The sequence below is a fragment of the Salvelinus fontinalis genome, unplaced genomic scaffold (assembly GCF_029448725.1).
Source record: "Salvelinus fontinalis isolate EN_2023a unplaced genomic scaffold, ASM2944872v1 scaffold_0598, whole genome shotgun sequence".
Lineage (NCBI taxonomy): Eukaryota > Metazoa > Chordata > Actinopteri > Salmoniformes > Salmonidae > Salvelinus > Salvelinus fontinalis.
The window spans coordinates 67,501-121,403 of NW_026600807.1; the positions used below are offsets into that span (position 1 = coordinate 67,501).

Below are 53,903 nucleotides of genomic sequence, written 5' to 3' on the forward strand. Positions count from 1 at the left end.
AGATAAACACAGAGACAAACACTGAGACAAACACACAGACACACACAAACACACAGACAAACACATACACAGAGACAAACACACAGACAAACACAGAGACAAACATTTGGGCCTGAGTTGAATAGACAAAGGAACAACCAAGAGCTTGCTGTCTTGACAAAGTAAGACCTTACTTCTTCTAGAATGACGCATGGGTTTTTACATAGCTGTCATACAATAGCTAATTGACACTCTCTCGCTTTAGACTGTGTATCATAATTATATGTGGCAGAGGAAAGCTGTGTGTCACACACTGTGCTTCATTTGTAAATTGGGAGGTGCCAGAACAAAAAGTGAGCTGAGGGTCTGAGGTACCGGAATGTATGAAGAAGAAATCACCTTTATAGTAAAGCATTATCATCACTTGTACATATTGACATGGAGCAGTAGAGGAGAGGCACAATGCACACACATGGGGAACTGTTTTGTAGCCGAAAGGTCAGGGAAAATGTGGCCTTTTAAAATCACATTTCATGCAATTCTACATCATTTTTTAATACCTCACAAATGATGGAAATGACAGGGTAATCTGACACTGACAAACAGAGATCAATAAAAAGGACCTTGTCTTGAATCCATCAGTAGTCCAGGTGTGTTGACACATTGTACAATATGAGGAAATTATTAGTTATTATTATAATTATTATTATTATTATTATTAGTCCTGAAAAAGCTTTCCAGTTTCACCCAATGATGCACAGTTCACTCACCCGCGATGGTGCGATGCGTTCGTGCCAAAAGCTTCTCTCTCTCTCTTGCTTAACTTTGTAAAAGAATGGTGTTCGCTCAATAGGTCTATTTGTTAGTTAACCTACAGACAGATTAGTCTTCACTTTTCAGCAGAGTCCATTTGCTTTCCAACTTGTGTTTTCCCACGATTGCATTAGAAATACTGCGAAAGGCCTGAGATTTGCTGCGTGTTCCTGACCGTAGACATGCCTTGTGATTGAACTACACCCATTCCACCAGCTGAATGATCAGCCTGCGCCTGGTGTACCATTCACAATCATTTCATTTACTTCTCAACACATTCTACAACTTTGGCAAATACATTTCAAATCATCAGGGGAGATACGGCACCTCCAGAACCCTTCTATGATTCAATTAGATAAATAAATTAAGTGCAGATTGGAGAGATGAGAGTTGCAGGCTCCTAAAAAGGGTTCCTCAGCTGTCCTCATAGGAGAACCCTTTGAAATACTATTTTTGCTTTCAGGTAGAACCCTTATGAGTTCCATGTAGAACCCTTTCAATGTTGGGTTGCTTTCAACAGAGGGTTCTACATGGAACCCAAATAAGTTCTACCTGGAACCAAACAGGGTTCTCCTGTGGGGACAGCCGAAGAACCCTTTTGGAACCCTTTTTCTAAGAGTGTATCAGAGCAGAGAGAGGTCATAGAAGCTGATTGTCATTCTAGTTCTGTCACAGATACAGGCGATCTTCTCCCTCTCACCACGGCAATGGCCACGCGTTGGTCTATATAGGCTACAATGTGGTACAAACCACGGACCCAAACACAAATCAGTTCTTAGAATATCAGGCAAGTTTTCACATGACGTTGTTTAGGGGGCAGCCAGGATAATTAATTACAGAGTCGTCAACTTCAATTAAACTTTGATTGCTTTTATTATCATCATGTTCACATTGTCACGAGATGTACCGGATCCTGGAAAATGGGTTCCTGAACCAAGCAGTCCAAAACTGAGAGGTGCCGGGGCCTGTTCTGCCAGGATGTGGTTCAAATTAAGCACTGGTCTCTCTCTCTCACTCTCACTCTCACTCGCACACACACACACACACACACACACACACACACACACACACACACACACACACACACACACACACACACACACACACCTCCGCAGGAAGAGGACAGCCCAGTGGCTCTCCAATCTTGACCCTAGTGGGTGGAAGAGAAATCTAGTGGGGAAAGAGCAGTAGACTAGCCTACATTGTTCTTCATGTCCTTTTCATATCCATAAAGGATACCAATCCTATCATTATTGTGTGGGTTGTAAAGGGTTGCAATCATTTAAATGGATGGTTGAGAACACATGATATAAATATATATAAGCAGTGTGTGTGTGTGTGTGTGTGTGTGTGTGTGTGTGTGTGTGTGTGTGTGTGTGTGTGTGTGTGTGTGTGTGTGTGTGTGTGTGTGTGTGTGTGTGTGTGATGCAGTTTCAGATAACTGCTGTTGCATTCATTCTCATGAGGGTCTCTCTCTCTCTCCGTCTCCCTCTTCCCCTCTCTCCCCCATCTCTTTCTACCTCTCCTGCTCCCTCTCTACCTCTCCCGCTCCCTCTCTACCTCTCCCGCTCCCTCTCTACCTCTCCCGCTCCCTCTCTACCTCTCTCTCTCTCTCTCTGAATAGGCTCACAGTCTACAGTACATGCCATGTTCATTATGCACTGTCAACACACCGAGGTGGCCTTGCCCTAAAACCAATCACAAGGGGTTCTGAATCGATGAGTAGCTTTGTCTTCTTTTACCTCAACATCCTAAACAGAAGGATATTGGTGTTGCCTATTGATGTCCAAGTACAGTCAAATGTGCATTTTGTTCCAACCTATCATCTGAAACTTGTAATAGTTTTCCCAGGTTATCGTCGTTTAAACACGTTCAGATATATCATGGGCTACTGTCTTCTAGCCAAATCACAATTTTCACATTGAATACTTGTGTGGTCGAATCCATCAAAATGCTGTGTGACAGGCGATAGAATGGTGTCAAATTGACAATAGTGGACGGTTCGGTTCAATGTTGTGTCGTAGAATTACTGAAATTAACATTTGAATGTAATGTCTTCTTACCTGACAGTTGTTGGTTATCGTCGAACCAGAACGGAGAGTTTTGGAAGGGTCCTGACCCGACTTGGTCGCGTGGAGGAGGGGTCTACAGCAGGAAGAGCGCACCTGTGGGATAATAAATGCGGCTCGTGGCGCGGGTGGCGGGGTGGAGTAGTAACTGACAGTAGGACCTTGAGATGAACCGGAGGACGAGACGAGGATCAGCACCGTATCCACTACAGGGGAGGAAAACTCCATCTTCAAATTCCGTAACACATCCCGTAACGTGCCAGTCACTGACTCCAAGAGCAAACAACCGAGAAATTGTAATCAAAATGTTGGTAAAAAAAAAAGAAAAAAGGACGAGAATGTAATCAATGGGCACGCAGGCGGACCTCTGAAATGGCTTTTAAGGCATATTTGGTCAAATGATCTCCCGTTCCACTCTCTCTCTACTCTATAGTCCTCCTCTCAGTCGCTTTCTGGTCCGAGCTTCAGTGTCAGACAATTGTTCGTTCCGTCACTCTCTCGCCTCGATCTCTGGCTGGAATCGTTAGCTTGAGAGAGCCTGCAGCGTGTGTGTGGTGTATGATGGAAAATGCGATGTGCGTTCCCTCCTCTCTTGTTCGAGAGAAATCAACGTACGTGCTCCGGCTACCTCTCGATGCGCGTACCCGCGCGAAGAGGAGAGACATTCACACAAGGAACAGGTTGCATAGTTCATATACCTCAGTGATTGAGCCTGGGGAGCGCACATGAAGGATGGTGGGGATTGTGACTGTGTGTGTGGACGTGTTTAACCCCACGGGAATAGTAAACGAACAAAAATGGACCAACTGGGGAGATCAAGGTCAAATGCTATTTCTAGGGGGTTTAGGGTTAAGGTTAGAATTAGTGTTAGTGTTATAATTATTTTTAGGGTTAGGGTTAGTTTTTTGGGTTAAGGTTAGTGTTAAGGTTAGGATATGGGTTAGGTTTAGGTTAGGGAAAATGTGGTGTTGAATGGAACTGAATTGTGTCCCCAAAAGGTTAGTTATACAAGTTCGTGGGTGCGTGTGTGTGTGTGTGTGTGTGTGTGTGTGTGTGTGTGTGTGTGTGTGTGTGTGTGTGTGTGTGTGTGTGTGTGTGTGTGTGTGTGTGTGTGTGTGTGTGTGTGTGTGTGTGTGTGTGAGGAATGAGAGAGAAATAACATGAGAGAAATAATAATCTCTCACATGAGAGAGAAATAATAAAAATAGCAAGCCTGAAGAGAAAGAGAGATGCAGAGAATACGAAACAGGCTACTATATCAATAACAGGCTACTATATCAATAACAGGCTACTATATCAATAACAGGCTACTATAGGAATAACAGGCTACTATACCAATAACAGGCTATTATAAGAATAACAGGCTACTATACCAATAACAGGCTACTATACCAATAACAGGCTACTATAAGAATAACAGGCTACTATAACAATAACAGGCTACTATAACAATAACAGGCTACTATACCAATAACAGGCTACTATAAGAATAACAGGCTACTATACCAATAACAGGCTACTATATCAATAGCAGGCTACTATACCTATGGGTAATATTTAACTATGATCGTCTGTGTTGCAGTTGTTCCAGTCTAAATGTATCAACCTTATTGCCAGTTGTTTCCATATCCCTGTGACACACAGTAGGGGCTGACCCACATCCACCCTCTGCTGAATATCACACTTGATCAAAGACTTCCGGGAAACCCTTTAGTTTACTATACATCCCAAATGGCACCCTATTCCATATGTAGTGCACTATTTTTGACAGGCCCCATAGGGTAGTGCACTATAGAAGTAGTGTACAAAACATTAGGAACTCTTTCCATGACAGACTGAGCAGGTGAAAGCTGCAGTGTGATCCCTTATTGATGTGACTTGTTAAAGCCACTTCAGTGTAGATGAAGGGGAGGAGACAAGTTAAAGAATAATTTTTACGCGTTGACACATGGATTGTGTCTGTGTACCATTCAGAGAGTGAATGGGCAAGACAGGGTATGGTAGTAGGTGCCAGGCGTACCGGTTTGAGTATGTCAAGAACTGCAACAATGCTGGGTTTTTCACACTCAGAAGTTTCCTGTGTGTATCAAGATGGTCCACCACCCAAAGAACATCCAACCAACTTGACAACTGTGGGAAGCATTGGAGTCAACATGGACAAGAATCCCTGTGGAACGCTTTCGATACCTTGTAGAGTCCATGCCGCTACGAATTGAGGCTGTTCTGAGGACAAACCGGGGGAGGGGATTGCAACTCAATATTTGGAATGTGTTCCTAATGTTCTGTACACTGTAGAATAGTGTGCCATTTGGGACACAGTGTGCTCTCTGAAGTGTTGTGATCTCTGTTGTTTTAATCACTCCATATGAATCACTATATGAACCACTATATGAATCACTCTACATGAATCACTCTACATGAATCACTCTACATGAATCACTCTACATGAATCACTCTACATGAATCACTCTACATGAACCACTCTATATGAACCACTCTATATGAACCACTCTATGAATCACTCTATATGAATCACTCTATATGAACCACTCTATGAATCACTCTATATGAATCACTCTATATGAATCACTCTACATGAATCACTCTACATGAATCACTCTACATGAATCACTCTACATGAACCACTCTACATGAACCACTCTATATGAACCACCCTATGAATCACTATATGAATCACTCTATATGAATCACTCTACATGAACCACTATATATGAATCACTATATGAATCACTCTACATGAACCACTCTACATGACCCACTATATAAATCACTCTATATGAACCACTCTACATGAACCACTATATATGAACCACTCTATATGAACCACTCTACATGAACCACTCTATATGAATCACTCTATATGAATCACTCTATATGACAAGTGCAAGATAAGATCAATTGGATAAATAGAGAGGCAGAGGGAAAGAGTGTGTATGTTTTATGTGAGTGTGTCTGTCGTTACATCTAGTGTGTGTGTGTGGCCCACCTAGCTAATTTCCAGAGTGGAGGTTACATCGCTGCCCTGCTGGCAGTGAGCGGAGCGGCAGAGTGGGTGTGTGTGTGTCGGCAAGACGCTGAGTCAGGCTCTCACCGTCATCAGCCCTGTCACCAATCACTCACCCTGTAAGGGCCCTCTGACACACGGACACACACAAACTTGCAAACTAATACACACGGACACACACGACCAGTTGTTTACGGCCCTATTTTGATGATGTACGTAAGTGGTCCGTGTCCCACAATAGGATCCATTAGGGGGACCAAGAGTGCCAGAATACCAATTTAAGACAAATATCCCGATTCACCTTAATTCATTCTTCCTCTGTGGCCACATCCCTAATGGCACCCTATTCCCCTACGGGCCCTGGTCAACAGTGGTGCACTGTGTAGGGAATAGGATGCTATTTGGGATGAACCCTGTGTCAGTCTGACTCATCAGTCTCTCTTTGGAGCAAAGAGAGAGATGAGGAGAGAATGAGAGATAAAGGGAGTATTGTATGGTTTGATGAAAGAAGGTGAAGCAGAATGGTGGTATTGCATGTACCTGTTACTACACTTTAACCTTCAGTAGAACTCTATAACGTACGAGAGACAGAGAGAGACAGAGAGAGAGAGAGAGCAGGAACAGCGATAGGGAGAGAGAGAGAGAATGAGAGTGGAGACAGAGGGAGAGAGAAAGAGCTGAAACAGAGAGACAGCGATTAAGAGAGAGAGAGAAAGAGCTGATACCGCAAGAGGGAGACAGCAAGAGAGAGAATGAGAGAGACAGAGGGAGGGGAGAGAAAGAAAGAAAAAGCGGAAACAGAGACAAGGAGAGAGAAAAAGAGAAAGTGCAGAAACTGCAAGAGAGAACGAGAGAAAGAGAGAGAGCAGAGAGGGAGAGAGAGCAGAAACAGTGATAGAATGAGAGAGAAAAGAGAGCAGAGAGGGAGAGAAAAGAGTGGAGACAACAAGAGAGAGTGAGGGAAAAGAGAAAAGAGTGGAGACAACAAGAGAGAGAGTGAGGGAGAGAGAGAAAATAGTGGAGACAACAAGAGAGAGAGTGAGGGAGAGAGAAAATAGTGGAGACAACAAGAGAGTGTGAGGGAGAGAGAGAAAAGAGTGGAGACAACAAGAGAGAGAGTGAGGGAGAAAGAGAAGAGTGGAGACAACAAGAGAGAGTGAGGGAGAGAGAGAAAAGAGTGGAGACAACAAGAGAGAGTGTGAGAGAGAGAGAGAAAAGAGTGGAGACAACAAGAGAGAGAGTGAGGGAGAGAGAAAATAGTGGAGACAACAAGAGAGAGTGAGGGAGAGAGAGAAAAGAGTGGAGACAACAAGAGAGAGTGTGAGGGAGAGAGAGAAAAGAGTGGAGACAACAAGAGAGAGAGTGAGGGAGAGAGAGAAAAGAGTGGAGACAACAAGAGAGAGAGTGAGGGGGAGAGAGAAAAGAGTGGAGACAACAAGAGAGAGAGTGAGGGAGAGAGAGAAAAGAGTGGAGACAACAAGAGAGAGAGTGAGGGGGAGAGAGAAAAGAGTGGAGACAACAAGAGAGAGAGTGAGGGGGAGAGAGAAAAGAGTGGAGACAACAAGAGAGAGAGTGATGGGGAGAGAGAAAAGAGTGGAGACAACGAAAGAGAGTTATGTGCTAGGAGTTTGCGTGATTTAATCCATACTGTCTGAGAGCAGTACTGAAGTGAGCCAGTTCTTTCATCAAGGATTTGTCCCCAATGGCACCCTATTCCTTACATAGTGCACTACTGGACTGGTCAAAAGTGGTGCACTATATAGGGAATAGAATGCCATTTGGGATTAAACCAGACCATGAGATGCTCATTGCTTACTAATTTGTAAAGCAACTCCGCCCTCTAGTGGTCAATGGTAAACAACAATCATTGTTTTCCACCACATCTCCAATCAGGCAAGATTAGGCAGATGAGATAGGCCTACAGCAGTAGCACAAGTGGTAATTGGGAGCATATTCAATATGCGGGCCTTTCTGTTCTATTCAAGATTTTATTAACACAAAAAATACACCCACCCCACTGATCAAAAAAGGCCATAACTGCAGATGCAACAAATTCAATATCCTCTCTCTTGCTTCTGTCGGGGCAGCAGGTAGGCTAGTGGTTAGAGTGTTGGGACAATTACCGGAAGGTTGCTGGCTCGAATCCCTGAGCTGACAAGGTACAAATCTATTGTTCTGCGCCTGAGTGAGGCAGTTAACCCACTGTTCCCCGTAAGCCGTGAATGTTAAGGCTGCCCCCCACACCTTTCTAATTCAGAGGTGTTGGGTTAAATGGGGAAGACTTAATTCAGTTGGACAACTGACTAGGTTTTCACTTCTGATACAATAAACAACATTTGGAAAGTCAGAGAAAAAGTTAGTTAAGGTACCTTCCAAAAACAGATACACATGGGAACAAGGGGAAAAAACAGCAATAAACTACCAAAGCGGAAAAACTCATTTACTCCCTTCCAAAAAGGTGCCAGTTGACATTTCTATCCCCCCACCAAGTCAGTGCAAAATCAGGAGAAAAATTCAGTGGAGTTTGTTGAAACCGGTTGTCTCTGGCACGTGTCCCGAACACCGAAGTGCCCACTCTGCTGGGGCTGATCTGCCTTAGGCTGGTCGGACGTGAGTTATAAGTCCACTGAATCAGCTTCAGATCCGGCTGACTCCCCACTCTGCCTTTCTCTCCCTCTGCTCTGTCATCAGACACACACACAGTCTGGAGGGAGAGAGCGTGTGGTGGAGAGCAGTGCCTAGTGATTAGACAGGGACAGACTGAGGGCTTGAGTGAGGGTTTATGTCCTGTGTGTGAGTGTGGTGCGGGGGCCTTTTAGGACTGAGGTAGCTAATCCCAGAGCTGCAGAGTGAAATTGTACACATTACTGACTGCCTAGAGGCACACAGTCACTTTCATAACAGTTGCTCAATGTAAGCTCTTGCGTCAGATTTTGAAAGGCAGTGGTGTTTGGGCCTAATGATCCAAGACGTTATCAGAACACGCATGTGTAACGGACCTGAATTGGTTAAACTCCTCAGCTTGGAATACCAATCCAACTGGTACCTTTTCGGTGGCCCAGCTGGCTAAAGGTGTTTCATGAGGGTGGTCACGCGTGTTTGCGAGGCAGGGGCCCGGCTCTGGTCTCAGTGTGAGCTGCAGGGGGATAAGGTGGTACGGTACAGTGACCCCCGTCACACATGTAACAGGACAAACAAAATACAGTGACTTTAGAAAACATTCAATCTTTATTTCCAACTAACAGAGCTCAGCTTACAGCGGCGGGTGAATCAGACAATTCAATAGAAAACGTGTGATATCTCCAGGAAGAGAGATTTTGGAGAGTAAACAGTTATAACCAGGACCACCTGGTCATCTTGCCTCATGTCCACCTTTGTGTTTCCTCTCAATACATCCATCTTTCTCCCCCCCCCCCCCCTCTCTCTCTCTCCGTCTCCATCCATCCATCTCCTCTCTCCAGCCATCCATCCATCCCTCTCTCTCCCAGATGGTCAGTGGGCGAGTCAGGAGTCCGTCTCCCACTCTCAGTCTGGAACCGCCCCTCTCCTGCAAGGCCCCCCCGCCATTGGTCCTTGGTTACCACGGTGGCGACATGGGCTGGGGGTTCTGGAGGTATGACATCACCACGGCTGAGATGGACAGCCTGATCGAAAGAAGAAGAGAATGAAGGGGGAAAAAGGATGAGAAGAAAATAAAAATTAATTAGCAATAAATATTGAAGAGATTGCTCAGCAGAAGCATCTTTAATATAGCCTCAGTGCCTTCAGGTTCGGTGGTTACACTTTGTCCTATTTTCCACAGATCTAGGATCAGCTTACCATCCCTTAGATCTTAACCTTCACTATAAAAGAAAAACCAAACCGACCTTGGATCAGTATATAACTTCATATTTTTCCATTGTGATTAGGACTATATGGCATTTGCTGCATATAACACTTCTACAGCATTTGGCTGATCCACAAAGTGTGTTACCAGCCAGGAGCATAGAGACAATCTTTAATAAAACACTCCTCTAGGTGATGGACTGGGAGGCATCTACTACTGATGTCCTGACACTCTCTACTTTACCTGCAGAGCCACACAGTGTGTTACCAGGGAGGAGCATAGAGACAATCTTTAATAAAACACTCATCTAGGTGATGGACTGGCACTCTCTACTTTACCTGCAGAGCCACACACACTGCTTTCCCTGGAAAAATGCCACACAGACACACACGCTCCCACAAAGTGAGTGGTATTATCTGCTGTAGTAAATTGTTATGGGTAAATGCAACACCTGGAGGTCAATGTTAAAAGCTTTTGGACATTAAAGCTGAGCCCATCTCAAGTCACAATGCCAGGTGGAGCCGAGCGTTGCCAAACTAACTTCCTGCGTCTTCAGTTTTATTGCCAGGAGTGCATTCATTAGCGCAATTTGTAGAACAACATTTTGCAACGAAAAGTGTTTTTTATTGGACACATTCAGGTTAGTCCCTCCTCATGGTTCCTAGAGAATACACCCCAGGCAGAAAAAGAGCTGCCAAACTCACTTCCTGCTGCGTCCTGGTATTATAGTTAATACATTAACAGTAAGCCATTATGAGACAGATAATAGATAACTCTGCATTTTGGCATAATAGCAGACACTTTTTACACTTCTTTTTCACTCGCCCTCATAGTCGCATACAGACCCTGGGTAGGTTGGAAATATGAGACTTGATAAAAGAGACAGAGCGCGTACACACAGAGAGAGAGAGAGGTACACACACATATTTGTTCTACTCACATGAAGCTGCTCATCATCTGTTTAGTGTCTTCTGAGCTGCGTGAGTTAGCGAAGCTGATGAAGGAGCAGTACACTGCTATCCACGCACACCACTTTAACTGAAACACACAACACAGAAGGACCACAAAATGACCCACATACTATACTTTATAATGTGCTGTGTGTGTGTCAGCTTTTCTGCATGAGGCTTTAGTGCTGTAGCATAGCCAGACAGTTACTAATGTATTGTGTAAGATTATGTGCCTACATGTAACAGGTTAAGATCATACTGCAATTTCAATCCACTGCTTGAAATGTCACCATTAGCAGAGGATCACTAGTTTGAGGACAGGGAGAGTAAAGGAAGATACATTGCTATGCTAGCACAGGGACACTGGTTACATACATAACATTTTAGGACTGATTTCAGTGGCAGCAGTCAGAGGGAAAGGTGTTGATTAACAGAGCCATTAAATAGTTGGTAGCGGCAAGGTTACCGGTGTGCTGGACTTTCCTCTTTTCATCAACATGGTGTATCACCCAGCACCACACACAGTCTGTTAGGGATATGTGACAGAAAGTACTGGCTCCAGTTGATTTGGGGGCACACACACACCCTTATAGGATAAACCACTCAGTTGAAAGGCTGGCGTTGCCCCCCAGGTGGTAGACTTTAATATCGTAAATGGGGAGGGTAGGTGGGAACACAGTGGGGCCCCAACTTCTCCTTGGGGAGTCTCACACACACACACACACACACACACACACACACACACACACACACACACACAATGAATGGGGGAAGGGCAAGGTCAAATGTCTGTGTGTGTGTGTCAATGTGGTAAAAACAGATGTTTCTGGGTCACCTTCAGCATCAGGCCACACATGCTGAAGATCATGCCGAGTAGGTTCATGTAGTCTGGAGTCGGGTCTTCCAGGGTGGGGTTTGCTTCCGTGCTGGGGGGCTTGTATCTGTAACAACAACAACCAAGATATGAATGACCCTACCACAAATAACGCAACTAGCTACCTTACTTAGCTATACGTCAGTTTTACAACATCGAGTTAGTTCACTAAATGACAGGCGTTCTAGCTAGCTAGCTTGTTAGCTAGTCTATAATCGCGTTAGAATAGTGCTGATGACGTGTGATTTAGCTAAATAGCTACCGCGTTAGCAATGTTAGCGAGCAAACCCAACGACATTTACTCAATTGTGCTCACCGGATAATTTTGTTTACCCTTTGTGGGCCTGACATGTTGTTTGCGGACATAATGTCCTTCTTGTTGAGATATTTTTAAGGATAAATGTAGTGTCAAAACGGTGTGGAGTGGGACCCGTCTGCTAGCTCGGTGAATGAAGGGGTGGGGCCTATCAGTTCCGCTGTGCGATGGATGCATTTCAAAATAAATGCTTTAAAGGACGCGAAGGACTCTATCAATGCGGAGTGAGAATGTTCGTACTTTTATTTTGACACAAATGCTTTTACCCGGAACGAAACGATTATCACAGACAGGAAGTAAACTACACATTTGCAAAAATATGAACGTTGTGGAGCATAAAATCTAGGGGGGGAAAAGTACTTGTTCGTTTGTTGTTAGCTAACAGAAATCAATATGAGTCAGTTAATGATTGCTCTCTCATCAAACTAAAGCGAACAAGCAAGGTATTTCAGGTAGATATCTATCCAAGTTCCATGATGCTATTTCCATAGCACTTGCTCTTTCCACTACTAACGTTAACGTAGTTGATGCTCAAGTCAGGAGAAAAATAATAGCTATATGTTTCAATCTATCTTTCTACAAGCAGAAGTGTGAAATGTCGTTTCCCCAGCCCAAACCTGAGGTCCCTCAGCTCCCCCAAAACCTTCTCAGGACCATAGACTGCCAACAAGGGGCTGTAAGAGCTGTGCGATTCAATGGTGAGAACTCAAACAAGCACCCATACCGTCAGGTGCATTGACTGTTGATCAACTTGGATCTGCTTGTGTATGTCATGACAGTCTGTATGTACATAACGCGTTTCGGGTGTTTTTTATCCTCTCATTTTCTCTCGACCCACCTATTTCTCCCTCCCTGTCGCTATCTCCCCCTCCCTGCCTCTCTCTCCCCCACCCCTCTCTGTCTCTCTCGCCCCCACCCTTCTCCCTCTCTTTCTCAGCTGATGGTAACTACCTGCTGTCTTGCGGCAGTGACAAGTCTCTGAAGTTGTGGAGTGTAAGTCGAGGGACACTACTGAAGACGTACAGTGGCCATGGATACGAAGTGCTAGATGCTGATGGGTCAGTATCTGTATTATTACACAAACCTATAACAGAAAGTAAGCTAGCCCTCTTTGAAGTCTTGTCGATCGATGCATTGCGCTCTTTTTGGTTATAAAGCTCCCTTGCGTAAACTTCTGCGGTACGTTACTTAATTGTTAACCTGCAGAGGTACGAGTTACCAGACCCGGTCTCAGGCATGGCTTACTCTGGAGATCCCTTTAATCTCCACTGAGTTAGGTACATTTTCAAATCTGATTTGAGTTTTTTCTCCAAACCGGTCTAAAATGTGATGATTTGGTGTCTCTACAGCAAGGGTCTCCAAACCTTTCTGGCCTGAGACCTGCAGCTCTTCCCCGGGTCCTAGGTGTACAACAGATGTGTTTTATGTCAATATACCTCTTAAAATCATTTTAAAAACAACTCTCAATATTACAATTATTCAAAGAGAAACATCGAAAATTGATGTTTTGAGTCCATGTCATCTGAAGAAAAAAATCAATTCATTTAAATGTTTTAGTGTAGAGAGGAATGTGTCAGTTGAGCGATGTTTCTGCTGAGACTACTGCTGCAGCACCTCACGGCAGGGTTTGCAAAACAATCGCCACCCGAATGATACAAATATTCATAATATAGTTATGTCAGATTAGCCTACTTTGCACTTAACATTTAATTGAGAAAGTTTTTGGGGAAAGTCTTTCTGTCTACCCACAAGACAGTTCTCATCATTGTTAACTGTCCTGCAAACAGAGTGATAGACAAACGCGTGCACTAAACACACAGCAATATTGCTGGAAATTAATTGGCAGATATTGTGCTAAGTTTGGATTTTGAAGCCAGTAGTGGCTAACCAGGTGTGGGATAATGTCACTGTGGCTTTGATTGGATAGTAGCCGGGTGCTTTATCTTTATGATTTATATTTATGTTTATAAATATGAACATATTTTAAAAATGAACGCATTTTCAGAATTGATTGGCGAGCTACTCACAGGTGGGCTGGGAGCTACTGGTAGATCTGCCTGATGGAGACCCTTGCTCTCGAGCAATACAGACAGCTGATTGAGGAACTCTTTATTGAAGAATGTGTTTGGTAAAGGCCAAATTTGGGTTAAATAAAGCTGATCCTAGATCTGATTGAGTGGGAAGCACTTAACTTCACTAAGTGTTCTCTTTTTCAGTGTGACAGCTAGCCTATATGCAGAAGCCAATGCCTCTATGTTCCCCTATATGAAGTAGGAGATATGCATTAGAAATGGAAACATACGGTATAGGTAATAGATAAGAAGTAGCACATTTTTTCTCATTCAGTATTCTTGTTTATGTTCCCCTATCCATCTGCCTTCTGTGTCCTTTACTCTCTGTCAGTCTTGCCTCTGCGGGTCATTCTCTATGTGATCAGTCTACATGCTTGCTTGTGTAGTCTTCCTCTATCCACCTGCCTGCTTTGTCCTTCACTGTCTCCCTGCTGCCTCTGGGCCCTGGGGGAATATGATCTGAGGTAATGGTGTGTGTCTTACCATCGATTCCTTCCCTAGTTCCTATGACAACAGCCAGCTGTGTTCCTGCAGCTCGGACAAGACGGTGATCCTCTGGGACGTCGCCACGGGACAGGTCACCCGGAAACTCAGGGGTCACGCTGGGGTGAGAGAAAACAATACAACTATATTTTCCTGTGTCCCAGAGCGAGAGATGGAGATAGAGTTTTAGAGAAAGAGGGGAGGGGAGGGGGAAAGAGGCGGGTAGGAGATGTCAGGTGGGTCCGAAAGAAATATAGAAAGAGATGTTTATGTTGAAGGAATAGAGACAAGAAAGAATACAACAACAAAACCTCTAACTAGAGCCATTTATTTACGTGGATATGGCTCTGCCTCTGGTCTGTCCCTCTGTTTGCAGAAAGTCAACTGTGTCCAGTTCAATGAAGAAGCTACAGTCATTTTATCTGGTGAGTTTTCTCGTTCCTCCGTCCTTCCTCAGCAAAGAGCATCTCAGTCACCTCTACAACCAGGTTTGTGGCTTCAGCATTGTCCTGCTCATCCACAACAGGACCCATCTCAAGTGTGTGTGCGCGTGCGTGTACTCGTGTCGGTCTCTAGGCTCCATAGATGGTACAGTGCGTTGCTGGGACACCAGGTCCAGAAAATTTAACCCCATCCAGATTCTGGACGAGGCTCAAGATGGTGTCAGCAGTCTGAAGGTGTCTGAACACGAGCTGCTCACTGGGTCAGTACCAAGTCTGAACCTTTCTGTTCATTTCAGTTTCATTCTTATAGAAGAGTCCTCTAAGTATCTTTTCTATCTCATGTCTTTCTCCAGGTCAGTGGATGGGAGAGTGAGACGGTATGACCTGCGGATGGGCCAGCTGCATGTGGACTTCATCAACAGTCAGTATCTAGTCTTACCAACTAGTTGTTGTACTAACTATCACTAACTTCTGTACCTAAACCACCCTGAGTCGCATTGATTTGTTATGTGTTTGTCTCTGTGTTCCAGGCCCCATCACGTGTGTGTGTTTCAGTGCGGACGCCCAGTGCACTCTGACCTCCAGCCTGGACTCCACCGTGCGTCTACTGGACAAGAGCACAGGGGAGATGCTGGGAGAGTACACAGGACACAAGATGAAGGGCTACAAGCTGGACTGCTGTCTGTCCAGTAAGGATACTCACGTCCTGAGCTGCTCTGAGGACGGACACGTGTACTGCTGGGACCTGGTAGAGGTACGAGGGATGGATGATTTGTTCATTTAATAGATAGCTCCACTACCTATCAAAATGAATTGATTTGATTTGTTGATTTTGCTAACTGGATGCGTATTTGAAATGGAATAGCACAGCAGTATCTGTAAATGTCAACAGCTGCAGATTCAAGAACTTATTATGTGTGCTTCTTTCTTTCTAATGTTAGATTCTTTCGATTTTTGAACTTCTCTTGTTTCTCTCTCAGGGTTCTCTGACGCTGAAGCTGCCAGTCGGGAAGGCTGTCGTCCAATCGCTGTCTTTCCATCCCTCGGAGACCCGCCTCCTCACAGCCATGGAGGGGCGTGTCCAGGTGTGGGGGGCGGAGCCAGAGGAAACTGAGGAGGACGTGGTGGTTGTTCAACAGGAAAAAGCATAGTCATCATTAGATGGACATAACAGAAAGGACAAGAGTCATGATATCGTCAGAACTGATGAGTTCCCTACTGTACATGAACTGTCTGTTCTGGACTCAGGGTCAGGGATCGGATTTTGGTTGAGGGAAATGGTTGTGTGGTTGAAAAGGGACGTGCTGTTGCTTCCATGGCTAAAATATGGAATAAATCAATGAAAGTACTGCTGATGTCCCAGCATTATCAATAATGTTTTTTTTATATTCATTGTAAATATTTTGTAAATGATGAGTTTTGAATAAACCCTTCTTGTTTTCAAAATGAATCATAGGCTCTAATATATATTTCTTAGTAGCCATGAGGGAAACTGTAATATCACTCACCAACATTGGTCATAAAACATGTAGATATGGTTCTTTATTACGAGTTGTACATATGAACATGGCACGTGGACAAAATAAATTAAGTAGCATCATACAGGAATCATCTCAAATAAATAAATAATTTATTTTACATAAATACCTTGTTGGTTTGCTGAGGACCTTTTTTCGAATTGTAACAATTTTACTCAACAATCAACCATAGTGTTAACCACTATTCATTTAATCTATGCAGCAAAATACGATCCATTCTTGTCATTGGTTTAAAAAAAACTCCCCAAAGCAACTTTAAATAAATATAAATATACATACGTAAATGAATGCATTTCTTTCTAGCAAATAATAGCTACATCTAATCTCTTTCCTCCTGGATCTCCTTATTTACAGCACAGCCTGAGCCTCTCTGCTTCTCCCATTGCATTCTGAACAGCCAATGGCCACGGCCCAAAAGTGAATGTTCCGTCCCAGGCCCTCCCCCTTCATGTCCAGCTCCTCCCCATTAACCCACACATGTACACCCTGCAGCCGACAGCTTCTCCACCTTGTGCCAGCGATGGGCGTTATCCAAAAAGGCTAGATCTTCGTGGTGGGTGGGCCTGCAGCATGGTCCATTCTGCCACAGCTCTCCATTCTGCTCGGGCAGGGCCCCCCTCAGGAGCAGGTTGGTCAGGGTCAGATCATGGTTGGAGCGGACACGGGGACAGTCTCCGCTGCAGTACTTGAAGAGGACGGTCTCGTCCGCGTCGTAGCCCAGACCCAGCTCTCGTACCTGGAGGAGGACGGAGCGGAGACGACATTGGGTTGAAGAGCGGCGGGACCGGATTGGGATGATTGGGGCTGGGGATGGGACGGAACCCCTTTGGTCTTCTACTCCGAATCCGGAACCCCCTGTGTTCTTATTGTTGTCGTTCCCTTTGTTGGATTCTCCTCCTCCACCTCTCCTCTCCTCCTCTGATGGGGGGGATGATGCTTGCCCTCGCTGCTCTGAAAGATGGAGATAAAGAGAGAGGGTTATTAAAACACTCAACACACCAGCTTGGACCAGATATCATTACACTATAGACTGCAGTAGACTGATAGTCAGTGCTACCCTACAGAAAAACTTCAGAACATAAATCACACAATATGCTCCCAAAATTCTCCAGTGACTGTGTATGCCTTGTCACTCAAGTCCCAGTTTCAAACATAATCCTGATGGCAACCAATCTCAAAGTACACAACAATATCTAGATACATATAACCCCGTACAAAACTGATGAAAATAGGAAGAAATTCTATCCTGTCCCATGTCTAATGTCGAAGGTCGTGAGTCGTGACCCCCATCCCTCCTTACCGAGTAGTGAGCGCAGCCAGTGTCCCTCTCCTCTCTGGACACAGAACAGCAGAACAACCAGCTTCAGTAGAGACCTCATATCTCCCCTCTTCTCGTATGTTGATCCCTCTTCCTCTCTAAGTAAACGATTGATGCTGAGATGCAACAGAGTCCCAACCTCCATTATATATCCCTCCGAAAAGAAGGGGGGGTGAAACGGAGGGGGGGTACACTAACCCGTTCCTCGCCAAAGCGCCAAGCCCGTAGACTCACTTGAGTTTTGACGGTTAGCGGTTTGATTGTTGGATGGGTGTTTGACCAAGAAATGTGTCATATTGGGATTATATTTAACAGGTATAAATTTTGTTCTGAGGGCCCCAGCCCAGGTGTTTTCCGATGGATGCAAAGGCTGCTTCATGGGAAAAATGAAATCTGGAGGCTAATAACTTAAAGCTGTTTTGAAGTTGAACGACGGACTAGGCTGGTCAGAGGTTGAGTTGGTTGGCATTGATGCTAGGCAGAACTACCACTTGAACAGATGAAGAAAGAGAGAGGGAGAGAGAGAGAGGGGGGGGGGTGTAATAGAAACAAAAAACCTGGGGGAAGGACATTGACTTGAGGACATAGAAAAATACACAGTTAAGACAAAAGTCCGCCAGGTCAATGTTCAAATGAGGCAGAAAGCGAGAATGTGTTTCTGTCTCTTTCAGGCCAGCAAAGAAAGAGTTCAAATAAAAGAGGGAAGGGATGGTCGTAATTAAAAAAGAGAAGAAGAAAAAAACATGACAGGAGACATTTTAATGGACATTCCGAGACTGGCGACTGACATTCCCAGATCTTCAGTAACTTCTTCCATAAATTCAGGGATTTGGTTGGAAATGTGGGCTTGTCAGGTCACATTATCAGACCAAATCATTTCAAATACTTTAGCTGGGCTTGATTGAGATTGCCAATGGAATAGCCCCATAACCCTGCCCATTTGGCCCTCTAATATTCACACACACACACACACACACACACACACACACACACACACACACACACACACACACACACACACACACACACACACACACACACACACACACCGTATGTGTGTGTGTGTGTGTGTGTGTGTGTGTGTGTGTGTGTGTGTGTGTGTGTGTGTGTGTGTGTGTGTGTGTGTGTGTGTGTGTGTGTGTGTGTGTGTGTGTGTGTGTGTGTGTGTGTGTGTGTGTGTGTGTGTGTGTGTGTGTGTCAGTATCTGTAACATGGAAAAACACTGGGCGCCCAAACCGTCTTTTCACAATCACAACCAAATAAGCCCATGGGCGGAAGAAAGCATGTAGTCTAGGCCTAATATGACACTATATCAAGATGATATCAGCTATCATTCCTTCATTTCTTCTCTTTTGTGTGTGTGTGTGTTTGCACGTGTGGGTGTGTGTAAGTGTGTGTCCACGAGGGATATTGAGATGCAGCTCACCTGCCAATTCAGCTCTCTCTCTGCTTGTGTGTGTGTGTGTTTGTGTGTGTGTGTGTGTGTGTGTGTGTGTGTGTGTGTGTGTGTGTGTGTGTGTGTGTGTGTGCGTGCGTGCGTGCGTGCGTGCGTGCGTGCGTGTGTGTCAGACTGCATTGATTCAGAGGGTTTATTCAGTGAACAATTCAGACAATAATCTTCCAGACTGATAAGAGCTTTCATAATGTCTTGATGCTGCTGACCATCATGTGATGACTGTGACACAAACCACATCTAACTGGTGACTGACCCTCCTGGTGGGAAAGTGAAGCCAATGATGTTTGAGGATATGCGTTCAAGTCTCTTGTCTAAACTCTCAATGACGTCTTTAATCGCTCACGGACCGTATGACTGATCATTTCTCACCAGGTGAACATCCTGATCATCAACAGTGACCGTGTGACTGATCATTTCTCACCAGGTGAACATCCTGATCATCAACAGTGACCATAGGACTGATCATTTCTCACCAGGTGAACATCCTGATCATCAACAGTGACCATATGACTGATCATTTCTCACCAGGTGAACATCCTGATCATCAACAGTGACCGTATGACTGATCATTTCTCACCAGGTGAACATCCTGATCATCAACAGTGACCGTGTGACTGATCATTTCTCACCAGGTGAACATCCTGATCATCAACAGTGACCGTATGACTGATCATTTCTCACCAGGTGAACATCCTGATCATCAACAGTGACCGTATGACTGATCATTTCTCACCAGGTGAACATCCTGATCATCAACAGTGACAAAACGACCGAGTCGATTCCACTCTCCACTACTTTTGCTCTTCCCTTTTTCTCTCCTTCTGTCATCAGCCATCACTTTACCTGACTTACCTGTCCCTGCATCTCTCAGCACCATTCATGTACTGTCTTCATGATGACATACTGTACATACTGAAGCAATACATGGGGGTTTCAGTAGCTCCAGGTCAGGCCTGATACAGCTCTAAGCCCTCTCCTGCCTCTGAAGAGAGAGACAGACTGTTTAAGGTTTAAACATAGCTCCTGTAAAACCACGTCTCTCCATCCTCCTCTACCTGGAGAAGGTCTTTCTGTGATTTAAGGCAAGGTAAATACACGCTACGCACTTAGTAAGAACCTCAATGGTCACATTACCGAAAACTGACTTTAGGACGACACCATGTCAGAAATGGAATGAATTGGGCTTCTAAGGTGTGATGGTAGGTCTATGTAGTGTAGCACCAGGCCAGGGGAGGTAGAATACCTCAGTAACAGCTAAGGTGTGATGGTAGGTCTACTGTATGTAGTGTAGCACCAGGCCAGGGGAGGTAGAATACCTCAGTAACAGCTAAGGTGTGATGGTAGGTCTACTGTATGTAGTGTAGCACCAGGCCAGGGGAGGTAGAATACCTCAGTAACAGCTAAGGTGTGATGGTAGGTCTACTGTATGTAGTGTAGCACCAGGCCAGGGGAGGTAGAATACCTCAGTAACAGCTAAGGTGTGATGGTAGGTCTACTGTATGTAGTGTAGCACCAGGCCAGGGGAGGAAGAATACCTCAGTAACAGCTAAGGTGTGATGGTAGGTCTACTGTATGTAGTGTAGCACCAGGCCAGGGGAGGTAGAATACCTCAGCAACAGCTAAAGTAAGGCAGAAAATCAGAAGTACGATCAGATACAATCTGATGTATTTATGTTACTGTCTGGAATCAGTGACGACAGAATTAGGAAGACTTGAGAGGCTTTGGGATTGAACATGTCAAACGTGCAGGAATGTGTAGATGCCCTCAGCTTACAGACTGGTACATGGTATAGACAGTGACTTAGCCTACAACCCAGAGGGATAAATTATGTGAGTAAGCATGGTTACGGAAAACCATGTGTTCAATTTTGTATACTGAGAAGGAGCACAGACACAGACAACACTCCAAGACATTGTCATTTAAAGGTTGGTGTCTTTTTGCCTTGTGGTATTCAAACAAGCAGCTGAGACACTTGTCAATCAAACCTAGCTGACTCTATGGCCTTCCTGGGCTAAAAGGGATCATTTCCAAATACCCTATGCAAAACATGAAGTGTAATATACATTTGTTTCATACTATATGCATGATACACCATTGTCTGTATAGGCCTATATGAGTTACTTTCTCCATGCGTGACACTGTTGTCAGATTCTTCTCATTCCTCTCTACCTGACACATCTTTAAATTCCAGACCATATCTTCAAGAGAAATACCAAGGGGATTGTTCTATCACTGTATCCCTCCTCCTCATTCTCCTCCCTCTTTCTCTCTCCATCTTCATCCTTGTCTCCGGGTGGGAGGTGGAAGGAATGTGTCAGTCCCTTTGCCCTCTCACGCTCCATGTTTTCCCAGAGGATTAACCGGAAGATGAATGTGTATTCCGAGCTTCTTTCTGTATTCCGTCTCTTACCCGGAGTGCTGATGTCTCGCCTGGAGAGAAAGCTCGGAGTTAAACGGCGGGCATCCCGATTCGACATGATGCCTTCATCACAAAAGCATCTAGGATGGCCAGTCACTGCAGTGTCATATCCTTATTCCTTACACCTAGCCAATGGTTGATGGTGTTACTAATTGTGCACTGCAGTAATGTCTGATAACAATGTTGAGCATTGCTCATTGGCTATCTTGTGTCCAGCCTCTACCTTACGCAGCTTATCTACTGTGAAGGTGACTTGTTTATAGGGGATCTACAGACCTTTCAATATCAGATAATGCCACTCTGGATCAGTCTCACTCTGCCAAATCTTAACCATTAACCTCAGAGAAACATACTTCAACTGATCTTAGAGCAGTCTTTCTCCCTGCAACTCTACCAGACTGCTTGGCCCAGGTTCAAAACACAACTGGATCAGGCCCTGTGGGGATCAGTGGAAACACATTTGTTTCAAATCTCTTCTCCTAACGTTTGGTGTAGAGCAGTAAATAAAGATAAACTCTCTTGGAAGGGTTCAGAGTCTGCCTGTCTCTGTCTGATGGACTTACAGTGTTGTTCGATGGTGCAACAGGCTCTCTAAGCACAGTTCTAAGACCAACTGAGCTAAAGTCCCCCCAACACAGCCTGCTAACATGAACCATTAAGGGAGAAAGATGCAAAACTGACCATGACTAGGGGGAACTTATCCTACTCTGTAAGGGCTTCTACTGCTTTAGGAGAGAGCTATTTCTGAGGTTGCTGTCTGTAGATTCTTGGCAATAGACATATCACTCTCTGAGATGTCCCATTGATAGACTGATAGACCTCCCCAGAGGAGGAGGGATCCTTTCTATCAGACTGATAGAATGATAGAGTAATCTAGGCCTAGATCACGGAGGGATCCACTGGACAGACTGATAGAGTGATAGGGACATGTACTGATGGAGGGATGAAGGGATGGATCCATGGTACTAACAGACTGATAGACAGACAGGTCAGATCGATGCCTCTTCCTGAGCATTGCTGGCTTGTGCATTCCTAGCGGTGGTTGGACCGCGGAGAGGGCTGGTCTCTCTGGGTCAGCCCATATAGGGCTTGTCTGTCTGTGCCGGGCAGGAATGTTAGATGGGAGCAGCGTTCCTGTAATGGGAAGCATTCTAAGGGGATTTATCCACAGAATGTCAAACTCAATGCCACAGAGTATCAAACTTTGGAATGCTGTTTATAACGTAAATCTGGATCAGACAGACACCTGCCCGGGGAATATCTTTCCCTCTGTTCCTCCATCTGTCTCCTTTCCCCCCTCCATCCACCCTGAGCATCTCTTTCTCCATCCATCCTTTTGAGTCTCCCTCTATCCCTGATCCCTCCCTCCTTCCACCACAACATCTCCATCCCCCTCTCACTTTATCCCTCCCTCTCTCTCTTCATCCTTCTTGCTGTATCCCTGATCTCTCCCTTCCATTCCATTCCTTACCCTGCATCCCTCCCTCCAGTGCTAATCACCTGATCCTTGATAGACAGCAGCCCATCATTTTCCCAGACCTTCCCAGAAATTGACACAGAAGTCAGTAGCCTAAAAAGCTACTTTTGTAATCTTTTTTGGTGGGGGAAACATTTTCATATTCAGAGATATGTGCAACTCAAAAAAATCCTTTAAAAGCTGGAGAGACAGTCCGGTTCAATCATGGTCATGTAAGTAGGGCCTAGGCCTATTTGACATGCTGTACTGACCCAGGTCAGACCAAGAACCAGAATAGAATGGTTATGGAGAGAATGTATTTTCCCACTCTGTCATTACCTGCCAGACTGTTTCTTCTCTCTGTTAAGGGAGACACCTGTAGTGGGCATCCCTCACGTCTCTGGCACATCCATCAGGTCAAAACTCTAGTTATAACCCCCCTGGCAGACACACACAGTCTGAAGTTTCTCCAGAGTCCAGTGCCATGTGTGAGTAGGCCCATGCTAACTGAGTTATGTTGATATTATCCAGGAGTTTTGACCTGTCTCCTGACTGCCCATGTCCCTTCACTTTGATGGATGCTCTGGTTTTCATCATAACAACTTATAACAGAGGGAGGTAAAAAGGTGAATTGTCATAGTTGTGGACTTTTCCAATGGGTCTTGGGGTACAAAAATAAGTATACGAAAATATCTTCACAAAAAGTAGAAGTCTTTGTACAAGCACAATTAATCAGAGACGATTAAAAAAAAGCAGACCCCAATGTGTGACGTTTCTCACAAAACGGAAGTGACGTTTTGTGTATGCACTGTTGTCGATTTTGTTCTGCTAGCTAATGCTTTGGAAAACAGTAAGGAGCACGCTACTTTGTGATATCTCAATTGTTTTTCTTCGAAAACAGTTAGGTTTCGGTTACAATTCGTGTTAATTATGGGCACACATCTCCTGTTACATTCCTAAAACGTTTGTTTTGCATATTATTCAAGATGGTAGCGTGAGCTAGTTAGCTATGCTAGCAGTTGTGCTTGCAAATAAGCTATCTTATTTCGAACGTCTAAGTTAGATAGCTAACTTCAAGGTGTGCAAACATTTGTAAACACAAAAACGAAGATATGACCGTGTGTTTTCTCCCTAGGTGACAAAGGCTATCTTCTAGTGCGCTGTACAAGCTAACAACATGGTAAGTTTTCAGGCTACATCAAAATGTGTTAAACACACTAGTAGCTAACATTAGCGTCCTTGTAAAATTAGCTCTTTTAGTGTTTGTCCACCACTGGTGGCACCAGCCACTGGAGCGGCAGGTAGCCTTGCGGTTAAGAGCGTTGGGCCAGCAACCGAAAGGTCGCAATTTCGAATCCCCGAGCTGGCAAGGTGGATAAATCTGCCGTTCTGCCCTTGAGCAAGGCAGTTAACCCCCAACAACAACTGCTCACCGGGCGCAGTGACGAGGATGTCGATTTAAAGGCAGCACCTATCTAATTCAGAAAGGTTGGGTTAAATGCGGCAGTTGTACAACTGACTAGTTATTCCCCCTTATCGATATAGAGAAAAGCTGGTGCCACCAGTGGTGGACAAAAGAGCAGATTTTCCGAGGACACTGTTAGCTACTAGTGTGTTGAATACTGACTAGGTGTTCCCCCTTTCCCTTATCCATGTAAGAAAACCGAATATGTTACTGTAACGTAACAATGTTCACACTTTCCTCTTTTTCCATGTCTCCTTTCTCAGGGTGAGAGGAAAGGACAAAACCATTACTACCCTCCGGACTTCGACCCACAGAAGGTAAATATGACTACTGACCATCATCACATATAATAATAGATGCGCAATAGGTTAATGGAGTTAAGAAATCAACCTACACGTGAGCCTCTTTCAACCTGTTCTAACTCTGACTCTTTTCTCACTTTCTCTTTTTCCCCCTTTCCATTTCCCCCCTCCCTTTCTCTAGCATGGCTCCCTCAATGGTTACCATGGAACCCATGCTCTACGAGAGAGGGCCAGGAAACTGTCCCAGGGTATCCTCATCATCCGGTCAGTAACACAAACACACACAAATCAAATTCAGTAGTTTGATGGCTTACAGGAAACTGACTCTTGTCTATGTATTTTCACAGGTTTGAGATGCCCTATAATATCTGGTGTGATGGCTGCAAGAATCACATCGGCATGGGTAAGCTCGCTCTCTCTTACATTCTCAGTTTTCCAGCAAGTTGCTATACGTTTTCCTTTTTCAGAAACATAATTAATTACAGCCATTTCTTATCATACATTTGTGTCACTCAGGTGTACGTTATAACGCTGAGAAGAAGAAAGTGGGGACCTACTACACCACGCCAATCTACAGGTAAGACCAGAGACATCTCAATCAGACACACTGAAGGCCAGTACATATATCTGTGCGTGTTTACCTGAGTGCTCCTCTTCAGGTTCCGGATGAAGTGTCACCTGTGTGTGAACTACATTGAGATGCAGACGGACCCAGCCACCTGTGATTACGTCATCGTGTGCGGTGCGCAGCGGAAGGAGGAGAGATGGGACATGGCTGACAATGAACAGATCCTCACTACAGGTAACTTATTTCTCCTCGTTGACCTTACATTTTGTTAGGTGTGTGTGTGTGTGTGAGGAAGGATGGGACATGGCCGTCAACGAACATCCTCATCCCTGGCAACTAATGACATTTGACCTCTCAGCGAACTTTTAGTGACCTCTTATTCTTTAATACGTCAAACCCCAAAACAGATTGGACTCCAATTCTCTTTCAACAATGGCACTATGGATATCAGTTCATTTATTCCTCCATTCCTGTGTCTTGTCTGCTCATTTCTTAGGCATCATTGTCTTCCCTTTCTTTATCTCTCTCATATGCTCTCTTCTTTTCTCACCTACCCCACTTATTTCCCTCTCTCTACCACCCCCCTATCCCCCCCTCCTTTCCCGTCCCTACTCCTTCTGTGTGTCTCCCCAGAGCGTAGTGAGAAGGAGAAGTTAGAGACAGACCCCATGTATAAGCTGGACCACGGTGGTAAGGACAAGGAGAAACTGAGGAAGGCTCTTCCCTCTCTGTCTGAGCTACAGGATCACCAGGCTGGATGGAAGGACGACTTCATACTCAACAGCAAGCTCCGCAGGAAGTTCAGGGTAAATGCACTGTATTCAGATCATAACTGTTTATTTATTTGATTTTATTTCACCTTTATTTAACCAGGTAGGCTAGTTGAGAACAAGTTCTCATTTACAACTGAGACCTGGCCAAGATAAAGCAAAGCAGTGTGACACAAACAACAACACAGAGTTACACATGGAACAAACAAACGTACAGTTAATAACACAATGGAAACAAAAATATAGTCTATATACAGTGTGTGCAAATGGCGTGAGGAGGTAAGGCAATAAATGGTCCATAGTAGCGAAGTAATTACAATTTACAATGCACTCGAGGCCACATTTAGATTCTCTACCCTTCTCCTGAAGTGTACACTTGTTCTAGCCATGCCTACACCAATCCAATGCTTTTACATTTGTGGGGAGTAGTGAACGAGTGCACACTTCAGGAGGAAAGAGAGAGGATTGGGATTCGCCCATGGAATTACTCGGACTCTTTGTCAAATAGTCTATCCTTGATTCCTCGTATCCTATGTCCTTGCCTCCTTAAAACGCATTGGAGAAGTAGGTCAGTGTGGAGGGACCCTGGAAGTGTTTCCTCCAGTATGGTTTAAAAGGCGGCGAGGATGCGAGAAGCCCCTTGTAAAAGAGATGTATCTCAATGGGACTTGTGTAACTGGATAGCATGTACGTTGTGTAAATAGGGTGGATAGGTGTAGGTCTGTCTTCAGGGCTGCTGACTTAACTGTTCATCTCCACTGATCTAATACGCAGACTGAGAAGAAAGTGATGGCGGAGGAGGAGGAGAAAGACAACGCCGTGAGAAAGAGGACAAATCTGTCCATCCCTCTGCTGCCTGAGAAAGAGGAGGACAAGAAACTAGCAGCACTGCTCACCTACACAGCTCCTGACTGTAAGTGGGCATGTACACCACACACACAGAGAATAATAATGCACTCTAAACCAGACTCTCAATCACACACTGTTCATACACACTATAACACAGGCAAGTCCACACACACACACACACTACTTTTTCATAAAAGAACACCATGCCTCCTTCTCTCCTCATCCCCTTCCTCTAGCCTACGATGACAGGCAGAACTACAAGCGGAAGGAGATCTCTAGCCGCTCCTGGTTCAGTTCCCCCACTCTGCCACCAGGTAGCGCTGCAGGCAGCCTACTTCAGAAGCTGGGCCTACAGGGGAAAGGTGCTGCTGTGGCCAAAGCCCTGGGTCCCCAAGCCTCCTCCCCGAACCCACATAGTCTCATAAGGAGGTAGGTCAATGAATGGGTGAATTTGAATTTTCCCATTTGCTGACGACAGATAATCTTCCTTGGGCCCGACACACAACTAAATAGACTTCACAGTCAAAAGACTTTACAATTTACATGAATGCTAGTGGATCTGTCAACATCATAAAGTATGAATCAGTTTTCCCTTCTAGATGATAATGAATAAGATGACATGGACAGGAGGGACCTGACCCTAGATCAGTACTCCTACTCTGAAACGCTTTGTGAAAACAGGCCCAGTAATGTTCATGTAACCTAAGCCACCTTGTTGTTGTGCTAACCTGTTGCAGTGGGTTCCCCATATTTGCTACACAGTTGATTGATAGTGTGTGTGTGGTTATCCACAGGAGGACCGAGGGCTCTGGGAACAAACCAGAGGCCTGCGCTACAGTCACCCGCAGGAAATCAGACCCAGGAACCAATGATCTAGGAAACAGTCTCTCGCCGGAGGGGAAGGAGTTACACGTTGCACAAACACAAAGGACTGGGGGGACAGATTTGGGAGTTGCACAGCCTGAGCAGAGACTGGAAATGGTTGAAACTCACATGAGATCTCTGGAGATGCAGATTCTTAACACCACCACAGAAGAAGAGGACAGAGGACGATCGAAAGGAGAGGATTGTGGGACAGTGCTGGAGGACCTTGACAGTAGTCGCTCTGGGGTGTTGAGGACGTCACTGGTTGCAGACTACAGCGACTCCTCCGACTCTGACCCCGGGGTGTAGGGGGAAGTTTCCCCTAGAGGCTGATCTTGAGTCAGTTTTCACTTTCCTCCACTAAATGGTTACGGTTGGGGGAGGGGAATCTGATCCTAGATCTGTACCTATGGTAAACATCACCCTGAAGCCAGACCTAGGAGTATGAGGATGGACTGTTGACTTTGTGTTAGACAAACAATACCTTTAGCCTGGTTAAAACAGACTGAATGCTGAGCTCAATATGCTTGGAAAGTGGAGATGTCATAGAACCCGCTGCAGTGTTTGCTAGCAAAAGAGATTTTGCGGTGGCTAATTAACGGTACATTTGTGAATTGTTTTGCCCCATAGTTCGCCAAAATGATAAGCTACCCTGCTAAAATGGTTTAGTTAGCTATCGCTGCGACACTTTTGCTAGGTACAGTAGCGCTTCTGTGTCAATAGAATGTATGCAAAATGGTGACTAGGTTGTCTCCAGTTTAGTTTATATTTTATCATTGTGATGCGCATCCATGTGTACCCACTGTCTATTGAAACAGTGGTGAGCCCTGCATTCAGTCTGGTGTAAACAGGCTACGAGACACTTTGCTCTATGGCAAAAATGTGTGTGTGGGAGACTGGGACTGAAGGTACAGTATGTATTAACAACACAAAGTGAATTGTTTCACCATAAATAACCATAGGCGAGAGGTTATTTTCCAATTTTATTGATTTGTGTAGAAGTCGTGTATTATACAGATTGGAGTGATTATGCGAATGTCATTGAAAACAGTTGTCCTCTGATATGCAGTGTATGTCCACGTTGCTCTTGGAAATACATGTACATTTCATTTAATCTGATAAATATCTGGTCCTTTGCGGGTCTCGTTGTAAATCAATGTCGTTTTTGTATTTTCTTTATAGAAACTATAAGCCATGATCAAGATAACTGAGAAAATAATGCACAGCCATAGATCCCAGTGATGTATGATTCATATTGGGAATATCAAATGTTCTGTCTTTGCTACACACACATGCAGAGGAGGCATACTATTTGGGGTATGTTACAGGATTACAAAAGCAACTGACCTCTTAGCATATTTGAAGCTTAGCTGCGTTTGGTTAGCAATTGTTTTCACCAATTATAAAAGGGGTGGGTATTGCTTGAATATAGTCTGCCAAAATAGCACACTATTTGGGGGCTGGGATCCAAGGGGGAGTGTGTGTTGTCTCTGTGTGAAAGAGTTCTGTCCCCAGTGTCATGAGAGTTTAGTTCAATACACTCTCAAGATGGCGAAGGGAACACTGCTCCACATTTTGTTGCTTTGTATTTTCTGTACCTGTTGTGCCCAGATGTTCAACCGCCGAGTGCTGTAAGTTTTCCTTTCTCAACTGTTCACTTTGCTGCCGTAGAGTGCTGTAAGTTTTCCTTTCTCAACTGTTCACTTTGCTGCCGTAGAGGGTACTAAGTTTTCCTTTCTCAACTGTTCACTTTGCTGCCGTAGAGGGTACTAAGTTTTCCTTTCTCAACTGTTCACTTTGCTGCCGTAGAGGGTACTAAGTTTTCCTTTCTCAACTGTTCACTTTGCTGCTGTAGAGGGTACTAAGTTTTCCTTTCTCAACTGTTCACTTTGCTGCCGTAGAGGGTACTAAGTTTCTGCTCTCTACTAAAAGCGCTATTTCTTAAACTTGACTGCTGACAGGTGTGATTTTTTTGGGGTTGTATATTACACAGTGGACCAATCAAAATACAAAAATGTTTGTTATTTTTTACTTGGTTCTGGGCTGTTTAAAACTGGACTCCCTGACTTATACGTTTTTAACAGATGTATTACTCAACTTTTTAGGATGCGACCGGGTTCATGGGGTCGCCACCGGTAGGGTCTATGGTTATTATCTCTAAAATTCAAATTCTATTCATTCTAATTCAGCCTAAATCTAAATATTCACTAATTCCTAATTCACAATTACACGTAACTGCAATATGTAATCATGATCAATAATGTATTATTAGTAATATCAGTCTAAGAACAATAGAATTTTTCTGAAATGTATATAACACTCAATGTGCCCATTCAGATTTGAATATATGGACCCTGATGCGTATTTTGGTCTTCATGAGTAAGTACAGAATCTTCTCTACCTTGTTGAACCTCCATGTCGCACTACCAAATGTTGGCATTAAAGGAAAAAAACAATGCCTCATTTATTTACAGTGAAAGAAATCCGAAGGACCACACCAGTCTGGAACCAAGGTACAGTGTTCCCGAAAGTATACAGATAAACACAAAAGGCACTCCTTTCAGTTACTAAAATACTACTCTACTGTATGCATGTCAAAGTTTGCCAAATGGGTAAGATTTTAAAATAAAGTTATCTTCTCACTCTCTTTTCCTCTCCCTCCTTAATCCTCTCCCTGTTCTCCCTCTCATCCCTTCTCCTCTCTCATGTACCCCCCCCCCTCGCCTCCTCTCTTCTCCCCCTACCATCCCTCACCCCAGGTTCATCCTCCTAGCCCCTAACATTCTGAGAACAGACAGTGAGGAGTCTATCTATTTAGAGTCCCATGGCCTCAACAGCCCTGTAACCGTCACCATAACAGTCCATAACTACCCGGGGGGGGGGACTAAGCTCCTGCAGGACACTGTCACACTCGGCCCGGCGAACAGCTACCACACCCTCAAGATCATAAAGGTGATTCAGTTCAATTCACTACACCCTCAAGGTCACACAGGTGATTCCATTAGATTCAGTTCAATTCACTACACCCTCAAGGTCATACAGGTGATTCCATTAGATTCAGTTCAATTCACTACACCCTCAAGACCAAACCAGGTGATTCCATTAGATTCAGTTCAATTCACTACACCCTCAAGAGTAGACCAATACAGGTGATTCAGACTTGTCATGACTATGTATGTTCTCCTTATAATGCCTTATTATAGTGTCTTAATGATCCAGAATAAATAACTGCCATTTTGACTGAACCTCCAAGACATTCTAAAGGCTAATATCTGCTTATGAAAGACTTATTCTTCCCCTCCCAGCTCCCTTCAGAGCATCTGGACAAAGGGAATGAGGAGTCCTCCAGGAACCAGTATGTGAATGTGAAAGCAGAATTTGGGGGCTACCACGTAGCTGAACAGGTGGTCATGGTCTCCTTCCACTCTGGATACATCTTCATCCAGACAGACAAGCCCCTCTACAAACCTGGAGACACTGGTGAGGGGGATGAGGGAGAGGGAGAGGGAAAAAGGAAATGTTCTCAATGACATGTTAGGTTCATGTGAACGATGAAAAGCGTCTCTTTATTTGTCTGTCTGATCTCTCCCCTGCACTCGCTCTCTGCAGTACTATGCAGGGCCTTTGTGTCTACACCTAACTTCCAGGCTTTCAACAGCTCCATCACCATTGAATTCCAGGTAGCTAAAAGTTCATCACATGCCCATTAGCCTACATGTCTTAAATGATATAAAGTAACACTTCATTATGTTTTAGAAATGTAATATTGTGTGTGTGTGTGTGTGTGTGTCAGAATTCAGACGGCGTCGTAGTGAAACAGATCTCCAGGACCAGAGCCAAGAATGGAATCTTTGCTGATACTCACGTTCTACCTGACATAGTCAAGTAAGTCAAGAACATCATGAGGTTTCTAGCCTGGTATGAGGTTTCTAGCCTGTTTTTCAAATATGTAACACTTTGCTTTATAAATCATTATGCAGCCTGGTCATAATGCTCTATGAATGTAGTCATTATGAGCAGTTATAACTCATAAGCCGTTATAAATGTGCTTGGAATACTGTTGAAGAGGATGTCCATACAAAGTGTTACCACTATCCTACTACCATTTACTAATGCGAATACGTGTGTGTTTCTGTGTGTTTGTGTGTGCCTGTCATAGTGAGGGAACGTGGAAGATCATTGCAAAATTTGACAACTGGCAACAGAACAAATTCAGTAGTGAGTTTGAGGTGAAGAAATACGGTAGGTGGAAGAGCTTTTTAAATATGTGTGTGCGTGCCTGTATGTCATTCAACGTGGTTCCCTCTCCATATTATTATCCATATTATTACTCGTTGAGCTAAAGCCTGGGCAGAAGCTTGAGCTAACACGATGCTCTGTTGCAGTGCTGCCTGCTTTCAATGTCACACTGACTCCCAAGAAACCCTTCCTCAGTCTGGATGATACTGAGCTGGTGGTGGAGATCACAGCCAGGTTAGTAACACTAATGTAGACCTACTGTATTGCTTATTAATGTGTTATGTATGGCTTATGAAACCCTTATGTAGGTACCCTTCAGACAAAGTGTTAATAATGCCGGGTTCATGACATTTCAGATACTCGGCACCTCAGAGTTAAAATTTACCTAAGTTATTTGCGGAGAGCTTCCTATTGGTTGATTCTGATGCTTCCCAAGTGGGAAACGCGGGTATTATCGTTCCTCAACGAGTAAGCAAGTCGGAAACGTCAGTTTCCCGACAGGACGTGAAAGCGGCATTAACACTGTAATAATAGTTGTGATAATGTTCACAAAAATAACTCACCCATCATAGAATGACTGTTGACTTGAATGGAAATGTTTGTTCCGGTAATTCTAGCTCTATGGTAACAGCTGTCTGTTTGGTGAGGCCGTTCTAGTCATTGTATTTCTATGGTCACAGATACCTGTATGGCGAAGATGTCCAAGGAACGGCCTACGTGATGTTTGGGGTGGAGGTGAACAAGGAGAAGAGGAGGTTACCATCGGTCAACCAGGTCACCAATGTGAGTACTGGTTGTACACTACATTATGAAGTGCTAGATCCTTTCCGCAACTTAAAGTCATACACACCTCACACATCAAAGGGAGATCAATTCAGCGTAAAGTGTAAATATACAACAACCGCCATTTTCCTTCCTTCATTTCAGCTGCAGCAAGGCACCGCTACATTGACCATGGCGGAGATCAGGAAGGCCTACCCCGACCTCCGCTCCCTGGTTGGAAGCTCTATTTATGTCAAGGCCTCAGTGCTGACCAAATCAGGTAAGGTCAATAAAGTTTGATTGAATTAAGTTGAATTAAATTACAATGGACCTTTGAATGAAGAAGGTCAAATGCAGGCTATCCAAAACCTGATGACTCACGTTAGCTTCCCAAGCTAATGCCTAGGTTAGAACCCAGTCGATCAAATTATGGTAGGATTGATTTAAAACCTTGCTTGAGACCTAAAGACTTGTGTTAGCTCCCCAAGCTAATACCTAAACTTTGACTCAGTGGGCTAACACAGTCTTGTATCCTTCTCCTCCTCTATAGGCAGTGACCTGGTGGAGGCAGAGAAGTCTGGTATTAAGATAGTGGAATCCCCTTATGTCCTCTCCTTCATAGACACACCAAAGTACTACAAGCCTGGCTTGCCCTTCGACGTCATGGTAATGTCACAACATCAACGCTTTATAGACAGAAAGGATCAACCTTATTTGAATGAATTATGAGTCGTTGGAGATAAGAGCCATAGAGATGCAATATAATAATATAATTCTGTGATAAGAGAATGTTGTTCAGATCCAAGTCTAAAGTGTTTATATCTCTAACTAGCCTCGTTCTACCATCCTCATCTCACAAGCTTACATTCTGTTAAAAGAAACGAGAGCGCAGTGTTCAGGATGGTGGATCAGGTTACCTTCTAACGGGTTCTAACGGTGTTCTTCAGATCCAGGTGAGTTTCCAGGATGGTTCCCCGGCTCATAACGTCCCGGTCCAGGTGAGCCTCCTGGCCAACCCAATCACCAGCCACCTTGGCACCATCAGGACCGCCATCAACATGCCTGCTGAGCTAGGCCCTCAGATCATCACTGTGAGTACCGCTAACAGGGCTTATAACCTGCTATAACCACCCTCACTAAAGCTACTGGTGCTTATAACCTGCTATAACCACCCTCACTAAAGCTAATGGTGCTTATAACCTGCTATAACCACCCTCACTAAAGCTAATGATGCTTATAACCTGCTATAACCACCCTCACTAAAGCTAATGGTGCTTATAACATGCTTACTTTAACTTTTTTTTTTTTTTTTACCCCCCTTTTCTCCCCAATTTTCGTGGTATCCAATCGCTAGTAATTACTATCTTGTCTCATCGCTACAACTCCCGTACGGGCTCGGGAGAGACGAAGGTCGAAAGCCATGCGTCCTCCGAAGCACAACCCAACCAAGCCGCACTGCTTCTTAACACAGCGCGCCTCCAACCCGGAAGCCAGCCGCACCAATGTGTCGGAGGAAACACCGTGCACCTGGCCCCCTTGGTTAGCGCGCACTGCGCCCGGCCCGCCACAGGAGTCGCTGGAGCGAGATGAGACAAGGATATCCCTACCGGCCAAACCCTCCCTAACCCGGACGACGCTAGGCCAATTGTGCGTCGCCCCACGGACCTCCCGGTCGCGGCCGGCTGCGACAGAGCCTGGGCGCGAACCCAGAGACTCTGGTGGCACAGCTAGCGCTGCGATGCAGTGCCCTAGACCACTGCGCCACCCGGGAGGCCCATAACATGCTTACTGAGATACACCCGCAGACCATCACTGTAAGTACCCCTAACAGGGCTTATAACCAGCTACAACCTTCTATAATCACACTCAGTAGAGCTAATGATGCTTATAATCAAGTATAACCAGCTATATCCACTCTCAATAATGTCCTAAGCAGTTATAACAACTATCGGTTCTTAGTGTTCATAAGCAAAACTTTGCCTGTCTGTTTCTGTGTACCTGTGTGTGTGGCCATGTACCTGTATGTGTGTACCTGTGTGTGTGTACCTGTGTGTGTGGCCATGTACGTGTGTGGCCATGTATGTGTGGCCATGTATGTGTGTACCTGTGTGTGTGTGGCCATGTATGTGTGTACCTGTGTGTGTGGCCATGTATGTGTGTACCTGTGTGTGGCCATGTACGTGTATGTGTGTACCTGTGTGTGTGGCCATGTATGTGTGTACCTGTGTGTGTGGCCATGTATGTGTGTACCTGTGTGTGTGGCCATGTACGTGTATGTGTGTACCTGTGTGTGTGGCCATGTATGTGTGTACCGGTGTGTGTGGCCATGTATGTGTGTACCTGTGTGTGTGGCCATGTACGTGTATGTGTGTACCTGTGTGTGTGGCCATGTATGTGTGTACCTGTGTGTGTGGCCATGTATGTGTATGTGTGTACCTGTGTGTGTGGCCATGTATGTGTGTGGCCGTGTGTGTGTGGCCATGTACGTGTGTGTGTGGCCATGTACGTGTGTGTGTGTACCTGTGTGTGTGGCCATGTACCTGTGTGGCCATGTATGTGTGTATGTGTGTGTGTGGCAATGTACGTGTGTGGCCATGTATGTGTGTACGTGTGTGTGTGTACCTGTGTATGTGGCCATGTACGTGTGTGTGTGGCCATGTATGTGTGTACGTGTGTGTGTGTACCTGTGTGTGTGGCCATGTACGTGTGTGGCCATGTATGTGTGTACGTGTGTGTGTGTACCTGTGTGTGTGGCCATGTACGTGTGTGTGTGTGGCCATGTATGTGTGTACCTGTGTGTGTGTGGCCATGTGTGTGTGTACCTGTGTGCGTGGCCATGTGTGTGTGTACCTGTGTGTGGCCATGTACGTGTGTGTGTGTGTGGCCATGTATGTGTGTACGTGTGTGTATCTGTGTATGGCTGTGCGAGCATGTGTGTGTCTTGGTTTTCATGTGTGTGTCTGTAAATCCTAAACACACAGGCTGAGACCAAACAGACGGGCCTACAGCCAGAGCAGCAGGCCAGACAGCAGATGACCCTTCACCCCTACACACCCTTTGACCAGCAGAGACAGAACTACCTGTATATCTCCACTGGGACCACCACAGTCTCTCTGGGGCAAAGCCTTGGCCTCAGTCTACACATCAACACTGCCGACAAGGCCCACAGGGAACTCATCACTCACCTCACATACCTGGTGAGTGGATATAGTAGAATGGAGTAGCATACAATTCAAGTGAACAGCTGGTGAGTGCAAACTGAAATGGTCCAGATTTGACAATCCAAAATCAAGTCTTTTCAAGTTACCCCTGTATATTTATATTTTCTACCATATGTTGGTACCGTATATAGCTTACACATTTACATAGTTGTAGCTCTGTCTTCAAAATGTACCTTTGTCTGTCCCCAAAGGCAATATTTTGTGAAAAAAATTAAGTGTGTCTCGAACTCCTCCTACAGGTGTTGAACAAGGGCAAAATCATCGTTGCCAAGAGACTAGAGGCAGGAGGTCAGGACATGACCAACGTTCTGTTGACCATTACCACGGAGATGATGCCCTCATTTCGCGTTGTGGCATTCTACATGCTGCCGTGGGCGGGGACTTCGGAGGTGGTGGCTGATTCTGTGTGGTTGGATGTGGAGGATGCCTGTGTTGGGGCGGTGAGTGGACTGGACAACCCAGGATATGTTTAATGTTCAAATACAACCTTAATTCCTTCCTTGATACCTTCCCTCCTGCATTGACATAATCACTGATTAGTGTTGATTGTACAGACGAACGCAAACTGTCATGTTTGGACAAAGTCATATTTTCTTTGTCCTTTCTCCTATATCCTTCAGTACAGTTGGTTTGGAAGGACCTGATTAGTTACGTTATGGAGATGACAGACCTATGTCGTGTTAGATCCAAAACAAACCCCCCCTCTTCCCCCAGCTGGCTCCAGGCCCCCAGAGTACTACCACTCAGGGAAAGGGTTCAACTACCAGCTTCTCATGTTCCACTATCTTTCCTCTTAACTCAATTACATTTAAGGGCTTTATTGGCATGGGAAACATTTGTTAACATTGCCAAAGCAAGTGAAGTAGATAACAAACAAAAGTAAAATAAACAATACAAATTAACAGTAAACATTACACTCACAGAAGTTCCAAATGAATAAAGACATTTCAAATATCATTGTCTCTCTCTCCCCCCCCTCCCCAGTTGAGTGTTGGTCCAGCTGGCTCCAGGCCCTCAGAGTATTACCACCCAGGGAGAGAGTTCAACTTCCAGGTGAGAGGAGACCCAGGAGCCATGGTCAGTCTGGTGGTGGTGGACAACGCTGTGTTCCTGCTCAACAGACAGAGGCTCACACAGAGGAAGGTGAGGGAGACTGTGTGGGTCTGTGGAAATCAATAGACAGAGACACAGAGAGGAGAGTAATGGGGACAGTGGAGGGGTCAGTCGATCAGCCAATCATCTGAAGCTAAAATCTGGATAACACACCTCTGACCCCTCTCCTCTGACCCCTCTCCTCTGACTCCTCTCCTCTGACCCCTCTCCTCTGACCCCTCTCCTCTGACCCCTCTCCTCTGACCCCTCTCCTCTGACCCCTCTCCTCTGACCCCTCTCCTCTGACTCCTCTCCTCTGACCCCTCTCCTCTGACTCCTCTCCTCTGACCCCTCTCCTCTGACCCCTCTCCTCTGACCCCTCTCCTCTGACTCCTCTCCTCTGGCCCCTCTCCGCTGACCCCTCTCCTCTGACCCCTCTCCTCTGACCCCTCTCCTCTGACCCCTCTCCTCTGACCCCTCTCCTCTGACCCCTCTCCTCTGACCCCTCTCCTCTGACCCCTCTCCTCTGACTCCTCTCCTCTGACTCCTCTGTGCCCCCGTCAGATCTGGCAGGTGGTGGAGGGGGGGGACATAGGCTGTACCCACGGTGGGGGCAGCAACAGCATGGGTGTCTTCACTGACGCTGGACTACTGTTTTACTCCAACACTGGTGGAGCCACCTCTTCTAGACAAGGTAGCACACAACACACACAGGCAGACAGGCAGACAGGCAGAGAGACAGGCAGAGAGACAGGCAGAGAGACAGGCAGAGAGACAGGCAGAGAGACAGGCAGAGAGACAGACAGACAGACAGACAGACAGACAGACGTCCTCTAATGGTTAACACGAGGAAAGAGGGTAACGTCAGTCCTCTAATGGTTAACACGAGGAAAGAGGGTAACGTCAGTCCTCTAATGGTTAACACGAGGAAAGAGGGTAACGTCAGTCCTCTAATGGTTAACACGAGGAAAGAGGGTAACGTCAGTCCTCTAATGGTTAACACGAGGAAAGAGGGTAACGTCAGTCCTCTAATGGTTGCTGTCTTAGGTATCTCTTTATGTAGTGTTGAGTTGTCTCTCTTGTCGTGATGTGTGTTTTGTCCTATATTTTTATTTAATTTATTTTAATTTTAGTCCCCTAGGCCGTCATTGTAAATAAGAATTTGTTCTTAACTGACTTGCCTAGTTAAATTAAGGTAACATGGCCTTTGCAGGCATCCAAAGGCCATGTTTGCAATGTTCTGTTTGTTTACTGTGAGCTTGCAGGGAAGATTAGTAAAAGCAAAACATTCCAGAGTTGCCCAATCATAATTTTGAGTAAGACAGACCAGTGGGCTTGTATAGACATCTGTGTTTCTTGGTTTGTAGAACAGTTTAATTTCGTTGTTTGCCATTCCTGTGTTTCCCTCCCCTCCCTTCCATCTCTTCTGCAGGCATGCAGTGCCCAGGGAGGTCCAGAAGGAGGCGCTCTGCTGAGATGTTGCAACGCAGAACTCAACTGGGTCAGTGACAGAAACAGTGCTATGTTCATTTTTGGTTGATGTATGGAATGATTCATTGATTGAGTGGGGGACTGATTTATTGACGGATAGGTGGATCGATCGATTGATTGGTAGATTGATGGTTCTGAGCTCTCTCCCTACAGAGAACCACTACAGAGAGAAGCTGTTGCGTCAGTGTTGTAAGGATGGCCTGAGAGAGATCCCCATGCCTTACTCCTGCACCCGGCGCTCCCTCTACATCACTGAGGGATGGGAATGCATCAAGGCCTTCAGGTACTGAGTTGAGTTGAATTGAGTTGTTGAGCTGAAGTGAAGTGAAGTGCACTGAACTAAACTGTTTGGCACTTTCAGGTACTGCTGCTCCAAGTACAGGGGAGAGGAGTTTGACACCAGACTACCCCCTACCACCACCATACCCCCTACCACCACCATACCCCCTACCACCACAGAACTACTCGGGCTGACCCTGGACAGACGTATTTTTCCCAAGCTACATAGCAGAAACTTTGCCGATTTTGGGATTTCAAGAGGTAACATTGATGATGGTGGACTGGCTGGTTAATGAATTGTTAGGTGTTTGTGGCAGCAGTGTTGTAGTACTCGAATCCGGTCTCGAGATACATAGTGAGTGTATCAGTCTTGTCTCAGTGTCAGGTACATTTTTACTCAGAAACAATGAGGACTCATCATTTCTCCCCGAGACCAGCTGAAACCAGCGGAGTAAAAAAGGAATCATTGTCAGCAGTTAGCGCTCGTGGTGGGAAGTTCCACTCTTTTTACTGACTCTGATCTTTACGACTCATTCAGTCAAAAATTACAAATCTTTCTACTAATTGTGTTCATTTGCGTCGCTGTTAGTGCTTTACAGTGGAGGTGTCATAATACCCATAAAACCTAGCTGTCAAACGGAAATGGTTCCAATCATTTTTCCTCCATTTATTTTCCCCACAGGGGATTTCAGAAACACTTAAAATAAGGGCTGTGTTTTGTGTAGGCTTACCCTGGCATGATGTTTTGATAACCATGTACATCTCTCTCGGACAAGGTGACTTTTATCAATATATTCAGCTCTATTTACTTTACAGCTAATTAGCATCAAAGTAGACATGTCATGCAAAACTACAAATCCTTGCAAGTCATCTCTAGCTGACACCTTTGCTCACATTATCAATTTATTAATTACTACATTTAGCTAATCCAGAGATTCTTACCTTTGCCTCGATTCGTCAGTCTTGTCCAGATCATTTGTAGTTCTTTATGATAGCCACGTTAGTTTCACCTGGTTGGCTTGGGGATTCAAACAGGTAACCTTTTGGTTACTGGCCCAATGCTCTTAACTGCTAGGCTACTTGCTGCCCCATTTCATTCACCAAAGGGGGCTTATTGGAGCTGACATTTGTGACAGACTTGTAAACGTGTGCTTTAAGCAATGTATATTTGTTGATTGCTAGGCATACAAATGAGATTATTCCTTGATACATTTGAGACGAGGTCTAGTTGTGGCCGTTAGGGACTAGATTGTGAAGGACTCATGGCGGAATGCATTGCTTGACTACCATGAGGGTGATACGCGCAGTCGTTTGCAAACTGCAGCACCCAAAAGATTAGTTCTTGAGTTTGAGTTGGTTGAGCAGAGGCTGTGTGTGTGTTGATTCTACAAAGCTGTGTCCATAACATTCAATAACCAATGAATTGCAGTCTTTCTTGCACCATGTGATTCATTATCAGTTCTGATCATGTATTTTTCTTCTGAATGCTCATGATCTACACTGCTCAAAACAATAAAGGGAACACTAAAATAACACATCCTAGATCTGAATGAATGAACTATTCTTATGAAATACTTTTTTCTTTACATAGTTGAATGTGCTGACAACAAAATCACACAAAAATTATCAATGGAAATCAAATGTATCAACCCATGGAGGTCTGGATTTGGAGTCACACTCAAAATTAAAGTGGAAAACCACACTACAGGCTGATCCAACTTTGATGTAATGTCCTTAAAACAAGGCAAAATGAGGCTCAGTAGTGTGTGTGGCCTCCACGTGCCTGTATGACCTCCCTACAACGCCTGGGCATGCTCCTGATGAGGTGGCGGATGGTCTCCTGAGGGATCTCCTCCCAGACCTGGACTAAAGCATCCGCCAACTCCTGGACAGTCTGTGGTGCAACGTGGCGTTGGTGGATGGAGCGAGACATGATGTCCCAGATGTGCTCAATTGGATTCAGGTCTGGGGAACGGGCGGGCCAGTCCATAGCATCAATGCCTTCCTCTTGCAGGAACTGCTGACACACTCCAGCCACATGAGGTCTAGCATTGTCTTGCATTAGGAGGAACCCAGGGCCAACCGCACCAGCATATGGTCTCACAAGGGGTCAGAGGATCTCATCTCGGTAACTAATGGCAGTCAGGCTACCTCTGGCGAGCCCATGGAGGGCTGTGCGGCCCCCCAAAGAAATGCCACCCCACACCATGACTGACCCACCGCCAAACCGGTCATGCTGGAGGATGTTGCAGGCAGCAGAACGTTCTCCACGGCGTCTCCAGACTGTCACGTGTGCTCAGTGTGAACCTGCTTTCATCTGTGAAGAGCACAGGGCGCCAGTGGCGAATTTGCCAATCTTGGTGTTCTCTGGCAAATGCCAAACGTCCTGCACGGTGTTGGGCTGTAAGCACAACCTCCACCTGTGGACGTCGGGCCCTCATACCACCCTCATGGAGTCTGTTTCTGACCGTTTGAGCAGACACATGCACATTTGTGGCCTGCTGGAGGTCATTTTGCAGGGCTCTGGCAGTGCTCCTTCTGCTCCTTCTTGCACAAAGGCGGAGGTAGTGGTCCTGCTGCTGGGTTGTTGCCCTCCTACGGCCTCCTCCACGTCTCCTGATGTACTGGCCTGTCTCCTGGTACCACCTCCATGCTCTGGACACTACGCTGACAGACACAGCAAACCTTCTTGCCACAGCTCGCATTGATGTGCCATCCTGGATGAGCTGCACTACCTGAGCCACTTGTGTGGGTTATAGACTCCGTCTCATGCTACCACTAGAGTGAAAGCACCGCCAGCATTCAAAAGTGACCAAAACATCAGCCAGGAAGCATAGGAACTGAGAAGTGGTCTGTGGTCACCACCTGCAGAACCACTCCTTTATTGGGGGTGTCTTGCTAATTGCCTATAATTTCCACCTGTTGTCTATTCCATTTACACAACAGCATGTGAAATGTATTGTCAATCAGTGTTGCTTCCTAAGTGGACAGTTTGATTTCACAGAAGTGTGATTTACTTGGAGTTACATTGTGTTGTTTAAGTGTTCCCTTAATTTTTTTTAGCAGTGTATTTGCCTGCATATGACAGACAGTTGGTGGTCAAAGCACGTCTCTGGAGCCGCCGAGCCTGAAGAGTGTGTGTTAACCCTGCTGTTGGGTTCATTGCGGCCAGCATTAGCAGGTCAAACAAACGACTAAAATGAATGAATCATGAGTCGTTCAAAAATAATGAATTGTTCGCAAACTGCACATCACTAGTCAGCACGTAAACCAGCTTCGCCAGGCCAAATATCCACACTCCTTTCATGACACATGAATATCTGATCCCCTATTGAAACCTGGGGTTCCTACTTTACTCGTAAAATTACTGTCCATTACTTTCACTACAACGTTTGAGGATATTTTTTAGTGCTCAGCAGGATTTTCTTGATTTGCTGGTAGGAACTAGTGTGGGAAATTGCTTGAAAGTTGTATGCTAACGATTAGTAAGGGGAGACTGGGGTAAGCTTGTCTTTTTATGGACCTGTTTTGATTAGTGATAACTTTTGTCCTCAGCATTTATCACCATTCTGAATGTCTAAAGAATGTCCTTCTGAAATCTGAACACAGAAATACTGGACATTTTCAACTCTTATTATGGTGGATTTAAATTTTTCTGGTCTCGGTCTTGGACCCTTCGCCCTCCTCCCGGTCTTAGTCTTGGACTCCTCGCCCCCCTCCCGGTCTTAGTCTTGGACTCCTCGCCCCCCTCCCGGTCTTAGTCTTGGACTCCTCGCCCCCCTCCCGGTCTTAGTCTTGGACTCCTCGCCCCCCTCCCGGTCTTAGTCTTGGACTCTTCGCCCCTCTCGCGGTTTTAGTCTTGAACCCCTCGCACCCCTCCCGGTCTTAGTCTTGAACCCCTCGCCCCCCTCCCGGTCCTAGTCTTGGTCTTGAATCGGTCTCGGTTTAGGTGGTCTTGGTCTTGAATCGATCTCGCTTAAGGTGGTCTTGGTCTTGAATCGGTCTCGGTTTAGGTGGTCTTGGTCTTGAATCGGTCTCGCTTTAGGTGGTCTTGGTCTTGAATCGGTCTCGCTTTAGGTGGTCTTGGTCTTGAATCGATCTCGCTTTAGGTGGTCTTGGTCTTGAATCGATCTCGCTTTAGGTGGTCTTGGTCTTGAATCGGTCTCGCTTTAGGTGGTCTTGGTCTTGAATCGGTCTCGCTTTAGGTGGTCTTGGTCTTGAATCGGTCTCGCTTTAGGTGGTCTTGAAAACAACACTGTAGGTCTTGTTGAGTCTTGTTGAGTCTAATTTCATTCTAACCAGATCTAACTTCCGTCCAAGTGGCCCCTGTATGTTACAGCAGAGAACTGAGCTCAAAATGATTGATTGCTCAATTAATCCATCAATCAATCGATTCATCCACCCATCCATCAAACAGAGTTGAAACATATTTATTTTTTGGCATCAGGTGAAGAAATTTTGATCGAGTCTACAATGAACCTGGGATCCAACCGTGTTATGGAAGGACAGAGAGTGTCTCTTGCTGAGGAAGAGGAGGAGGAAGAGGAGGATGACTTTATGGAGGAGAGTAAGGTGACAGTAAGGTCTAAGTTCTATGAGTCATGGCTGTGGAGAGACCTGACGCTGCCCAGTGTGCCTAAAGACAGCAGAGACGGGTGAGTGAATGTGTGTGTCTGTCCTCTCACCCCCTTATAGAAAGGGACAGCAGTTTCCCTGCTCATAGGCTAAGACTTGGTTTGAAACTGTACGTACCACATGACCTGTCCAGGGAAAACTCTTTCTATGAGGGGTTGACCAATTTAGTGATCCCAGTCGAAAGGGGAATAGGCCAAGCCACACCCCTCTCACCCTTAAAGGGATACTGCAAGGTTCTGGCAATTAAGCTAGTGTACCTGTAGACTTAGTCATTGCACTAACGTTAGTTATCATTGGCTTGCTAAACTACCTATTCATTAGTATTTTATTTATTTTACCTTAATTTAACTAGGCAAGTCAGTTAAGAACAAATTCTTATTTTCAATGACGGCCTAGGAACAGTTGGTTAACTGCCTTGTGTCAGCTCGGGGATTTGATCTCGCAGCCTTTTGGTTACTAGTCCAACGCTCTAACCCCTAGGCTACCTGCTCTAACCCCTAGGCTACCTGCTCTAACCACTAGGCTACCTGCTCTAACCACTAGGCTACCTGCTCTAACCACTAGGCTACCTGCTCTAACCACTAGGCTACCTGCCGCCCTGGTAGCCGCCTATAACTTCCTTCATACTGCACATAGAGACGCACAAATGGTATCCACGAGTTCATTAGACTCTGGAGAAGTAGAAAACGGCAAATTGACAGAATCTCGCAGTGTCCCTTTGAAATGAAACTACCTACTCTGTAAATCCCCAGAGTTGCACCACAGTGGACTGGAGGTCACATTGAGACTGGCTGAGTTAACAGATCAGAAACAGCCTGGCCCCCCCCCCCCCCCCCCCCCCCCCCAAAAATGAACACTGTTGCACCACCGTGTACTGTCCCAGGGATATTTATGTGTGTTTGTGTCTGTTTGTGTCTGTGCGCGTCCGTGTCACTCTTAGCATTGTATTAGGCAATGGCATCAATCAATCACAATCCACCAGTCTCTCTCTATATTTATCTTCAAGATAATGTTTTACTGTGCACATGTCACAAGCTGAGCTTACAAGAGGTCAACTCAATGGGATTCATTAGTTTGGGTCTGTTCCTTACAGGTTGGCAACGCTGCATGTGAATTCCGTCTTCCCAGACACTATCACCCAGTGGGGAGTACTAGCCATCAGCTCCTCACCTGTCACAGGTAGACCCTTCCCTTTCCCTGGGCTAGCCATGGACCCAGTCCCTAAGTGCTACGCCCTATGCACTTTTTGGCAAGGTGAAACACCAATCAGAGGGCAAGGTGGAACTGTTACCATATCACTAACGCCTGTCAAATCCAATCAGATCACCACATGTGCATAGGGCTTAGGATTTAAGGGGTCTATTTGGGATTGGACCTAATTCTCAGTGGTCTAAAATGGCTTCCTCTCACTGTACCCATATTCAGTCATTTCCTAGGAGGATTCCAGGTAGTATGCTAGTGGGGATACTGGTACGATATAAGGAATACAAAATATTGCTGTGCAATTCAAGCATTCTAAGGCATGATGTCCTCAACCACCTGCTGTTGTTTGTTTCAGTCATTTTGTTTTTATTCCAGGTTTCTGCGTAGCCGAGCCGTGGAACGTTCGTGCGTGGAAGCGTTTCTTCGTGGACCTGAAGCTCCCGTACTCAGTGGCAAGGAACGAACACGTGGAGATCAAAGCTGTGCTCCATAACTATGACGATGAGGACATGGAGGCAAGCTCACCTCTGACCTCTCACCCATGACTTCTATTTAGTCCTCAAGCCTTACTGTAACCATCAGGCTGATGAATTAATATCTGAGCCTGTAGATCGAGGCAACCTCTATCTACCTACAACTCCCACCCGCTAGCTCCCCTCTGATCCCTTCCTGTCAGCCATTTTGTGTCTCAACCGTTCCAGTTCCCTCCTCTTTTCAGCTTACCTAGAAGCAATGGTGCTACTGAAGACGGAGGACATGTGGCGTTCAATGAGAAATCCACCCAGTTCTGCTCACTTCCTCTCAGCCATTTTGTGTCTTGACCATCTCCATTTCCTCCTCTACTCAACCCAGGTTAAGGTGGTGCTACTGAAGACAGAGGACATGTGCAGTGTGGCGTTCAATGAGAAACACACCCAGGAGGTGACGTTGAAGGGCAGCTCATCCCTGGTTGTTCCCTACACCATCATACCGCTCAAGGCTGGAGAGATGCTACTGGAGGTCCTTGCCATGGCCAAAGGGTTTATGGGTAGCGACGGGGTCAAGAAGACGCTACGCGTGGTGGTGGGTGATTATTTCAGATGTTAATTAAAAAGAATATATATAAAAACATATATATATATATATATATATAGCGACTGTGAATCAGTGTCCTTACTTAAGATACGAGGACCGGTATCTCTAACCTGTTTTCAAAACCCTGTAACAGGTGGAAGGAGTGCAGAAGACTAAAGTGCAGAGTTTTGTATTGAATCCTTCTGCCAAGGGAGGTCACGGTGAGTAGAACTAAGACACTCATCATCTCTAACCCTAATGCGTACCATTACCATGGGAACGGTGAGTAGAACTAAGACACTCATCACCTCTAACCCTAATGCGTACCATTACCATGGGAACGGTGAGTTGAACTAAGACACTCATCATCTCTAACCCTAATGCGTACCATTACCATGGGAACGGTGAGTAGAACTAAGACACTCATCATCTCTAACCCTAATGCGTACCATTACCATGGGAACGGTGAGTAGAACTAAGACACTCATCATCTCTAACCCTAATGCGTACCATTACCATGGGAACGGTGAGTAGAACTAAGACACTCATCATCTCTAACCCTAATGCGTACCATTACCATGGGAACGGTGAGTAGAACTAAGACACTCATCACCTCTAACCCTAATGCGTACCATTACCATGGGAACGGTGAGTAGAACTAAGACACTCATCATCTCTAACCCTAATGCGTACCATTACCATGGGAACGGTGAGTAGAACTAAGACACTCATCATCTCTAACCCTAATGCGTACCATTACCATGGGAACGATGAGTTGAACTAAGACACTCATCATCTCTAACCCTAATGCGTACCATTACCATGGGAACGGTGAGTAGAACTAAGACACTCATCATCTCTAACCCTAATGCGTACCATTATCATGGGAACGGTGAGTAGAACTAAGACACTCATCACCTCTAACCCTAATGCGTACCATTACCATGGGAACGGTGAGTAGAACTAAGACACTCATCATCTCTAACCCTAATGTGTACCATTACCATGGGAACGGTGAGTAGAACTAAGACACTCATCATCTCTAACCCTAATGCGTACCATTACCATGGGAACGGTGAGTAGAACTAAGACACTCATCATCTCTAACCCTAATGCGTACCATTACCATGGGAACGGTGAGTAGAACTAAGACACTCATCACCTCTAACCCTAATGCGTACCATTACCATGGGAACGGTGAGTTGAACTAAGACACTCATCATCTCTAACCCTAATGCGTACCATTACCATGGGAACGGTGAGTAGAACTAAGACACTCATCATCTCTAACCCTAATGCGTACCATTACCATGGGAACGATGAGTTGAACTAAGACACTCATCATCTCTAACCCTAATGCGTACCATTACCATGGGAACGGTGAGTAGAACTAAGACACTCGTCATCTCTAACCCTAATGCGTACCATTACCATGTCTCCTTTAGAAACAATCTTTACTAAGTCTTCTTACTATGTTTCCCCCCAGATGGGAGGCAGGTAGTGGAGGTGGACAAAGTGGAGCTGGGCTCCCTGGTTCCAAACTCTCAACCAGAGACATTCATCAACATCAGAGGTAGGCCTAACTGAGAAACAAGGTTTACGTTATTAGACAGAAATGGTGGCTGGCTGGTGCCTCTAAGCCTTTGGGTTGGTTATGAGCATTGTGAAGCCAAAGCAACTGTGTGGACATATAACCTATTCAATTCCTTCCATTCTATTCTGCTCTCTCTGCTCTGCTCTACTCTACTCTACTCCTCCCACTAGGTAACCTGTTGGCTGACACCATAGACAACAGTATCAGCAGTGACTCTCTGGCCTCTTTGATCCGTATGCCTGGTGGCTGTGTGGAACAGAATCTAGCCAGCATCACCCTGCCTCTTATAGCCACTGTCTACCTGGACCGCTCCAACGACTGGGAGACTGTAGGGGTGCAACGCAGGGTGGAGGCCATCAACTACATACAGAAAGGCTACCAGAAGCAGCTGGTGTATAAGAAGAATGATGACTCTTACCCCCCCTACAGGAATGAAGGCACAAGCACATGGTATTGTTCAAATACATAGAAGAAGAAGAATGTGTATCAATCACACAGTAATCTAAATAATACAATGGATTGTATTTGTAACCCTCAGACCCTCTCTCTCTACCTCTTCCCTTTTCTCTCTCTCTTTCTGTCTCCCTCTCCCTTCCCCTCCACCTTCTCTTTCCTCGTCTCGACCTCTCCCCCTTCCTCCACCCTCTCCTCCCCCCCCTCTCCCCCTTCTCCTCCTCTCCCTCCACCTCTCTCCCTTCTCCTCCTCTCCCTCCACCTCTCTCCCTTCCCCCGCACCCTCACTTTCTCTCCCTTCCCCCCACCCTTTCTTTCTCCCCCTCTCCCTCCACCTCTCTCCCTTCCCCACCACCCTCTTTCTCTCCCTCTCCCTGCCCACCATCTCTTTCTCCCCCACCCCCTCTTTCTCCCCCTCTCCCCCCTCTCCATTATAGGATCACTGCGTATGTAGTGAAGGTGTTCTCTATGGCTCATCAGCTGGCAGGAGTGAGTGAACAGGATGTGTGTGGTCCTCTCCTCTACCTGCTCAACAACAAACAGCAGATCACTGGATCTTTCAGAGAGGACAACCCTGTCTACACTACTACTATGACAGTAAGAAAGAGACACACACACACACACACGAGTGGATGCAGAAGCACGCTCACAAATACACACATGGACTGATGTGCGCACACAGTCACACTCTGACAAACAGAGAGAGATCTGGGACTGAAGTCTTATAACAGCTTCTCTCTTCTCCAGGGTGGGGTACAAGGTGCAGAGTCTCAGTCCACTCTGACAGCCTTTGTCCTGATAGCCATGACTGAAGCCACCAAGCATACAGAACTCAACTGCAAAGGAGCTGGTCACACCATCAAGGTAAGCCAGTCACAGAACCGGCAGAAACTGTTATATTGGGACGGGAGATAAGTAAGTTATTTATTTTTATTTATTTAACCTTTATTTAACTAGGCAAGTCCGTTAAGAACAAATTCTTATTTACAATGACGGCTTAGGAACAGTGGGTTGTTCATGGGAAAAACGACAGATGTTTACCTTGTCAGCTCGGGGATTCGATCTAGCAACCTTTCGGTTGGCCCAACGCTCTAACCACTAGGCTACCTGATGCCCCAGTTAGAAGTAAGTTAGTCATCTGTGAGTAGGATGCCTTTTTACCTGACTCCCCTGGTGAATCTTGGATTTCGTTGGCTGACCTGTTATCACGCTACGTTTGCATGCGCCATGGCTGACCATTAATCCAACCGGTGTATATTGCATGTCGGTGTTTGGAAATGGGGCTTTCGTGCCGACTCTTTTGTATTAAAATTCAGGTTTATTCTTTATCCCTCTGCTCATATAAGAATGGAATTAATAAGCCGCCAACAAATGGATAGACAGTGAAGTTGTATGCTATTGTATTGTATTAGAATGGGATCCAGAATGCTGCCAACTATCTGAGGAGCACGTATGGTATTCTGAAGAGACCCTACTCTCTGGCCATCTCTGCCTACGCTCTGTCTCTGGTTGACGAGACATCTTCACTGTTCTTAAAAACCCTGCTACTCAAAGCTGCCTCTCCAGGTAGGAAAATGTCTGTCTGTCTCTGATTCTCTCTCTCTCCCCCTCTCTATTCTCTGCTGTGCTTCACTGTTATTCTCTCCCCCTCTCCCCTCCCTCCCTCTCTCCCCTCCTCCAGATGGTACCCATTGGCCAGACAGTGAGAACCGCCTCTTCACTCTGGAGGCGACGGGCTACGCCCTGCTAGCCCTGGTGAAGAGTAGTCACATGACTGAAGCCGCCGCACCTTTCGAGTGGCTCAACGAACAGCGCCGCAGGGGCGGGGGCTACGGATCCACCCAGGTACTGAGTGACATCACCGGAAACAAGTATTGCATGATGTCAGTGAGCTGAGTTTATGTCAACAGTGTTATTGCAGGTTGTCACTAGCCAGTCCAGTTTGTTGCCATTTGGATCTCCACACAATCCAGTACATATTTTATAATAATCTCTCTGCTTCCTCTCTCTCTTACCTCTCCTCTCCTCCCCGTCTCTCTCTCCCCTATCTCTTCATCCCCTCTCACCCTTCCTCTCTCCCTCCCCCCTCTTTCGCTCTCTGTCTCTCTCTCCCCCAGCCCACCATGGTTGTTCTGCAGGGTCTGTCTGAGTACCTGATAAAGAAACCTCCTCCCAATGACCTGAGTCTCCAGGTGGATCTGAGCATCCAGGGCCGCAGCGACCAGCGCTTCCACTTCGACCCCAGGACCTCCTACGTGGCACGCTCCTCCAGGGTAGGAGGGAATCTGTTCTCTCTTTCTCTCACCCTCTCTCTCTCATTCTCGCTCTCTTTCACCAGTTCTTCTCTCCCAACCTACCTGTATCTTATGTAAAATATGTGGCCTAGGTTTAGTAACTATGATGTATCATGTTCCTCTTTCACCATCTCTTCTCTTCTGTGGGGTTTTCACTCAGGCTCCAATAGACCAGGGATTCAGAGTGGAGGCCAAAGGGAAGGGGCAAGGTATACTAGAGGTATGACCACAAAACATGTCTATGGCCATTAGTCAATGCATGATAGCAGAGCTTGTCTGATAATTTTGTCACATTGATGTATGATGTCATATTTGTTTGTGTTGTCACTTCCTGGTCTAATGACCTCTGCCCTAGGTGGTGACCTACTACAACGAGTTCCCTGAGGTGCATGAGAAGAGCAGCTGCAAGAACTTTGATTTGGACGTGACCATCGCAGAATCTAGTGGTAGGTTAATCCAGCTCTCAATCTCCATTTCTATCTTAATCTCAATCTTAGTCTCAATCCCAGTCTCAAATCTTAAACTCAATGTTTTCTAACCCCGCTGACAGAAAAGCCTCCACCAGATGCAGAGAAGTCCTACAGGATCACTATTAACGTCAGGTGAGACTATACAGTACTATGTTGAATATCTAGGCTACCTGGCAGTCTGTCTTTTCATACTCTCTTTTGGTCCCCTCTCCGAAATACACGAGGGGACTTACTGTTATTGGATTACACTTGAGTCTCTACTTTTTGATTCTATCTTCCTCTTCGTTCTACTATTCTCTCTCTCTCTCTTTCTCTCTTTCCAACCTCCAGGGCTCTGGGACCAAGGGAGGTCAGGATGGTTGTTCTGGACATCAGTCTTCCTACTGGGTTCGTCCCAGAGAATGAAGACCTGGAGATGGTACTGTTACAACTACTGCTGTACTGGAACCCACGTTAAAGGGATAGTTCACCCCAATTACTAAGTTACACCTTGGTTTCCTTACCCTGTCAGCCGTCTATGGACAAGTTATGACAGCAATCCATGCTTTGGTTTTATTTCCCTGGCACTGTTTCCAAATGCTAACTTTTTAGCAGGTGTAGCACAAATCCAATTCAAGTCATGGGACCGATTTGTTTTTATTTGTTTTGCACATCGTATCCAAATCATCGGAAAGTATCTAACACTTATTGTGAAGCTCAACAAAGTCACTTACAGATGATTTGAACATGATGCCCAAAAATGCTAATATCGGACCCATTACTTTCATGACATTTGCAACACAAATGCTAAATGCTAAAGGGGATTTGTGCCACATATGCATTTGGAAACAGTGTCAGGGAAACTAAATCAAAGCATGGAGTGCTGTCATACCTTGTCCATAGACTGCTTACAGGGTAAGGAAACCGATATGTAATTTAAGTGAACTATCCCTTTAATCCACTTGTAGTGTTCATCTGTCTCCACTAGATGGCGGTCTAACTGCATGTCTTGATTTTGACTGTGTCTTTAAGTGTAGCTTGTTGTGACCGTGTGCATATTGAACATGTTTTTGTGTTTGTTTGCCTCCAGCTGACCAACTCAGTGGACCGTTACATCAACAACTTCCAGATAGTGGACAACCTGAGTGACAGAGGCTCCCTCATCATCCACCTCTTCAAGGTACCAGAACAGATCTAGGATCAGCTTATCCTCCCATAAATCCTAACTTTTTAGGTGGGATCTTAGATCAGTGTCAAGTGGTAACTTCCTTCCTTTTCATCATTCACCTGTTCAAGGAACTGGAACCATAGAAATAGAATCTCAATAGAATCTCATTCTATTTCTATGACCTGAACGTAGAGAGACAAGCGTTACCATGTCAACCCTAGAAGTTGACTGGTCATAATTTTTTTACTCTGTCTGGATTGAGGTTGTCTGTGGCCTGTAGGCACAGATCTTGGATCAGCTTTACCTCCCCAAATCTTAAAGGTGAAAGGCAAACTATTAACTCAAAACTGGCCTTAGATCAGTGTCCGGAGGTAGCTTCATGGTGCTCTCCTGTGGTCTACCTGTGCTACCAGGTGTCCAACAAGGAGACTGAGACCATCATCTTCCGACTGCAGCAGACATTCAAAGTGGGACTCCTCCAACCTTCATCTGTCACTGTCTACGAGTACTACAACCCAGGTAGATACTGTCTACGAGTACTATAACCCAGGTAGATACTGTCTACGAGTACTACAACCCAGGTAGATACTGTCTATGAGTACTACAACCCAGGTAGATACTGTCTGAGTACTACAACCCAGGTAGATACTGTCTACGAGTACTACAACCCAGGTAGATACTGTCTACGAGTACTACAACCCAGGTAGATACTGTCTATGAGTACTACAACCCAGGTAGATACTATCTATGAGTACTACAACCCAGGTAGATACTGTCTGAGTACTACAACCCAGGTAGATACTGTCTGAGTACTACAACCCAGGTAGATACTGTCTGAGTACTACAACCCAGGTAGATACTGTCTGAGTACTACAACCCAGGTAGATACTGTCTACGAGTACTACAACCCAGGTAGATACTGTCTGAGTACTACAACCCAGGTAGATACTGTCTATGAGTACTACAACCCAGGTAGATACTGTCTGAGTACTACAACCCAGGTAGATACTATCTACGAGTACTACAACCCAGGTAGATACTGTCACTGTCCACAATTACTACAACCCAGGTAGATACTGTCACTGTCTACAAGGACTACAACCCAGGTAGATACTGTCACTGTCTACAAGGACTACAACCCAGGTAGATACTGTTACTGTCTACGAGTACTACAACCCAAGTAGATACTGTTACTGTCTACGAGTACTACAACCCAAGTAGATACTGTTACTGTCTACGAGTACTACAACCCAGGTAGATACTGTCACTGTCTACGAATACTACAACCCAGGTAGATACTGTCTATGAGTACTACAACCCAGGTAGATACTGTCTATGAGTACTACAACCCAGGTAGATACTGTCACTGTCTACGAGTACTACAACCCAAGTAGATACTGTTACTGTCTACGAGTACTACAACCCAAGTAGATACTGTTACTGTCTACGAGTACTACAACCCAAGTAGATACTGTTACTGTCTACGAGTACTACAACCCAAGTAGATACTGTCTACGAGTACTACATCCCAGGTAGATACTGTCTACGAGACCTACAACCCAGGTAGATACTGTCTACGAGTACTACAACCCAGGTAGATACTGTCTACGAGTACTACAACCCAGGTAGATACTGTCTACGAGTACTACAACCCAGGTAGATACTGTCTACGAGTACTACAACCCAGGTAGATACTGTCTACGAGTACTACAACCCAGGTAGATACTGTCTACGAGTACTACAACCCAGGTAGATACTGTCTACGAGTACTACAACCCAGGTAGATACTGTCTACGAGTACTACAACCCAGGTAGATACTGTCACTGTCCACAATTACTACAACCCAGGTAGATAGTCACTGTCTACGAGTACTACAACCCAAGTAGATACTGTTACTGTCTACGAGTACTACAACTCAAGTAGATACTGTCACTGTCTAGGAGTACTACAACCCAGGTAGATACTGTCACTGTCTACGAGTACTACAACCCAGGTAGATACTGTCTATGAGTACTACAACCCAGGTAGATACTGTCACTGTCTACGAGTACTACAACCCAGGTAGATACTGTCACTGTCTACGAGTACTACAACCAGGTAGATACTGTTACTG

The 53,903-nt window shown here is 45.4% G+C and overlaps 5 protein-coding genes across 9 annotated transcripts; 3 read left to right on the top strand and 2 right to left on the bottom strand.

Moving 5' to 3' along the window:
* Nucleotides 1–9,279: 9,279 nt before the first annotated feature.
* On the bottom strand, nucleotides 9,280–12,013 carry LOC129846605 (PAT complex subunit Asterix). The gene is made up of 4 exons (XM_055914554.1): nucleotides 11,853–12,013; nucleotides 11,498–11,603; nucleotides 10,653–10,750; nucleotides 9,280–9,530 (listed from the first exon to the last, which is right to left on the bottom strand). Exons 1-4 carry the CDS (start codon nucleotides 11,900–11,902, stop codon nucleotides 9,464–9,466), a joined length of 321 nt encoding a protein of 106 aa, XP_055770529.1. The 5' UTR covers nucleotides 11,903–12,013; the 3' UTR covers nucleotides 9,280–9,463.
* A 106-nt stretch (nucleotides 12,014–12,119) lies between these two features.
* On the top strand, nucleotides 12,120–16,300 carry LOC129846604 (WD repeat domain-containing protein 83-like). 4 transcript variants are annotated; one of them, XM_055914551.1, is made up of 9 exons: nucleotides 12,120–12,304; nucleotides 12,436–12,550; nucleotides 12,790–12,910; nucleotides 14,426–14,531; nucleotides 14,784–14,832; nucleotides 14,984–15,110; nucleotides 15,204–15,271; nucleotides 15,381–15,604; nucleotides 15,831–16,300. In XM_055914551.1, the coding sequence occupies exons 2-9, from the start codon at nucleotides 12,448–12,450 to the stop codon at nucleotides 15,999–16,001; spliced, it is 969 nt and encodes a 322-aa protein (XP_055770526.1). In that variant the 5' UTR covers nucleotides 12,120–12,304; nucleotides 12,436–12,447; the 3' UTR covers nucleotides 16,002–16,300. The 4 variants fall into 4 exon arrangements, with proteins under 4 accessions (XP_055770526.1, XP_055770525.1, XP_055770528.1 ...); XM_055914550.1 differs by having other exon boundaries at nucleotides 12,439–12,550; XM_055914553.1 differs by having other exon boundaries at nucleotides 12,120–12,295; nucleotides 12,439–12,550.
* A 554-nt stretch (nucleotides 16,301–16,854) lies between these two features.
* On the bottom strand, nucleotides 16,855–17,767 carry LOC129846603 (persephin-like). Its single transcript, XM_055914549.1, has 2 exons — nucleotides 17,689–17,767; nucleotides 16,855–17,339 (listed from the first exon to the last, which is right to left on the bottom strand). The coding sequence occupies exons 1-2, from the start codon at nucleotides 17,765–17,767 to the stop codon at nucleotides 16,855–16,857; spliced, it is 564 nt and encodes a 187-aa protein (XP_055770524.1).
* A 6,037-nt stretch (nucleotides 17,768–23,804) lies between these two features.
* On the top strand, nucleotides 23,805–29,013 carry LOC129846606 (probable splicing factor YJU2B). Of its 2 annotated transcripts, none has more exons than XM_055914556.1 (11): nucleotides 23,805–23,888; nucleotides 24,174–24,218; nucleotides 24,767–24,820; nucleotides 24,987–25,069; nucleotides 25,153–25,208; nucleotides 25,322–25,382; nucleotides 25,465–25,607; nucleotides 26,007–26,179; nucleotides 26,918–27,056; nucleotides 27,229–27,421; nucleotides 27,787–29,013. In XM_055914556.1, the coding sequence occupies exons 2-11, from the start codon at nucleotides 24,216–24,218 to the stop codon at nucleotides 28,163–28,165; spliced, it is 1,284 nt and encodes a 427-aa protein (XP_055770531.1). In that variant the 5' UTR covers nucleotides 23,805–23,888; nucleotides 24,174–24,215; the 3' UTR covers nucleotides 28,166–29,013. The 2 variants fall into 2 exon arrangements, with proteins under 2 accessions (XP_055770531.1, XP_055770532.1); XM_055914557.1 differs by lacking the exon at nucleotides 23,805–23,888 and adding an exon at nucleotides 23,921–23,938.
* On the top strand, nucleotides 29,001–52,763 carry LOC129846607 (complement C3-like). The gene is made up of 39 exons (XM_055914558.1): nucleotides 29,001–29,487; nucleotides 29,962–29,991; nucleotides 30,194–30,235; nucleotides 30,331–30,369; nucleotides 30,616–30,808; nucleotides 31,162–31,336; nucleotides 31,466–31,536; nucleotides 31,650–31,741; nucleotides 32,016–32,098; nucleotides 32,242–32,329; nucleotides 32,776–32,878; nucleotides 33,023–33,137; nucleotides 33,408–33,523; nucleotides 33,805–33,948; nucleotides 35,839–36,054; nucleotides 36,318–36,518; nucleotides 37,063–37,221; nucleotides 37,735–37,864; nucleotides 38,603–38,671; nucleotides 38,815–38,944; nucleotides 39,023–39,201; nucleotides 43,388–43,595; nucleotides 44,669–44,754; nucleotides 45,154–45,293; nucleotides 45,631–45,840; nucleotides 45,986–46,052; nucleotides 47,318–47,404; nucleotides 47,596–47,875; nucleotides 48,316–48,475; nucleotides 48,626–48,742; nucleotides 49,291–49,444; nucleotides 49,560–49,723; nucleotides 49,996–50,151; nucleotides 50,333–50,392; nucleotides 50,528–50,618; nucleotides 50,723–50,774; nucleotides 50,973–51,060; nucleotides 51,712–51,801; nucleotides 52,203–52,763. Exons 1-39 carry the CDS (start codon nucleotides 29,102–29,104, stop codon nucleotides 52,332–52,334), a joined length of 5,103 nt encoding a protein of 1,700 aa, XP_055770533.1. The 5' UTR covers nucleotides 29,001–29,101; the 3' UTR covers nucleotides 52,335–52,763.
* Nucleotides 52,764–53,903: the final 1,140 nt, after the last annotated feature.

Bases quoted from the DNA above. Each gene is read 5' to 3' on its own strand.
- LOC129846605 (XM_055914554.1), bottom strand. From the start codon at position 11,902: ATGTCCGCAAACAACATGTCAGGCCCACAAAGGGTAAACAAAATTATC. The intron at 11,604-11,852 runs GTGAGCACAATT...TTGTTGTTACAG, and splicing joins AGGGTAAACAAAATTATCCG to ATACAAGCCCCCCAGCACGG. The intron at 10,751-11,497 runs GTGACCCAGAAA...TGTGTGTTTCAG, and splicing joins TGTGTGGCCTGATGCTGAAG to TTAAAGTGGTGTGCGTGGAT.
- LOC129846604 (XM_055914551.1), top strand. From the start codon at position 12,448: ATGTCGTTTCCCCAGCCCAAACCTGAGGTCCCTCAGCTCCCCCAAAAC. The intron at 12,551-12,789 runs GTGAGAACTCAA...TCTCTTTCTCAG, and splicing joins AAGAGCTGTGCGATTCAATG to CTGATGGTAACTACCTGCTG. The intron at 15,605-15,830 runs GTACGAGGGATG...TTTCTCTCTCAG, and splicing joins ACTGCTGGGACCTGGTAGAG to GGTTCTCTGACGCTGAAGCT.
- LOC129846607 (XM_055914558.1), top strand. From the start codon at position 29,102: ATGATTCATATTGGGAATATCAAATGTTCTGTCTTTGCTACACACACA. The intron at 31,537-31,649 runs GTAGCTAAAAGT...TGTGTGTGTCAG, and splicing joins CCATCACCATTGAATTCCAG to AATTCAGACGGCGTCGTAGT. The intron at 51,061-51,711 runs GTACTGTTACAA...GTTTGCCTCCAG, and splicing joins AGAATGAAGACCTGGAGATG to CTGACCAACTCAGTGGACCG.
- LOC129846603 (XM_055914549.1), bottom strand. From the start codon at position 17,767: ATGAGGTCTCTACTGAAGCTGGTTGTTCTGCTGTTCTGTGTCCAGAGA. The intron at 17,340-17,688 runs GTAAGGAGGGAT...TCCATCTTTCAG, and splicing joins CTGGCTGCGCTCACTACTCG to AGCAGCGAGGGCAAGCATCA.
- LOC129846606 (XM_055914556.1), top strand. The intron at 24,821-24,986 runs GTAAATATGACT...CCCTTTCTCTAG, and splicing joins CGGACTTCGACCCACAGAAG to CATGGCTCCCTCAATGGTTA. The intron at 26,180-26,917 runs GTAAATGCACTG...TCTAATACGCAG, and splicing joins AGCTCCGCAGGAAGTTCAGG to ACTGAGAAGAAAGTGATGGC.